A 60948-nucleotide genomic window follows, 5' to 3' on the forward strand; every position below is an offset into this window, starting at 1 on the left:
CCCCGGCGAAGACCGAACCCAGGCACTCTGCGTGCCGAACGTGTGTTCTACCACGGAGCCATGACACATGTTGAAACATATGTCATCTATTGGGAAGAGTCTGCTTAATGTATCATATATGTAGCGGAAACGTAATGCGCCAGGCGCTAAAAGTTGCGAATTCCCACCCATCACAAAGAGCTCAGACATATCTGATCAGCAGCAGGAGCACAAACAACAACAGCTGCGCAGGTTCGCGTGTATCTACATAGACGCGCAGTGGGCCTTAGCTTCGCAGATTTTCAAAGGAAATAATTATGGCGTGGTGGGCGCTTAACTGCGATTGCAACAAGCATTGGATCATACTTTGAAACGGCCAATGTAACACGCACGTTCATGTCCTTAAGACACAATGCTTGCACCATGCAGTTGATAGAGCAATGACAAGAGTGGCCATTAAAAGTGTACTTTATCCAAAGTGAACTCTGACATGACGAAAGTTTTGTTCCGCGGTTATTGCTACACTAGCGTTTGAGGCTATAGGCGGCCAGGGGACCTTCGCTCGAGTAGCATCTTTTGAGGTTCCCTGCAATCATAAACCTGACTTTATCCACTGCAAGGCGTGTACTTTGCTTGCTGCAGCAATTTTCTAATCTCCCCATCGAATGTTAGCCTTATCATGGTCTATCACTCGGAAAACGCCTTCCGAGATCTCCGGCTATCATCGTCATCATCATTGACCTGGCTACACCTGCTGTGCAGAAACCCCTCCCATGGTTCTCAAATCAATCCAGTCCTTCGCTTGCTACCTTCATATAAAATTTATTCTGTTGCTCTTATTGCCCAGCACTTTTCTTGCGGTCGTGCTACATGTCATGTCCATGCATATCGTTTTTTTTTACTTTATTTCTATAGCAATGTCCTTAACACCCATTTGTTCTCCGACTCACTTTCAATTGATTCTCTTCCGAGACTCTTTTGACTCAAATGGGAGCAACACGGCAGTTACCGAAACAATACAATTTTGTTATATTAGCGATAAACATCAAAGATAGCCTCCACAATCGGGTCAAATCAGTAAGGCGAAAAAACAAGCTATCATACGCATATACGACAATAGCGCTCATAACGCCTATAAAAACTTGGCGAGTGCAACCACACGCATCAAACGCACAGTTCAGCATAAAAGAGTCACAAAAAAAACCCATGGCGTCGCAGTCTACACATGCCGTAAAGATGCACAGAGGTCTTATTTCTACATTATATAACTTGACAAGATTACAACAACGCGCATAGTGTCACGTCTTCATTTTTGACGACGCCATTACCAAACTCAACAAACGAAAAAGCACACGTTAAACACGTGACTCAGTATTAAAGAAAAAACACACACCAAATATGACGTAGCGGTTCACACTTTCCGTCGAAGTCCCGTTTCAAATAATTAGCGAATATTATAATGGATCACCAAGCGCCATCGCCCTGCTTGATGATGTCACCATGGCGCTTGAAACTCGTGACGTCACCCGCTTGTTGACGTCACTATGGCGCTTGAAAGCAATGTCCGTGGAAGCTCGATGGAGTTGCTCGCGCAATTAACGGAGTACTCCACGTCGCCGTCATTTTGTTTTCCCCGTTCATGGAAAAGGTACTCCGTACCTCTTCACCATCACGTCGTACACGGCCTTGATCATGGCCATCTTGCCGAAGAACACGTGCTGGTTGGCGTAGTCGAAGCCCGCTTCCTCGTAGTCCTCGCCCATGTCTTCGAAGACGATGCACTTGTCGTCTCCGTAGGCGTCGAGCATCGCGTTCGCCTGAAATGTCCGTAGTACAAAAATGGCCGTGGCCAACGATATCAGATTGGAACAACAGGGGCATCAGCTAGTTACGTGTTCAGGCTACAAGACGGGGCCTGTAAACGCGGACACGATAGTCAAGACACCACAAACACAGCAAACATCTTTGCCTGGCTATTCTTTCCACATGAATCTGCATGGATTGCACGCGTTTTCAGCACGTGCGAACAATCTGAGTCCCCAATCAGCGATACGAACACCGAATGAAAGAAAATGTAAAGGACTCGTTTTTTTTCCTTCGTTAGGCACAATAATTGAGCCTAACAAAGGAAAACGAGCCCACGATTTTACGCTTTCCTGCATTTCAGAGCGAGGGCCTCGTTCTGGCAGACTTGATGTCTTGAGGACTAGGAGGAGGTGTGCGAAGGATTATTCGTCATCTGCCATCTCGTCATGTAATCGCGCACTAAGTGACGCCAAAAAAAAAGGCAAGAAGAGTGTTTCCCACTCGCCGCTATGGGAACAGGTGGCGCTGACTTACGATTTCATGTTTAAGACACATATATTCCCAATAAAACAGACGGGGGGACAGCCGCCGTGGTAGCTCAGTTGGTAGAGCATCGGATGCGTTATTCGAAGGTCGCTGCTGTGGTCCCTGCCCAAAGCAACTTATCTTTAGATCCGTTTTTCTTCAAATATACATTACAGTTACTTCTAGTACGCCCCGTATAATTTCTCTCGCATTATTGTCTTTTGTTCTCATGAACACCGAATAACACTTTTGTATCTGTTCGAAGCATATACGGTAATAGACCAGTTGCATAAATTCTCGCAACGCTGGAAAAAACTTCGAAGTATTCAAGCAACGATGGACTTAGCCACCATTTGGCATTAAAACAAATAAGAAAACAAGAAAAAAAACGTGACACTCGTGCTAATGTAGAGAAGTGCGAACGTTAGACAGACGTTTCCTTTCGACGGGAACATTTTGTGGAACATCCAGGCCATATGCATGCCGGCCAAAGGGGCGGAACTTGGCTCTTATCTGTACATACGTACAGATGGCGCTGCGACAAACTTTTTTTGCAATTCTTCAGTTATGTTGGGTGCGTATGATATTTGAGCATAACTTGATTTCAGATAACAGTGTCATTCAACTGCCAGAACGGAAAACCTAAATTAATTGACTGAGTCTGCTGGAAAGTTGTGAGCAGCTGGTGTTCTCGCGTCATCTGGTGGAGCAGATCTCAATCCTATATAGCGCTTCTTTCTACGTGGCCTCCGAGATCGTCTTCGATAGTGCGTGTGGCGAAACACGAAGGAAACCTACGGAATACAGAAGGATATCGAACATGGAGGTGCAAGTACTTCCACTAAACACTAAATTCACGAGCTAAGGTCACCTTCGTATTTCGTTTTACTTTTTTGAATGTTAGTCAGTGAAATTAAAACCATTATGAACCGGCAAGCGTTCGCATCCTCCATTTTGTCTTCTACTTCGCTCACTGAACACGTGCGCCGATTTATGTGGCCTGGGACTGGATGTCTCTGGCGGTTGCAAGAACGAGTGCGCAGATAGCGAGAAAATAAAAAGAAAGAAAATAGACGTAAATAACGGAGGAAGACAAAGAAAGACAGAGAGAAAGAAACAGACACGGGGGTAAAGCTGCAGAAACAGGCAGGAACGAGAGATGAAATGAAGATACAGCAAGATAGGAGGAGTGAGAAAGATATAATCAAGAAATAGATGAAAACAAGAAACGCAAAAAAAGAAAGATTATTTATAAAAACAACGAATAAGAGAAATAAGTAGAAGCAAGTTATAGATAGTAAGAAACAGCGACTAAAACATGAGTTGAAACAGGGCTGGAAAGAAACAAAGAATAAAGAGAAACAAGGCAGGCCACTCATCTCCGCACTTCCTAAAAGGGTGGCACCACCAATGCAAAGCTACTTTAGTGGTCTCATTTTTATTTCTTTTCCTGGCACTTCTCCGCGAACCAGATCACTCGTCTCAAAACTCTTATGTGGTTATAAAAGGGAAAAGAAGAGAAAAGTGAGCCCCGTAACTGTCTTCATCTGGTGGGACACCTCAACAGTGCGTACCTCACGAGGGATGGGGGTAAGGAGGAATTAAAAGGATAGCATTAAAGATATATATATAGAGAGAGGGAGAGATGCGCAAGGACAGCGAGTCACGACGGAAGTAAGGAGAAGATACTCGACGGCGTACCTTGTATGCCAGCGTAGTGTTCGTGTCGTAGGCGAACAACGTCAGCAGGTCGTTATTGCGAGTGAAGCGCCAGAAGTGCGAGTGCGTCGTGTTGTCGAAGTAATAGGTGGTCTGCTTGTCCTCGACGGGATACGTCGTGGTGCCGTTCAGCTTGGTCGTAAACTGCAGAGGTCACCAAGCGGAGTGACGCTAGAACGTATACCTCGTTGACAACTCGTTCACTAGTTAGGCAATGAATAAAGACGAACTTGTTCGTTATTTTGAACGCAACCATGCGTAAGAATTAACAGTCACTCGGCGAGTAGTAAACAATAAACAATGCTATAGGTCGGCGAAAATTGTGTAGCGCCCTCTAACTCACTCAAGTATGAACTATATTTTGCACTTGGGGCTCCCTCGGACTCAGACGGGCCAAAGTGTTCCTTACCCGGACTTACTCGGACTTGCGCTCACCATAATACTATCAACACAGGCACACCCAGACTCATACTCACGGCCCGATCTCAGTCTGAGCGAGTCGGAGTAAGTCAACTCATGAGTGAGTTCGCCAATCTATGGTCAATGGTAAGTCAGTATTAGCAATCGCGTAGTCAGCACGAGCGAACATTGATTGACCGGTGTTGAGCAGCGCGGCAGAGAGTAACAGTGCACCCCAGCCAACGTGAGTCCCATGACCCCACGCAACGGAAACGCCATGCATGATGTCGTACCACGGCCGTACAACTTGCAAAGTGACTAAGCCTTTGCCTCACGTCGCACGGGCATCGTTACATTGCCAGTGTAGCCAGGCACCATTTTTGCGCTCCAGTCACTCAAGGTCACTGCGACGCGATGAATACACTTGGGAATACACTTTCACCCTAAAACGAATTCATTGAAAGCGTCCCTGGTCGCACACCTCACCGCCCACTCTTTCTATCTCTGTGTTGCCCCAACTTGGTCATTTACAATAGTCGTTAGGAGAGGTTATTGAGGCTGACAAAATTGCACAGCAGGTCCGTTTGTATTGTGAAGAGGCTGGTAGGCACATGCCATACTACACAATCTAGAGTTGAACCACCTCACAGAATCGGCAGGAAGAACTTAATTTTAGAAGTATATGACGTCGTTTGTCGTTAAAGCCTTCTCCAAAAGCACGTTAGCAGATAGAGATAAGGGAAGGCTGTCTGCCAGAGCAATGTCCCTGCAGGACAAGTATCAAAACGACAAAAACTGCAGTGTACGCAGATGCAGCAAAGCAGAATGAAGAGCTTTACGTAGCGAGTTTATTAACCGAAGAGAGACGAATCTTAAGCAATGCCTATGTGGATGTCTCGTCCACTCTAGAGGTGGAAGAAACCGCCATAGCGCTGGCCACCACGAGCGCTTCTGCTCGTACGACTGTAGGCGATTCGAAACAAGCTATAACAAATGTTGAGAAGGAAGCCACTTATGCGGCAAGGACCCTTACAAGGGTGCGGGACGATGCAACCGTCGAGCTTGTGTGGGTCCCTTCGTACACCAGGAACCCATAGGAAATGAGACGCATCGTATGTCTCGAGGTTGACAAACCTAGAGGTGCGCCCCTCGGGGCGTATGTTTTCCCGCATGATCAGGGACTGATCTCTTATGAGGACGTCACAAATTAATACAAGAGTGAACGGGTGCTTTATCAGGTGAAGACTTAACGAGGGCGTAGGCCACCGCGCAACGCCACATGCGAACGCACGCTTTCACCAGCCCTCGTAGATTTGCAATTGTCGCTAACGTAAAATTGGAACAAAACTGTACAAACTGTTCTCTAAATGCACTAGCTACTGAAGATCACATCTTTTTTGAAAGTGGGGGGAGGGGGGGTCTCCCTCTAAGTTCGCTCCTAGTAGATCCCTCAAGTTCAGCATGGGATGAACTCGTCAGAACTTCAGATCGGGAGAAAGAGATGGCTATCCTTTCCCGGGTTGCAAGAGTCACTTCCCGCGTTGAGCCACCCCGAGGTGCCAGGCAGGTGACCTAGTCAAACGAAATTCGATACCACCACCGCCGCCCTAATACATTTGATGGAAATAAGAGACGCTGTACAGCTCACCCTAAGCCGGTGGTAACGCTGTACGTCGTCCACGCTGTGGATCTCCGAGACGAAGTCGATGGGATTGGCGCTGCTACGCATGTAGTTGATGGACGTTGTGAGCGAGAAGCACAGACTGGCGCGTTTCAGCACCGTCTTCCAGTGGGGGAATTCCGCGAGTATGTCCAGCTACGGAAGAGAGGAAAAGAAAAATACGCATAAACCTGACAGGGTCGTCGAAGTAAGCGCGAGTGCGCCACCATGCCTATTTGTGACGCAGTCAGGAACAAAAACACTCGTTATGGCTACCGCTGCGTCAGTAATATCTTTCTACAACTGGACGATTGTGGGTTACAAACCATGAAGTGGAGTGCCCCGGCACACTGAGTAAGTCGTCAGTTGAATTCGTTATCTACCATATGCCAGTACACGTTTCCCGTGTGTTTAGAAACGTAGCGAAAGTAACTTTCATGCTTACTAACACACGCATTGTGTACAAACGCTTCACAATACAACATGAAATATTGCCGTAACAATGTGTGATACAAGCGTACGTTGTCGTCGGGGGTCAGACCATGGGATTATCAAAATGACTTATAGTTTTAAAGCGAGTCGCCCACAACAGAAGGCACATACATATACGATGGCACATGGTGCATAGCGAGTTCGAAATAAGATTTCATGCACCAAGTGTTTAAAGTAAGCACTAGGACCATAATATCGCTATCGTGGGAACAGAATATTGCTTAAGGCGAAGCTCCCCCAATTCGTAGGAACCACACATCTCAACGTCTCTAGGTGTGAAACAATATTGGTTTCGCAGCAAGAGCGAATGAATGCGATCTCAAACAATTTCAATTTTATACGGAGTAAGAGGCCAGCAGCGAATTCTCGAGCATCCAACCTGCAGCGTATACATAGCGAAACAAAACACTGGCGTAAGGCGACGCACCTGCTCCATCTAGAGAAGCGCGACATTGGTGCTGTCTATCGCTTCGTCGCAAACAAAGTGGCGAGCACAGCACATGCAAAGGCACGAGCCATCTGCCGATCTCTGTCAGGTTAAAGCACGAGCGACCAGGCCAGGTCGAACAAAGAACGCAATTCGTGCAGGAACCGGGCAACCTTCTCTCCAGGCCTCTTCCGCTCGCGTTTCCTCGGCTCGCGTCGCGATCGTCGGCTGTCATCGAACGCTTTCAATCGTACGCAGATCATACGTCGCGCAAGGTGATGCTGTCCGTCAGGACTTTGTGCGGAGCCTCACGGCAACTCCGACGGCTAAAATACTGCGGGGCTGTTGATATAACGGCTGTAGCTTAGAAAGTTTTGAAGTAGCCCGGAGGACTCGCACCTCGACGTATTTATCGCTGACTTTACTCAATGGCAGAGGTTCCGTAAAACATGTGGATCTCACTCAAACTCACTCATGAAGTATATCTTGCGCTTAGGTCTCACTCGAACTTACATACTCACCAAAATTTTCCGTAGGCAGACTTGATCGGGCTCACATTCACACACAAAAAAAGAAACAAAATGCTCACCCAGACTCAAACTCAAGATTCGCGGCTTGATCTGAGTCTCGATGAGTCCAAGTGAGCGACACATGAGACCGTTATGGCCAATATAATTAGCTTTCTCGACCATGGTGTCAATGTTCTTTTAACACGAACATCTCACGTAATCGGTGCCCTTCTTGGCGCTTTTTGATACACATGTTCGAATAAGAGTTATAAGTGCTTGTAAACCAGTAAAGTCATTTTTCTTAAAATGAATGACAAGATAAGATTTATTCACAGGAAATTCACTGGAAAAGTTGTCTGTGGGGGAGGTGAAAGCACCCCCTGCGCCTCTGATCGATAATCATTGAAATGGTATATGAAAGAGTGCTTTAGAATACGCGCGAGTCGACGAGTACAAACGTGATTATAAGCAAGACCGATAGTAATTCTGAAGGTTAGTTGAAGTGTATACGTTTATTGTGCGAACGAGTGGTATATTCACCATTCCTCGGGTGCCCGGACCCACGGGTCTGATCGGGTTTGGCGGAGAAGCGGCCTTGTAGGGAGCAGTGTTCGGCCCAGCTCGTCCCAAGATGATGTTGGGCTCGTCGGTGGTGTTGCTCGTGCTTATGCCGACCACATCCGCATCTCTGCAGACGTAAATACGATGCTGCGCCCAGGTGCGAAAAGAGCCGTTCCGAAGGGGGTACACCTTTCGACTAAAACGGTGCTCGAAGCGTAGCACTAATCCTGTTCATCATCGGCTAATTATTCGCGAGGAAGTGTGTCGTGAATGTTTATTAATTTTACTGTTGCTCCTAAATGAATTATAGCAGAATGGCATGTGCAGTAGCTGACGGCAGAAACAAAACAGACCACAATACATCGGCGTCAACAAGTGATTACAAGGAAAGTGCAAAACAAGGACGACTCGAAGCATGTTGAATGTAATGATAAACAGGCTGGCATAGTGAAAGGAAACTGTAGTGAGAAGAAAAAAACAACAAAAAAATACTTGTGAGAGCGAGGCGTAAGCATATTACACAGTAGTGCTCCAATGCGAGGAGGTGAACGCATACGGAGGCACTTCAAGAGCGGGCAAATGAGGTGAGGATAACGAAAAAAATATTTAACAGGCGAACAAGTCCTTTACTTAGTCCTTTCATTAACATTTATTCAATACAATCAAAATAGCGAGAAAAATTCATTCTTGTATTTTGTGGCGAAACACAAGCGCTTCAGTGCTAGTGTGACGTCACGGTTCTCGTTGCATGATGCACTAGAGCAGGGGTCAGCCACCTGCAGCCCGCAGGACAGTTTTAAACAGCACGGCATGAGAACGCCGCCCATCTTCCTTTGCTTTCCCTTGTCACTTCCTGTGTGAAGGGTAACATGGCACTTTTGATGTCAAGTAGCGTTTTCGGCTCGTAACTTATGTTGGTAAACTGCAACGTCGTGGCATGCGTCAAAAATAATCGTTATTCTGATTTTCCACACTGTTGAAAATTCTCCGAATTTCGCTCCTTGCCTGCAAAGTCCCCCCCCCCCTTTTCCCTCCACCTTCTATTCGCTGTCCGGCCCCCACTGTGTCCGGCTCATCCTATTGGCCCTCGACCTCATAATATGGCCGACCACGGCGCTGGAATGAGAACACTGGAGGAGATGGAAAAAGCGTGCATAAACCAATGTAATCTTATTCCAGCGAACCACGTGTGGAGAAGGAACAACATGTCCGTGACGTAATCACTTGACATCGTCGCTTGGTCCAATGGACGTCGATCACGAGGTAGTGCAACGTGCACGTATGACAGGATTCAGAACTAGGCAAGCTGATATCGATTCACGGCGGGTATAAAAAGTCATCGCAAAAAAGAAAGCTATAGTTAGAAAGACATCTTGTTTCGAATAATTATTGTTTGGAAGTTGCGGTTAGAAAGGCATCTTGAATGGCTCAGACGGTTAGTTACGATTGGGAGGAGATTTCGTACGGCTCGTGGAGCCACTAATCGTGAATATTACTTTCTTGCTGTCGTCGCGTTCCACCATTCGTGTTCACAACGCTGACGGTCGTTCTTGCCATTGGAGAAGGCATATAAGGCTCTCAGTGTTTATTGTGTCAGCTGTGTATCTTCACAACCAACCTGAGCATGTCCGCCACCATCGACTCGGGCACGCGCCCGTTGCCGCCTGGCCAAATGGCGGCCGTGTGAATGTATACCCAGCTCGGATCCAGGATCGGATTGCTCGCTGCCCGGAAAGTCTGCAGGGTGAAAGGGATTGAGAGCTGTAGCCCAGGTGACACTTATGATGAAGCGAGGCTAAGCGAAGTAAATAAATAAGTAAATAAATAAATGTCCTACTGACATGCACACACGAAAGCGTCTGTTCATAGCTAAAGTGCACGACTTTAGAGAGACTAAAGAGAAACAATCAGAAGTTTCAGAATGATAAATTGCGCTCTGAAAACTCTAACGTCCATTCTGATTGTCATGAGTTCGTTATTAGCGGAGAAAATCAAGGTTGAAGTTGTATTTTTAAATTTCGCGCCGTAATCTTCGCCTGTGACGTAAAAGCCCCCCCACAACGTATTTTTTTGCATTTTTGCGACATTGGCTCGATGAAATTTTCTGAGACTTAGTATGCTAAAGCTACGACACTCGCAGATTACCGGGTAAACATTATCGATTAGACGGTACGTAGGACCCAGTAGACGCCTTCGAAAGTTGGATGACGTCACAGTGTTTGGTGTGGAAATCTTAAGGTGGCGTCTCTACCCGCACTTTTTTTTTCGCGCGTTTTTCTCCCTTACCAAGTGTCGTGTCGCGGTATGAGTGGCGTTTTCGGGATTGTGACTATAATAATGCGCGAAAAAGTGATTTGCTCCTTAGTGCCCCTGCAAGGCCAAACCCCATGTGCGCGAAAATGCACGCGACAACGACGAGCAATGTTATGAGCGACAAAACGTGGCGTTCGCGATATCGCGTTGTCGCTTGGTTTTTCAGATTTGTAATCCATTGCTCATCAACCCGGAAGCGCAGTGCTCAAGCATGTAAGAGCAAAACAAGGTAACAGGATGTACATCAGTTACATACTCAGCTCATCAGCGAATAGCGACAACGCGGTACTTTTTTTACAAGTAGCCAGCCTCATGCCAGCAACAGTGGATGTCACTCGCCGAAGTCGTCGCGTGAATGGGGTTTGCCCGCCCAAGTAACAGGTGTGAAGGCATCTGTTGTGGTGTGACGCATTTGTGGGGTGACGCATTTGCGGGGTGACGCATTTTTGGGGTGACGCATTTTTGGGTCAGTGAATTTTTGGGGCGTCACGCATACTTTTCACAGCCCAGAGAAGGCGAGGGAGGAACTCCGAGGGCCATCGTTCAATTTCGCCTTCGTCTATAAGAAGATGGCGAGACCATTTGACAAAACGTTGTCTGCAGTGACACCCCGGGTTCAAGACTTTTCTAGTATTCCCTCAAGAGGTATTTACCGTGCTTCACGATTGCTCGAAGCCGCTTGTAGACAAGAGATTTCTTGAGCAAAGTATACTCATAACAGTATAATAATATTTTTTTAGTGTTCATAGTTCCAAAACTACGATGATGATTGTAAGAGGCGCCTTAGTGAAGGGCTTCGGAATTTTCGACCTTCTGGGGCTCCTTAACGTGCACCTAAATGTATAAGCATGGCAGAGGAAACTCATCTTCGAAAATTCTTTCCCTCTGCTTCAGAACAGCAACAGCTTTCCGTGCGTCCTCGACCCTTTCTCTCTCTCTCTCATCACTCTACAAGGTGTTTGGTAAAATACATGTTCACGTACCTTGCCGAATGGCTCCGCGCGTCCCATTGTTCTGGTATCGATGATCATCGAGTTGATTATAGCGAACCCGTTGAAGAAGCTCATCGACAGCTTGTCGCTGAAGTTACTGCGCAGTGTGCCGTGAAGCGCAGTCTGGAAGGCGGCGGCGTCCCACAGGCTCGCTCTGCAATGTTCGTCAGTGCAGAAACGGGTGCCTTACTTAGGCTGTGGTGAACAGAAAAGAATGCGTTGCTGGGCTAGTTGTTTCATAGTCTTAAAACTTGGAAGGGCGAAAACGCCCGGTCCAGGGATATATAGCACCCTGCCCTATCTTTCTAAGTTTCTTCCTGTCCTCGTCGATTTTGCGCTTCCAAATATGAAGAGTGGCGAGCAACACATAGTGACGTAACGCAGGAGCTGATACAAGATATTTCCTCCTTATTGTGGGTGGAGGGGTGAGGTAGGGTATGCTTTAGCCTGTAAGAAGGGAGGCGAAGGTCAATCGTAATCGAAGACTTGGTATAGTAGTTCTGTCTGGAAGCGTACATCGAAAAATAGAAGGTCGAGACAGGACAATTGGAACACGCCAGTGTATAGACTATTTTATGAACAGGTGTCTGTACCGCCATGTTGGACTGCTAGACTGCGTATTGCATATGTTACAACTAAACAGACCGTGTTACCGTAGACGCACACGCATGAAAATGGTTGGGTTGGTGCATACGATGCTTCACGGCCTTGTTAATTCACGCAGCAACATGCAAACACAAGAAAACATCGGCTAAACACGTCGCCCCAAGAGATACTGTCGCATTATGTCTCAGAATGCGGTCTCTGCATTGCGTGAGAACATCCTTATTCATCCCCGTCTCGTAGGTGGTCTATAGGTCATATTTCTAATCTTGGTAGCGTCAGTACTCATCCACGTTCAGCACAGTGTCGCAGGTGGTCTATAAAATAAGGTGAACTCAACAATAATAAGGCATATAGGGGACATTTCTGGTCTTCGTGGCATCAGTACTCGCACACAATAAGTAGGTTTTTGCAGGAAGTCGATATGATGAGGTACAGTCTACAATATTGAAGTCTATAAGACATTTCAGGTCTCAGTGGCGTCAGTACTCGTACTCATAAAGTACAGTCTCGCAAATGGTCTATTCTTCTATAACATGAGATACGCTCAGCAATATGGTTTGTAGGACATTTCAGTTCCCCATGGCTGCAGTTTTCTCATGCATTAAGTACGTTCTTGAAGGTGTTTTATAGACTATAGAATGAGGCTCACCCAACAGAGGTTCCATAGGTATACCATAGAATAAGGTATTCCCAACAATAGCTCCGTAGGTGTATATAATAGAATGAGGTATACCCAACGATAGTTTCATAGGTACAACATAGAATCAAGTATACTCAACAATATTATCATAGGTATACCATAGAATGAGTTATACCCAAAAATAGTTCCATATGTATACCACAAAATGAGGTACACCTCACAGTATTTCCATATGCATATCATAGAATGTGGTATACGCAACAGTATTTCCATTGGTGTATACCATGAAAGAAGGCATAACCAACAATGCTTCCATAGGTATACCATAGAATGAGGTGTACCCAACAATAGTTCCAACAGCAGAAATATTGGACACATTCCATGGTCTCCCTGGCTGGCGTCCGTACTCACACGAGTCGGGTGAACGTGGTGCCCCACATGCCGACGAACCAGCGGGAGTAAGGGAAGTGTCTCTTGCTGTTCCTCACGTTGTTGTCCAGCGCCCTGTAAGAGCTGAACCTGCGCCACACCAGCGCCGTATCGTCGTAGTACAGCTTGGCGACGCCGTCTGCAACGAGTGAGGGGGGCTCTGCCTAAGTATATACTCTACAGAGTGAAACAACATATCTATTTAGATGTATAAATCTTACTCTGAAAACTCTACGGTATACCCATAACTGCAGCCACATAGTTCAAATGAATTTTGCGCCGTAATCTGCGCGCTTGGCCTCACGGATTCTGAAATACGCCTTCCATATTTTGGTGACAATGGTCGAACGAAATTTCCTGGGACATCGCATGTTATGTCTCTGGCTCCTTCGGAGGAGAATGTAGGGGGCTGGTCAAAAGTTCCCATGCCACTATCCCACGCATTCATATGGCAGCGTAGTCTGGGAATATTTCACCACCCCTGCACTTAATTTTTACATATACTGGGAAGGGCGTGGTTTCTACTACACGCCTTCAATATACGTGACATCCCGACGATTGTTGTAGAAGCTTCAAGGTTGCATCGCCGTTTGCATTTTTCTTGTTACGCATTTCATCACCTAACAAGCTTCTTCTCGCGGTATGTGTTATGAGTTTTGGTGTAGTGAAAAAGTAATTTAACAAGACAAGCAAAATCGGGCGTAGATTGGGGGGAGGGGGTTAAAAAGGCGCGAAGTTTGCCTCGTACGTTTATGCCGTTGTGACCATCCAGGTTTGCGGGGACAGAAGGTCCCGTGCATGGCCCTCCAAGGACTGTTAGTTAAGAGGAGGAGGGAGGTTGCAAATTCTGCCCATTACTTTATAAAAGCTTGTGTGGGGGCTACTTGAAACACACTGGTTAAAGTCAGCGCTGCAAAGTTAAGGACAAAAAGAACTGGTCTTGCTTTGTCTTGCTTTGTCTTGCTGGTCTTGCTTCGTCAAAGTGCTTTGTCTGTGTATAGTCCAGTCCTTAACTTCGCAGCGCTGACTTCACCCATACCATACTTTGATTTATTAGGGGGTGGCGCTGCAGCGAACCACGCCCCCTTCCCCGTGGAGAAAAACCCGGCGCTCGCCCAGGGACACTAGCGTGACGTTAGGCTACGGTGTCAATTCTTCCGACTGCACTCGCCAGTATGACTAGTTGTGATGACGTCCACTGCGAAAACGCACCAAATGGTGGCTTGTGCGTCGCCAACGAAACCATAAAAAATAGAGAGGCCGCGGAAACAGTGATTTCTGGCACCAACATGTGAGAAGGAGCTCATATACCATGTCGTGACATCAGGCTACGGTATGACACGGAAACTAGCTTTGAAGAACGTAATCGAAAGCACTTTTCATATCGCACTCACACTTGCCAGATCTCGAGGGCTTGACCCTCTATTTGACGCAAGAAAAAAAAAACTACAACTGAAATTTTCGTGTCAGCAATACTGAGAACTTCACGGGGTTCGTCAGGCACTCATTTGAGACGACTGCAAGAAAAAAAAGCCAATCTTCTTCTTTGCAATCAAAGTACTAATCCTGCCCCGCTACTTTCTGATAACGCTCTGCACCTAACGTGATTTTCCACGGCCTCAAAGATAGGAAGCATCTCTCCGGTAGTTGTGCACTGCCTTCGTGATCTGCCCTACTTTGACCAAGCTACGATGTAAAGTAATGACGTCATAATGTGACGTTACGTCGTGTGATGCCACTGTCACGTAACTATTACGTCATAAGGACGTCATCACGCTATGATGATTTTTTTTTTTTGCTAGCCCTCGTGTGTACGCTGCCGACGAGGCACGCCAGTTCATTTTCATGTTTGATTAGTCAACTTAGGCTTTCGCCTTATGTGCGTTACAGCTTTACCAACAAATCGACCGACTCACCCCTTTATGTTTTTTTTCTCTATTTCTCTTTCATAGCCTGTACCCAGTGCCTATAAGAAAGCATCAATAGACGCTCTGGGCCTCACCACGGTGTTCTAGTGGCTAAGGTACTCAGCTGCTGACCCGCAGGTCGCGGGATTGAATCCCAGCTGCGGCAGATGCAATTTTCGATGGAGGCGAAAATGATGTAGGCCCGTGTGCTCAGATATGGGTGCACGTTAAAGAAACCCCGTGGGTGGTCGAAATTTCCGGAGCCCTCCACTACGGCGTCTCTCACAATCATGTGGTGGTTTCGGGACGTTGAACTCCACATATCTAATAGACACCTTGGCTCACCGAATCGCTTCTTCTCTTCGAACACAATGGGTTCCATGTTCGTCTGGTAGGAGTACACGAAGAAGCGGATGTACACGAAGTCCGTGCACTGGGGCGTGTCCTTGTTGAGCGGGTGAGGCAGGTACTCGAACGCGCATATGAGCGTGAACGCGCCTGCGAGTCGAATGCCGAAGGTCGGTTAAACTGCTAAAAGCAAGTTATTTCGCTATATAGAATATTCGCTGTAACAGTAGAGATAAACGTCGTCTCTGTTAAAAAAGAGAGAGAAAAGAGAGAGAGAGAAAAAGAGAGAGAGAGAAAGAGAGAGAGAGAAAGAGAGAGAGAGAAAGAGAGAGAGAAAGTGAGAGAGAGAAAGTGAGAGAGAGAAAGTGAGAGAGAGAAAGTGAGAGAGAAAGAGATAGATTGATAGATAGATAGATAGATAGATAGATAGATAGATAGATAGATAGATAGATAGATAGATAGATAGATAGATAGATAGATAGATAGATAGATAGATAGATAGACAGACAGACAGACAGACAGACAGACAGACAGACAGACAGACAGACAGACAGACAGACAGACAGACAGACAGACAGACAGACAGACAGACAGATAGATAGATAGATAGATAGATAGATAGATAGATAGATAGATAGATAGATAGATAGATAGATAGATAGATAGATAGATAGATAGATAGATAGATAGATAGATAGATAGATAGATAGATAGATAGAGAGAGAGAGAGAGAGCCGCCACAACACACTGCAGTCTTCAAGAAGTCGACATGCGGCTCGCGCGAGATTCTTATATAACCAAACACCGTATACCGCCATAAACGAAGTTCTCCTTATCTGTCTCTCTGTGGCTTAGAAGTGGGGCAGCTTGGGCTAGTTGGTATGGCATGACGATAGTTATAGCGCGAGAACAAGAGGACGACACAGACACGTGTCATTCGTGTCCTTCTCGTCTCTGTGTCGTCGTTTTTGTTCTCGCGCTATAACCATCGTCTCTCTGTGGCATTTCAAACTTCTGGGAATATTGTCACGTTAAGGGGTCTTCACCTAACGATGTCACGCTTCACAATAGCTGGAACGCCCTGTATATATGTTTATTTTATTTCAATATACTGCAGACTTTTCGGTCCTAGCAGGAGTGGTAATACAGGAAATTATTACAATTTTGCCGAAAGTGACAATAAAGAAGACAGTGACAATAAAGAAGAGGAAATGGACATGGGCCGGGCATGTAGCACGTAGACAGGATAACCGCTGGTCATTAAGGGTCACCAACTGGATTCCCAGAGAAGGGAAGCGGGGTAGGGGGAGACAGAAGGTTAGGTGGGCAGATGAGATTAAGAAGTTTGCGGGTATAAATTGGCAACAGCAAGCACAGGACCGGGTTAACTGGCGGAACATGGGAGAGGCCTTTGTCCTGCAGTGGACGTAGACAGGCTGATGATGATGATGATGATGATGATGATGATGATGATGATGATGATGATGATGACAATCTCATTAAAAAACAAAGCAAAAAAATCAGCGCAATGCCAGATGGTTGTTAACAGTTTCAAAGATACATAGTTTATGTCACATGCGAGCATAATACAAAAATGCAATACACTAACCAGAACAAATAAAATTGCTGATTTCTTGAACAAAAGATTCTACCGTTTCCCAGTTCACCGCATGTGATGGTAGACTATTCCAGTATGATATAGATGATGAAAAAAATGGAGTTTTTGTCAACGTCAGCTGTCAAAATAAAATAATTGTGAAAATAATGTTTTATAACATCTCATTTTCGCCTTCGATGCACAGAAAAAGGGTTGTCCCTCCGCTCAAAGAAGTATGGTGCCGTTATTATTATTATTTTTTTTTTGAAAATGAAAATTTAGTTCTCGAAGAGATTCATATACTTACGGTTATCATAACTTGGCGGTGGTTTTGCTTTGCGGAGAGAAAATGAGGAGAACAAAACAACATGAACCTAAGGACAAATAACGCAAAAGTTTTAACAATAAAGACGAACGACGTGCGCAATTAGCGAAAAGCACGCACAATTAAGAAAAATATGCGCAGTTTCAACTTTCTTAACGTCGCAACTCCTGTAACGTGTCGGTAGCGCCCTTTGCAATGATGTGCAAATAGCGTATCTTGACTCAAATGTACACATTTAAAAAATATTAGAAAGTAATCTTATAGATTAGAAAAATATTAGAAACTAATCTTCCAGCAAACTGCGCCGCAGACGGCACACAAAGAAAGAACGAAAAGCACTATGAACCACTTTGCACCCTTAAAGGTGCAACTGATTTGCAGTGCGTGTGTTCAGCAGTACGCTGATAAACTTTGACTGTGAAACGCTGCTCTTTGCTGGACGCTATTCGGAGTCTATTACGCTTTCAATAAATCAGTTGTGGGTCTGTGCCCGTCTGTCTCGTTTCGTTCCTTCTTTGTGTCCCGTCTGCTGCGACGTTTTGCTATAAGATCAACTCTTAAGAACTCGCCCAGTTTTCGACACTCGTTAGAAACTAATTTCTGGCCCCGCCGTGGTAGTAGTTTAGTGGCTGACTCGCAGGTCGCGGAATCGAATCTCGGCTGCATGCTGCGGCTGTATTTCTGATGGAGGCGGAAATGTTGCAGGCCCGTGCACTCAGACTTGGGTGCAGGTTAAAGAACACCAGCAGTTGGTCGAAATTTCCGGAGCCCTCCACTACGGCGTCTCTCACCATCTTATCAGGTCTTGGGACATAAAACTCCACAGATCTGTCATCAATTATTAGAAAATAATTTCGAGCTCCAATGCAACCTGCGTGTATACATTTAAAACTAACCTTGCAAGCTTCATAGCCATTGCTTTTATAATCAACACTGCTGTACATCCAAACTTCAAAAACTCACTTTCTAAGTCTCACCTCGCCTCAAATCCCCAGGGAAGTGAGGCAACGTGGAAATGACAAGATCATCTCGACGAAAAGATCAGCCTCACATATCATAAACGTCAGATTGCCGACAAGCCCGCGATCGATGGATAATCGATTATCAGAAAAAAAAGTGCACACAAGCAAGCATTCACCCGCCACGGGAGTCCAGTGGATATACGGTGCTCGACTGGTGACCCGCAGGTCGCGGGATCGGATCCCAGCCGCGGCGGCAGCATTTTCGGTGGAAGCTAAAATGCTGGAGGCTTGTGTGCTTCGATGTGGGTACACGTTTTAAAGAAGGCCAGCTGGTCGAAAGCCCTTTAGGTTAGGTTAGGCTACAGTGGCGTAGCCAGGGGTTCGAACACGAGGCCTGTGTCCCCGCCTCTACAATTTCATTTTCGTCATGGCACAGAGTGAAAAATAGCCATTTCAAAGATGCGCACCCCCCTCCCCTCGAAAAAATGTCTGTCCACGCCCCTTACCCACTACGAATTCGAAGACGAGAAAGTAGGGAGTTTTAGTGCTGGGTACCCAAGCGGCTTGCGTTCGCAGGACGTTGGGGCGGCGGTATTGCGCATGCGCGAAACCCCAAACAGATGCGTCGCAAGATCGCTGGGGCGATGGGGCCATGCGTCCGCGCGGTCCACCTTCGCAAGAACTCTCGGTATCCGCACTGCGGATACTCTAGCCGTCGAGTTAAAATAAGCCAAAGTGCGAGCACTTATAGCGATTACATGGTTTCAGCCAGATTTCCAAAGATAGCATGGCCTGGAACATAGAAACTAAAAATATGCCAGCCCTGACCAGCTGAATAGGTGGCGCCATCTAGCGCGGCCATAGTGAAACAGACAACCACAACATTGTTATTGCAGAAACATTGTGCATTGTACATCTGGTGCAAAAACTTCGAAGCGACAATATTACAAATGAGTTACCTTTTTATTCATTTTCACATCAAAAACATTACGCGTAAGCTAACATGTTCATGACTGCGGTTGCACGAAGTGTCACAAGACGTCGACACTGTCGTTACAGTACGTTAACCTTGTATTTTTCACTTTTTGCGTATACCAGATTACTGTACACAATAAAAAAAAAGTGTACTGATCACTATGTCTGTTTAGTTTAACATTTTAAATCATAAAAAGACTTAAATAATACTTACGTGACAAGACGCGATGGCTCTGCGAGCGCGTGTGAACTTCGTGCGGCTTGCGTTTGCGTGCGTGCCACCGTGGCGCCCGTAACGACCCAAAAGAATGCGTACCCAGCACTAAAGCTCTCTAGTTTCTCGCGTTCACTACCCTTCCTACAGCCGCTATGCCCTCTTCGCCACTGATTTCTGCGTGAAAGACGCGTGTCATTTCCGTCAGCACTATAGGCGTTGAGCCCACCAGGGCTTCGGGCTTCTCGGCTGCACGAGTTTTCCACGACATCCCAAGTCGAAAACGCAGAAAATGAAACTGCGCCATCAGTTTACGGCGCATGTGCAGTCACGTGAGACGGGGAGAACGGGGGGGGGGGGGGGGGAGTGCGACCGCATTCCGAAGTGGCATGGTTATGACACAACTGACGTCCCTTGTAAATGAACCAATCGAGAGCTTGTTTACCCATGACGTCACATAAACAGGCTGCTGGCGGCATGCCGAAGGGCAGCCTTTAAAGGGGACCTGAAACACTTTTTCAAGTAACCATAAAATGAATTCACTGCAAGAGCGTATTGCTTCACGAATTCCACACCGCAAAAATTTTAAGAATCCATCCAGTGCGAGTGGAGTTACAAAGCTTTGTCGCTTGCTGCAACTGCATTATCTCTTCTCTCGTCCCGACAAAAGCGCTGGAAGCTAAGCAGGGAAGGATGGCAGGGCCACAGAACAACGTCACGCGCGCTTCGCGACCTTGCGCTTTTTTTTTTTTTTGCCTTCGAATGCGCGTTTTTTTTTTTTTTCAGTGTGATCGTGTGCGCGTGCGTGAACAGGTAGCGGCCTCCCGCGGCGATCTCTGTAATGAGCGAGCGCACCATGTTCAAATCAGCCTATGGCTGATAGATGGGTCGTTGACGTGTGATTTGTGGGCATATAACGTGATTTGTCGATAGAAGAGAAAGCAATTTTAAGCTGACTGATAATTTATTGTGAATTCTAGGCCGCGTGTGGTGCTATAATACTTGGCTCGCGCGTTGTCGGGAGCCGCTACTACTGATCGGCAGCGTTTTCTGACCATGCGCAAAAAGTGTTGCAGGGCCCCTTTAATAATACCCCCCCCCCCCCCCAAAAAAAAAAAAATAAAACTAGCTCATCATTTTCTCCCAGCGTTTCCCGGTTTCGGGGTGCGATTAGTGACGACAGCAGTTTGCTCGCGTGACGTCAGGATGAAGCTAAGCTCGCGATTGGTCAATGTACGAGAGATATGTGTTTCGAATTATTTCGTGCTGCATTTTACCATGCAGTCGCATACTTGTTCTGCCTTCTATGGCATAACTATTGTGCGCCATAAACTGATTTCGCTTCTTCTGCATTTGCGATTGTGCAAGACAAGATAGCGGCATGTAGGTGAAAAGCGCCAAGTGCTAACTGGCTCAACTTTTAATCAGCTTAGCGCTAACAGTCTACGCGCTTTATGAAAAATAAGTGGCGAGAAGGAGACAGCGGTTGTAGGAAGGGTAGTGAAGGCGAGTAAGAAAGCAGTCTGGCCTGCGAACTCGGGGTGGCTTGGGGCCCTTTAATCAAGAGCCCTTCGAAAAGGCTCCGTAGCTTACTCGTAGACGACGTAGTTGCCGACGCGCTCGATTCCGAGTGGGGAACGGTGGCAGACGTCGCAATAGAAGTGGAGGTGGGCGCTGACGTCGCCGGCGTCTCCGGTGTCCTCGGCGTCGAATGCGCGGTCGTATGATGGCTCGCTGGCGTCGCTTGACTGGTGCCGTTGCCGCCACTGCTATCGCTCGTCGTTTGGGGCGTCGCTTGAGGAGGACGGAAGGAGAGGATTACAAATTAAAGTCCAGAAACGAAGGAAGGGAAGAACTAAAACAAAGTAAGAAGATAATGAACTGAGCCATAGAAAGAAAGATGGAAAGGGTTCTTAAGGGCCCCTAAACCACCGAGAGGTCGAAATTTACTTGTATTGTACAGCTGTGCACGAGTCTCAAACAAGCATGCATCCGCGAGAAGGACATTTTGAAACGGTGCCGTAATAGTGGAGCTACACAAGTTCGACGGTCCAAAAGTGGTTCCCGCTCGCTTTCGCTCTTTCCTTCGCTAACTTCCGGCTCTTCTCTCCTCCTTGCCGAGTGAACGGCGAGCACGCGTACCTGCGAGTAGACAAACGTTTTTGTTTTTTCTAGATGCAAAGCAGCTTATGGTCGGGGCTTGTCCCTTGTCCGTCGTCGTAGCCGCCCTAGTACTCGGAGTACGCGCTAGATGGCTCTGTGGTAGAGCGCTCGCTCCGCTCTGGCGCTCGCTCCGCTCTGGCTCTGGCGCTCCGCTCTGGCTGCTCTGATATTAGTGTAAACTGCTAGCGGCACTGTGCTGCTCTGTATAGTAAAAACGCTTACTCATCTCTCTCTCTCCTACACAAAGCGTAGTATTTACGTATGAACGAAGACATGAGCACCAGGGCGCCGGAGGCGAAGGTTCGTAAAGCGGCTTTGTGCGCAACCACGAACGTTAACAGTGATTAATAAAAAGCACCTCTATGCAGAACTTGGCTCGTGGCTGCTTCGCATACGACTAACGGTTCCATTTACGGGGAGATGTGTGCGATTTTTGTGGATGACGCGACTAGACGCGAATGGTGACGTCACTATCAACGCTGGGCACTGTCGAAAGGCCTGGAGAGGAGAGGGGATCGTTCCTTCGAGTCTGCGCCGGTGCTCCCACCGCTCGTAATGCTTCCGCGTTTGACATTTTTCGTCGGGATGAATTTGGAACTCGATGCACTCGTTTACCTTAAATGTTTTAAATTTATCCGAGGTGATTTAGGGGCACTTTAAGAGAAAGAGACAATTTTATTCACAGCACAACCAAATCCTGTGGCACACCGTTCATGCCCTATACACCGTGCCATATAGGGCGCATCTCAGTCATTGCGTTGAGATTAAACGTCATTAAATCTGTCACATTTAGAACCCCTGGGCTCTATACGCTTTAGGGTATAACATACGGTGCATTATTAAACGACCCCTAGCTGTGGCATGGTATTGTACGTTCTTCTATAACCCACACATACCCTCTATTTTGATTGGATTGGAGTTTAATTGGAGTATGCGACAGTCAACAGCAGGGTTCTCAGACATGCGACCCGAAGACGTTTCGCTACGGCGACTCGTGGCTTCTTGGAGGATAAAATGTTTCGGACTTTGCTGAATGGTACTCACATTACTCACTAGCACCATGATATTAGTAACGCTTCGTTTCTTAGTGTAAGATACAGTTACAGCTAGGACCAGGCTGCAGCTTTTCTTTTTTGCGAAGTATCCCATGTGGTTACTATGTGTTTAAACATAACCACGAACCCCAGTCTTCGTATATATCATGCTGTAGATAACTATCGAAATGTTTCTCTGAAACTGGCGCCAAATTCCCCTCAGAAGTGATCCACCTATGAGATGTGGGCATTGCTTTCTTTCAAACGACTGCTTTCGGCGACAATAGTTCACCCCCCCCCCCCCTCCCGTCTTCAACTTTTTCACTGCTCCGGCATTTGCGGAACTACATTACATGGCTGCTGCCCGCTAGTTTATATAATTGAGAGCCTTGTCCTTCAAGGTATGTCGTACCCTGTAAGGCAGGAGCCGTGCCATGCCCTACAGGGTACATGCCCTATAGGGTATATGTCGTACCCTGTAGGGTGTGACACAGGGCAACTCATATCATTTGGTTGATATCAAGCGTAAGCAACACTAAGGCAACCTGTCAGCAAGCATAGATCATATGGTATGACAAACCTAATATGCAGGCTCTATACCGTGTCTCATAGACTACATTGTATGACACATTGTCCGTTGAAAGAAAGAAATGTAAACTTCAGAGCTCATTTTTTTTGTCATACATATCATGAGTGAGAAATAACATCCCTTACACTTTCCAAGGCATCATTGTCTGTTCTCATTAATACGTTGTCCGTTGGTTATACAACACATCCTTCATATGTTCATCCTTCGTGGCATCAAGAAAGGAGAACCAAGGAGCACCATGAAGTTTGTATCTCTATGAAGGGATCACTACATTTTTTTTCTCGTTTTTTTTTACGCGGAGTGGTTTACACGGCAGGATGGTTTTTGTGCAGACTTACTTGTAGGAGGTACTCCACCTCCGGGACCGGCTGGTCTATAAGTCGGGCTATCGGATTCTCTTTCTACAAGAAAGAAAAAAGACAAGAACTGGGTTGTGACGCTACCCGAAAATGACAGTTTCTAAAAAAAATGTATGTTTTTTTTTTTGCATCAAATGTAGTTAGCACAATGATCACAAATCCACTACGTGGGGTCGACTACCGACCCATTAATAGAGATGTGGAATTTCTATTAAAAAATGCACTATTGTGCAGATCTATCTCTATTTTTTCTTTGGGTGACCCCACTATATTGTGAAATCTGCATCCTTGGTTGCCATAGTAATGGGGTCATCATGCTTTTTTTTTCTTGCCTTGCGTTGTTTCCTGGACACTTTCAAATCCCATCATTTTATCAAATTTTATTTGGTGGCATATTCAAAGAACCAAAGATAGGTCGTAGCAGCTTCCTCGGCCAATCAGAGCGACAACATGGCGGAATTCGACGGTCTTCTCAAGGAGGATGACTGAGGGGAGTTACGTTTCATCACTTTCATTTGGCGCAAGAAAAACAATACGGACAATTCAGTCCGTCAAGGTTTGTTGATCACGTTGAGAAAACAGGCATCTGCTTACCCTCGTCTGATTCACTTGCTGTTTGTCAGGAAGAGACACAAGACAAAATTGTAGTTATGATCAGAAATGCGTATCCGTACTTATATGAAAAATTCGTCACTGTAAAAAGAGTATTTCAGTACAGAATCAGCCCTATATAAGCCGCTAGCTCTAAACCCTGCCCACCGCTGGGGACTGCCATTTATCGGCGAGGGAAGAGAGACGTGAGGCGGCGTCGAAGGCGGTCGACGGGACCTTGGCGTGTGTGGTGTCACGTGATGCATAGATTGGTGTCGTCATCGTCTAACCAAGTTCCAGTCACTGCAAGTCGTTCAGTTCCAAGGCCAAGCTGAAGAAAGCTGAAATAACTCGACTGCAAGCGCAGTAGACCATGCATGCTTGCGGCCCATGTGCTTATATTTAGGTGCACGTTAAAGAACCCCAGGTCGCCGAAATTTCCGGAACCCTCTTCTACGGCGTCTCTCATTATATGGTGTTTCTGTGACGTTAAACCCCAATAATTATTATTAAGCGCAGCAGACCAGCGAACGATATAGTTCACTGGAATACGGATTCTCGCACAACAAGCGGTTTGTTACGTCACGGCTGGTGAGAGCACCAATGTTTCCAGACTCCGGCCACTCGTGTCTTTATGTAAACATCGTATTGCAAATTAGCTGCTAAACCAAATGCGCTAAAATTACACCACCTTGTTTGCTGAATTATTGACACACTTAACGCAGATTGTCATTGAAAACTGCGTGTCACGATGTCTTATAGAGCCCCGTTGTACTTGATTTTGTCATCATATGCTTATTAGTGGAGCAATCAAGAGAAGAAGGCCAAAATAGTGCTCACATGAGTAATTCGTCAACACCAGTAGAAGCAGGATGATCATGATGATGAAGAGGATGCAGTTGCAGCAGATGACACACCTAACCCGGCTGTCATCGTCCTTTTCTCTGCGTCAGAAAATGCAGTAGATCGATTGACCTTGGCAGTTGTTTATTTTACAGACTATGGTCTTTCTTGGGATACTTAAACGCAGAAAGCTTAATCTTTCTGTCTATTTGTCTTAAGATTAAGCGACACTGTGAATGTTGAACCACTTTTTCAACGCCCAGCCATCTTGATCTGGTGGCTACGTTCATACTTGTGAACACTGTTGATCAAAAAGTAAATAACATGCATATCTGAGGCGCAACATCAGTACGTAAGTGTTAATAGATGTGTTCCTTTACCAGAAAATACGAAGACAAGTTGTTCCAAAGCCCCGAGTGTTTCTCACGCTGCGCTGAAAATGCGGCACTATGCACGAAAAAGCGGGTGCTTGTTACGCTTCGCTAAAAACGTGACTCTGCGTGATTAGGCACTCTATCGGAGATGTGGTGCTGCCACCTGCCAGTGGTCTTGGGTTCTACAGAAGTTCCTTTTTTCTGACATTACTGCCAGATGGCGTTCATATCTCACGCGACATAAAGTCCCTAGAAAGAATCAAATAGTAGCGCCATTCGTGTCGCTGCGCAGGCTCTTCCTCTCCTCCGTGCTCGGTAGACTTCGTAGTGCAAGCGCCATCTTGTCTGTCCTTGGTCGCGTCTTTTGTTTTGCTTCCATGGCAACACCGGTGAGGAGGAGGCGCTGTACTGGCTTACCATCCCCTGTGCGCCGGGAGAGAGTGTGCCTGTGTCCGTAGTTTCTTATTCAACGCTGTAGGGCCGTTGCTGCAGCTGCTGAGAGTGGAGGCAGAGCCTAAAGGCGCTATACTCTGTTTTTTTTTTTGGGGGGGGGGACATTAACGCAACGCCTCCATACAAAAGACTATCTTCTTTCCATGACTGAACATTGCCCTAAATTATTGTGCGTGCAGCTTTAACCTTGCTCGCGAAAGCTTTTTCTTGTCTTTGTGAATTGTAACGCCTTTTCCTCTGTAGATCTACATACATAATTAAAACTTGCATATGTAGAAAACCTATCATTTGATGACCAATCATTTGTGTAGCTTGTGCCTTTATAAGTGCGTCCTAAGTTGGATTACCTACTAGCCACGTGCGCTACTGATATGAGTACATTGTCCGCATTAATTTATCTGTAATTACGTCTGAATAAAACAAATTTTGATTTGATTTGGAAATCTTATATGAATTTTCTTATCATGCGGGTACAACTTTGCCGAAAATCCTCATCTGAGTCGGTTCTTTTCTGCGATGCTAATGTCCGTTATTATATTTTCGTCCATACTATAGATAGCTCTATTCACATATAATGCGAGTTTTGTTTTTTCCTCCTATGGGGCACTGTTCCTCAGGACCACGTCATAGTTTTGTTTTGGTAGCTCTCTGTATAGCAATTTGCGTAACTAAGGTTTCTTGATGTGGTAATATAGGAATCGTATAGTTATTCCACCTTCACGCGAATTTTTCTGCGTTTTTTTTTTTTGTAACCCACTTTCCCTCTGTGAAGCTACGTGCTACGACACATAACGGTGCTCATAACTAATTAATCAAATAAGAACCTTGTATGGTATATTTCCAGACGTATGGCCATCCCAAGTTTTTCGTCCCGAATAGGAGGACGAATACATTATTTCTTTAAAAAAAGAGGGACAAAATAGGGACAGATACTCACTCATTAGTATCTCTCGTGACGGTGCTTGTGCTCATGCTCATCTCTGTTGTGCAGGATGGACAAAAAATATGATATTATTATCATTACAACGAAATTTATTTTTGAGCACTACCATTTCAGTATGTAATCATAATCAGGTTACACTGGCCATTGAAAGCTGCTAGCTGCTAGCCACACAATCTATTACTCTATTAGCTGTTAAAGAGCCACTCACCAGACCCCATAATAAACTTTAGTCAGACAGTGGAAGTTGTGGGTCCGATGAGGAACATTACGCTAACTTGCTCAAGTTTCAATTTCCATGCAGCCGGCTTCTGAAATAGGTGTCAGTATTCCTTTTAAAGGGGCCCTGCAACACTTTTTGAGCATGATCAGAAAACGCTGCCGATCGGTGGTAGAGGCTTCAAAGAACACGCGAGCCAAATATAGAGCAGCACGTGGCCAGGAATTCATAATAAATTATCAAAGTCAGCTAAAATTGCTTTCTCTTCTCTCTAAAAATGACGGAAGACGCTCGAAAATCGTTTGTAGAAGGCCATTTATCAGCCATTGGTTTATTTAAACATTGCGCGCTCGTTAGTTATAGGGATCACCGTGGGAGGCAGCGACCCGTCTACGCATGCGCGCGCGATCACACTGAGAAAGCCGCGTATTCGAAGAAAAAAGGGGCTGGAGGTCCCGAGACGCGCGTGACGTATTTCTTTGCCCCTGCCATCCCTCCCTGCTTAGCTTCCAGCTCTTTCGTCGGGACGAGAGAAGAGAGAATGCGGTTGCAGCGTGCGACAAATCTTTGTAACTCCGCTCGCACTGGACGGATTCTTAAAATGTTTGCGGCGTTGGATTTGTACGGCAACCAGCTCTTTTAGTGAACCCATTCAATTGTTACTTGAAAAGGTGTTTCAGGGCCCCTTTATAGTTTATGTATAGTTATGGTATAGTTATGTATAGTTTATGTATAGTTTATGTAAAAGTCATAAATTCTTATCACTTCGTTGGAAAATCTTGGCAATGAGTTCATAGTTTCATGAATCGACACTAATGTTGCCGACGATCGAATGCAGAGGTGTAGCCAGAATCATTTTTTTTTTTTTGAGGGTCGGGGTGAGGGGGTCGATTAAGCTTTACGAATATTCGTGGGTAAATGAAGACCTTCTCAAAAAACGGGTCTTTGGGTGCCGCCATAGTTATTTCTGGGCTGTGCGAATTGGCATGACCCCACATAATTGCAGCGCCGAGGCTTTGACTTCAGCCTTTGTACTCCCCCGCACAGCCATTCATGGCGGTGTTTTTTTCCCTTCTGTGAAAATGAAGATGTATATACACATGCAAAAGTAAAATACATTTGAAAGAGCTTGAACCCCTACCCTCCATACATGTCTAGCTACGTCAGTGCTGCAAAGGTCAAAGTGACAACGCACATTAGAATCAAAAGGCACGGAAAAGCATATTAATGAATAAAAAACGCACCCGTCATGATTGAGGTGAAGTCAGCCCGATCTGGACTTCAGTCTTTCGCAGAAGTGTTGGTGGTTAGAGGCGGCACGTTAACCCTAAGGACGGGAACCACTGGCAAACACGACTTCACAGCTTCGTGTCTCTTCTTCTTCTGACACGAGCTGGGAAAGGTGACACCAATGATTATTATAATGATGACAGTTTCTTCTTACCGGTGGGACTCACTCATCCACGAAGAGAGATGGATTCAGAGCAGGATGGCATTATGTTTAAAGCTATAGTTTAGTAGAAAGGTTAAATTTATTCTGAACAAGCAAGCGGTCTGACTATCAAATGAAATTTATGACGGAGATCATAACCCATGTGGCCTTGTAGTCAGCACTTGGAACGTGCTGGCTTCGCTGCCATACTTTTGGGCGTCCTACTTGTGAAGGGCAAATGCAAACTTATTGAGTTAGCTACACATCAATGTGAAGTGGAGGCAAAGATTGTGCTCTTCTAGATTGTCACTCGTCTGCACTTTCTATTAAAGGGTGTTAACGGGGCAAAATTAGGAAGACGCACAGCTCGTGAAGGCGAATAAACACGTCGAGCGGCTATTGTATGCTCTGTTGCTACAAAGGGTTAAAAATGTAGAATATGGTCCAGTGCCATTTGCATGGTCAAGCGGGCCTGTGTATTCCGAATTTGGATTGACATTTGTTTTCTCCTGATTGATACAAATAGAGTGCAGTGTAAAATAGAGTGAACTTGCAGTCTTATCAATTGTTCCCTTTCTCTCTGCACTTCCCTGTTCAGTGGCCCGCGTCTTAGCTTTAATTGTAACAATCAATCTTCACAATTATTCAAAGCCTTGTTAAAAAATGCTAAATTGTTCATTCAAATGTAAGCACTGGTAATTTATATACATATAGCCTATTATTGGCACATCTGAGCAATCTTGCGTGTGGTAGCGGTGTGCTCAAAACGAAAATAAATAAATTGATTAAAGAGGATTAAAAAATACGACGCAGCGTTATCCTTGTTTTATTCGAGTGGCTTACGAGTGGATACAAGGAAACACGAGGGGGAAAAAAGACAGAGCACGCTTTCGTTGAAAAGCCTTATAAATCGTTTAAAATTTATTCGTTCCTGTTTTCTACGGTCATATGGGTTTATCAATCCTTTTATTAGAAAAATCTGGCAAAACGCAAGAAAGCGCTGCCGGTGCGCTCACTTAAAGCGCCCCCTGCAATCAGTGCATTTTCAGCCAACGCTAGCCGGTAAACAAGTCAATGGCATAGTGGCCGCCGGTTTCGTTTGCGCTGTGTTTGTGCAGTCGTGTAGTGCTGAGCTGTCACCAGCACTTACTGGTATGCGTCCCGTTCTGCTCTGAACGTTTCGTTGCAACGTTCCTCGACGACGTTTGCCTAGTCAATTGTATGTATTCTTCGTTCACCTTTTTAGCGCGGCGCTTATAGCCTAACATCTATGTGTGTGTCCGTGTTTTGTGACTCCGGGTGAAGAGGCGCCGGTAATGCAAACCGAAGCACGACCCGCCACCGAAGACAAGTACTTCGTGTGCAGCGTATGTGGCATGCGAGAGAAGTACCACGTCGAGTGCGACTCCATCAAGCGCTTCGGTCTGAGGTTCCTCGAAACGGTCTACTTCGTCAAAGACGGCTCCGGCGAGGACCTGGGAGGCTTCGCCGTCGGTTCCGACTGCTCCGTCTGTCGGCGCGCCGTGTGCCACGCCAGCGAGTGCAGCGTCTTCTACGCCAAACGCTTCTGCAAGGCCTGCTTCGTTCAGCACAGTCTGCAGTTCCCGCCGCAGATGCGACAGGCCTTCGGCAAATAGGTGGTTGCCGGCGAAGGAAACCTTGGGGGTGTCGTTCCGTTGTTTTCTACTAACGTGTGTGTGTGTGTATGTCTGTCGTTTGTGATTTCTTTCTTTGGGTATAGTTAATTGTGCCGTTCTAAAAGGCTGAGAATTCATTATGGGTACCGCCCACAAAACCGCCCCCCCGTCTGTGCTTCACCTCTGCAAGAGAACCACGTCAGCCGTAGTCGGCTCTGTAAATAGTAACGAAATTTCAGTATAACGGTTCCTTTCTTCAGGTTTTAATGCTATGCTCTGCTATGTTCTGACTTCAGCATCGCTCGTGAAGTTGACGACGTTCGGGTTACCTGCCTTAAACCGAACGAATGAAAGGAACTTCTAGAGCTCGTCTCTCTGTTCAACATGACCTTACTTAAAACTAACAGGTAATGCAACCAAGGACGTAACAGGGGACGTTAACATTGCCTTGTCTTTCCTGTATTGTAGTACAATTATGATATAAATGAAATCAGTAGATAAAACGACAGTTTGTCGTGTCTGCGACAAGTTGTCTTTGTCCACTTCAGTTTTTCTATGATACAGTTTAGTAGCTCAAATCGCATCCCCTATGCTTTCCTTGGCTTCCTTATCTACAGACTTTAAGTAAAGTTCTGCCTGGTACCAGCGACACTCAAATATCTGCGAGACGTCGCAAAAATGCGCGTGTGTAAAGGGGATTTACTGAAGCAGTTTTAAAAGTTCTCTTCAGAGGTGGAAGGTGGCGCTTGTATCACTGTTTTCAGGTTGTGCAGTGTCGTAGCACCGCTTTGTTGTCAAGTTTTGTGGTGAACGTTTACTGTCACAACTGCGGCATTTGTGATTTCCGTATATTTTCACAGCTTCTAGGCCACTAATGCACAGAGTGTGACTGCTGATTTGGCTAATTCAACAGCCCAGTGACAATTTCTAGCCTTCTTCTTATGCCTTTTCGGAGAGACAGAATGATTGAACACAGTCATTATAAAGTGAATACTGGCAGGAATAGATGTTTAGTCGTTATCAGCATGGCCACACCCCCTGTAGGGAAAAAGCCTCGCCCATGTTCCGTCAATCTAATGCTGTGCTTGCTATGACCACGCTATACCTTCAAACTTCTTAATCTCATTTGCCCAGCTAACGTTATGTCTATCATTCGTGCATTTGCCTTCTCTCAGAATCCAGACAGTTACCCTTAATGGCCACCAGTTATCTTTTCTATGCACTGCGTGCCCTGCCAGTGTCCATTTCTTCCTGATTTTGACTTTGATGTCCTTGACACCAGTTTTGTTTTTCTACACACTGTCCCTAACATCTCGCATGGTGTTTTGTAAACGCGCTAAAAAGGGTGACCTAAGCAAAGCCACATCTCATTTTAATGAAGCTGTGTATGATAGAGGGGACTGTACAATGATGTCGATTTGCCCCGATTGGCGTTCTAATTAGCTCAGAAGGCTCAGCAACTGTCTGTGACAGGGGTTTGAACCAAGCTTACTTTGCAACAAGGTTGTGAGGATTACCAGGCAAAAAAGCTGCATTGAGCAACTTGAGAGGAGCTTGGTTTAAATCCATGGCCATTCGTAAAATGGGAGGCTTTCCTTCCAAGATAATTCTACGGGGTTTTCCGGGTAGCTACACATGGGTGGTCTTCAACATATTATCTTTCACGAATCCTGGTTCACCTCACAAATTGGCAGAGAACTGATTTGATTTACTAATAGGGTGATGTTTATTGGTGAGGTAGTGCAAATCGCTCAGCTGTAGTTGCGTTTTGAAATCACGTTCATTGTAGGGTATACATATCGTAGATGCTACACATGCAGCACAGGTTAGTATGGGCAGTCCACTTGGGGAATTGGTGACGTGATTGTGCTAAAAAATGACAATCTAAATTGTGAGAAGATGCGATAAGTAGAAGTAGGATATTATCAAGTTTCATTTGTGTAGACTGTTTCTGTGATAGCTCAACATTTTCAGCCAGTTTCTCTCTACTGCAGGGCAAACTTCTCTCCCAGTGATATCAAATTTACCTTATCTTGTGTAAGCTGACTCCGTTTTATGCGAGCAAAGTTCTTAATTTTGTCTGACCTTGTAACACATTGTCATGTTCGGCTATGCATCCTACTTCTTGGCAACCATTGTATCGTTTTGACCGTCAATTATTTGTCTTTCGCATTACGCTACCAACCCAGGTTCACTTAATGCATGTTACTTTAGGGGCCAAGCTTGTCATTCATACATAAGTCTCGTTCTGTGAGGGCGCCCAAATTCAAATGTGCGATACAGATGTAAAACAAGGCTAGATATGCTCGAAACTGGTTTAAAATAAATAGGGGAAGTGTAAAATATGGAGAGAATTAACCATAAACCAATTACAATACTTAACTTAATATAGCTTAAAATTCTTCAGGAACATGAGACCGACTCCTGTGGTGAGCGAGAGCAAGCCCTACCACCTCAGAGACTGTGCAATTGCTCCTCTCACCAGCACTGCTGACACGCCTCCTTCACTACATCTGAAAGGGGGAAACGACCTGACGAAACTTGCTAACTTGCTGCACACGACACATATCTCAACTGCCGTCACGAGTAGGAGGTCGATAAAGTGCCGCAGAAAGTGGAGCGGATGTCCCTAACAAGATTCTACTCTTGCCAGGGAAACTGCACACTTACCTAAAACATTGATCTCATCGTCAGTTTGGTAGGGGGGCAGTGGGAACACTACGAGTGGGCAAGTGCCGGGTGTCTGTGCTACGTATTTACTTAGGTTTCACAGTGGTAAAGCTGCATTTCACGAAGTTTCCAGAACCACACCATTCGTCACACAAGAATGGCATATTTATTCTCAGTGTTCGCTACAATGTTTTCTATCCGTGTTTTCTTTTTAATCCACTCCCCTCTCTTCCAGCCTCGTGATGTGATGCCTGTTATTTTTGGTCACATTGTGCATGTAGTGACGAGCTCTTTTTAAAGGGACACTAAAAAGAACATTTTTAAAACTGGTAAAATTACTCATACCTCAATATAACTAACCTGGATACAACAAATGATCATTTACGACGAAGTAAATAAATAAGGTAGTGTCACACAGTGCTGCGAATATGTGTTTATAACCAATTTTCGGATATAAAGTATCTTCGTAGCCGGTAGGACTTGGTGATAAATGAGGTTTGAGTGTAGTGACATGATAGCAAAAAAACCATGCTTTCTGCAAGAAGACACCTCGTGAGTGATAAAATGCACGTAAAGAGTTTGGGTGGTGATACCACCTGCAATTTCCCGCTATAATCACCATGTCATCATAAATTTTGACAATGTATATGGCCTTTGCAGTTCCTAATTTGTAAAAATTTGTCAAAGGTATCAGAGACTTGCCATATCAAGTTTCAGGAAATATTGCCAAGCCAATGTGCTGAAAATACTTTCAAATCCGTGACATCACCATTGGTGATTGCACCGGGAAACTTGAAAGTGAAACTGGTGAGTGATTGAGTCACCTGTGAATGAGACAATCACTCAACAGGTGAGATTAGCAGCAATAGAGCTTTCAGGGCATATTTTGTGACTGTAAACTATTTTGTTTTGCTTTATTATAAGTTCTATGCTCCATTTCGTGTGTAAGGATGATCTTCTGTTTAATGCAGGTAAATCTGCAAGCAGTGTGTGATCAGCCATGACTGAAGACGCTCAGAGAAACCGTCGGGTCGCCGTGGTGGTCCTTGGTGACTTCGGACGCAGCCCGCGTATGAACTACCACGCTTTGTCTCTTGCGAAGGAGCGAATCGAGGTGGACGTGGTTGCCTACAGTGGTAAGTGTTGTCAACCTTGTGCCGCTGGCTGTGGCAAGGGACACCATTGACTAGGCAGTAGCATTGGCTAGTTGCTTGCCACAGCTGGTAATCACCTTTGCAGTGCAAATTATGAGCACATGCACACAAGAGACAGGTGCTACCTTGAAGAATAAGGAAAACACGGTGGGTCAGGGAAGAAATGGGTATTAAGGACGTCTTAGTCGAAATCGGCTAAAAGGCGGGGCATGCAGTACATGGGCTAGGTAATCGCTCGTCATTAAAAGTGACTGACTGGGTTCCAAGAGAAGGCCAATGTGTGACAAAGTTGGGTGGGCAGATAAAGTTAAGAAGTTTGAAGGTACAATGCGGCAGCAGAAAGTGCTAGACGGGGTTGATTGGTGGAACATAGAAGAGGCTTTTGTTCTGCAGAGGACATAGTCGGGCTGCTGGTGATCACAATTACAATAGAGAGGACGGCAAAACAGGACGACCAATGGACATCAGCTGATTTTGCTGCAAAGAAATGCACAAACATGGAGGACAACTGTGCAGGCACGAACATTACACTGCAACTAGCCAACTAGCCATACTTCACACACCAGTATAGCTAGTTCGGATGACGTCAGTGATCAAAACATACAAAATAGATGCTTACTCATCACCAACAGGGCCATGGAGTGATGCAGCTGTAAGGACATTAATATATCTTGCATGAACACTTGACAAGAGGCTCATGTCGTGTTGTGACGGTCGAGAGGGAATAGAAACTAGCTTTTAAAAACATCTTGTAATTTTTCAGGGTGTGCTGACACTTACCTATATATATTCTGGATCTTTCACAGCTTGGCCTTTAATTTGATGTGGCAAAACAACTGGATGGGCCTTTTCTGGGTGGGCAGTCTGCGTATCCAGGAGGCCGGCGCCATGGTTTTTGGTGGCCAAAACGTTACGACAGGTGCATACTAAGTGACATCTAGTGTCACAAACTTGTAAAAGCTTTCTGCAAAGAAAAGAGTGAATGCAGGTCTCTGAAATTGCCTACTGTCACATAGGGGACAAATGCTGAGGCCCAGGTCCACCGGTTTCCATCAAAACGATCTCCACTGTTGGGGCTGTTCGGACCTGACAAAAGCCATTTTTACATCAATACCCATTCAATGCCATACAAGTCTTTGAGAATGATTCTTTACCACTGTGAGACTTTCACTCGTTGGGGGGAAATGGCCAGATTTTTTTTTCAGCCTTAATATTGTTTCGCAACTTGGTAGCTATTCGACGATGCCTCCCATCTGCTTCTCACTGTAGGTTCTCAGCCCGGCCAGGAGGTCCTGTCTAACCCGCACATCCACCTTCACCTCATGAGAGAACCACCCTGTTTTCAGAAATGTGAGTTTAGTGTGTTTCGATTCAGTAGCTGAGCATTGGTTCGGAAATCAATGCTATTTGCTCGTGGGAAAACAGTTTAGGAGGGAAGCTGTTTTTTTGGGACCAAGAATTGTGAAAAAAAAAAAAGATTTTTCATTTGTGATTTTTTTCTGTTCCACCATTACCGGTGCAGCCCCGCCACGGTGGTCTAGTGGCTAAGGTACTCGGCTGCTGACCCGCAGGTCGCGGGATCAAATCCCAGCTGTGGCGGCTGCATTTCCGATGGAGGCGGAAATGTTGTAGGCCCGTGTACTCAGATTTGGGTGCACATAAAGAACCCCAGGCGGTCAAAATTTCCGGAGCCCTCCACTACGGCGTCTCTCATAATCAAATAGTGGTTTTGGGACGTTAAACCCCACAAATCAATCAATCAATCAAAACCATTACCGGGGCACAATTCACCAATTTTTATGCGTCCTAGATCATTGTTTTTAGGCGTAACAGCCTTTCATGTGGCATCAGTGATCAGTGGTTTTTCGTTGCTTGCTTTTTTCCAGCTTCTACGTTTTATTTTGTAAAAAAAATTTTCTCAGCCATGACACATAAGACTTTCATATCAAATATTTCTTTGGTGGAAAAGCAGACTGTTCAGTGAGCTCAATAAAAAGGTAACTATTACTTTGGCAAGTTTGAAATTTTAAGAAATCGTAGCAAAGGGCTTGTTATCAGTCACTGACATAACTTTGAAGCTTCACAACTTTTTTTTAAAATAACATAAAATTATTATTCTTGCACTCGCACTCATTCATATCTGTAGGATCCTACCTAATTTCAATAAACAATATCTAGGTTGCCAGTTCATTAAAGATATGATCAAGTGGAGTTTTTCGAATAATTAATTCAAAAATTAATCATAGGATTTACTTAAAAGCTGAGCTCGTATCTTAATATGAGCACATTAATATACACAACGAAAGTTCCACCATTATGGTTTAAATAATAAAGCCCCTGATGACTGAAACCCTCTTCAACTTTTAATGAAGCAGACTGGCCTGCTTTAATTGATTACAATGAGGCCAATGTGCGTTCTGTCTACGAGCGAAAATATGCAGGTATGAATATTTCAGTATTGCCACTGTCGCTGCAAGTGTGCTTCTCAATGGCTGACAATCCCTTGCATCGTTAAAATTTCTAATTCAAGCTGGCATAATGTGGCAGTCTTGTCAGGTGCCGGAAAAAGACGTCAACTCCTAACAGATTTTAAAGCAAGCCGCAAAAGAAAAATTATCAAAAGTACACATTTTGAAACATGGGTGGCTCTCTATGCGAGGATTCATTTACAGTTTGTAATGATAGGCTTGCTCTTGTCTTCACAATTTATTTTGGCGTAGTAAACTGTAGTTGAGAGAGCCAACCTTCGTGAACTTATGCAGTGCAACTCATTACCTGCGGCTGTTCTTTATCGAAAAAGGAACCACCGTGTTTCTTTGAGAATGCAAAAACGCTTCTTGTTCGAATCACGCATTCTACGAGGAGGCATGAATTAAAGATGCGCGGAAAAAAGAAATGTTTTTTTTTTCCTTTTTTAGTACCAGTACAGTACTATTTTCCAATACCCCGACGACCATGCCTGCGGTGAGAATACGCTTTTTAAGCGTAAAAACATGCAAACGCAAAATGTGGATGGCAATGCCACCTTAAATTTCCCACACCAATTGCCTTGACATAATTATGTTTTGATGGCACCTCCAAATTCACTAAGCCACTGTTTATGAAGGAAAATTTTATTTATAGTTTTGCGATGGTTAAATTAACATTAGACATTTTTAGTTGACGACCTAAACCGATTCGTTTTCACTTTACTGTAAATGAACTTTCTACACAGCATTGGAGCAAGGATTCCCCTCTTTGAACAATCTCAAAAGGCTGCCCAATGCATGCTTAGTTTTTGAACTTCAAATGGGCGTATTGTGCATTTTGTGTTAATGGTATGCTGAACTGTTCCTGAATCCCTTTTAGAGTTTGATATATCCTGGCACATTATGACAATAATCAGCTGTAGTGTTCTTCTGTTTTTTGCTGCAACTTGCAGATGTTCCAAGGCTACTGGCATATGCTCTCAAGGTGCTGTGGCAATCTCTAGCCTTGTTCTTCAGACTCATGTTCCTGTGCAAGCCTAGCCATGTTCTTGTTCAGGTGAGCCAGAGCAGTTTGCACAGTACGACTAAGCTGTAAACAACCGACACTACTACTAGTTCTATAATGAGTGTGGGCTCATTTTCAGCCAGTCATTGTCTTCACTGGGATCACAACCGAAGTGCAAAGTGTAGTGTATACGTCCTATATTATCAAGACAAAATTTGACTTCAGTACAACAAGAATGTTTTGTCAGTGTATGAGGAAACTGTCTTTTGCTTCTTAGATGTGTCAGAAGATCAGTTAGATGCTCAAAGAACTTTATGAAGTATTTTTATAAATACTGAATACTTTTTCTTATATTTGGAATAAATGTATCAAAGAAAAAGACAATAAAATTAAAATAGGCAGTTATACATTGAAGAAGAATGGCGATTTGGGCTAGTTGGTTTGAATTCATGATAATAAGAGTTGCAGCGCGAGCACGAATGTGCTAGAAGAAACAGACGAAAGTCGAGGTACGGAAGGCAAAGAGGACAACACGAGCGCTGACTACCAATTGAATTTTTTTATTATCCGCAGCACACATGATAATATATACAACAGGCAACCTTTGAACAGCACACGTGAGCAACGTGACATATTCTGGGGAATGTTCCGATAAAAACAAGGTACAAAAAATGGCTAACCCTTATCTAAAAGCGCAAACTCTTTGTCATGCAAGGCCACCGAAGGTTGGCTCACGCATCCGTCACCATTTTTTCTAATAAAATACGCTTCAGCTATTTCCCGAGTTAACTTGTCCATGTGGCGTGCCAGCACACTCACACCCGGAAATCGAGGCTGGCACCCGCAGCTTTTGCAGTGCAAAACAAGGTTTGAACTGATTCCTTTGCATATATCATTCATATGTTCTCCTAACCTTTTATTAATGCACCGCCCAGTTTGGCCTATATAACAACGACCGCATGTTAAAGGAATCATGTAAACAACACCAACTGCACAATCTACAAATTTATTTATGTGTTTTACGGCGCATGTCCAACTTTTTTTGGCGATTCCACTAAGTCGCTCATCCGTCATTCTGCAAATCTGGCTTACATTGCACGGAGCTGATAAACAGTTATACATTTCTTATAAGATGTAACAATGTGTGAAATAAAACTGTTGAGCTCATTTTCGCAAAGCAGCACTCAAACTACGTCATCCACTTTAGTCAGGAACTCCATAACCATTATGTCCGCCTGAAGCTAAGGGAACAACTCTTTTTGTAAGGGAACGGTAAGGGAACAACTTTTTTTTTGTGTCACCACCGCCATTATTTTTACAGCTGCTGCAAGCAGGGTTTAAACCCGTGACCTTGCGTGCATTCCTGTAGATTACAGGTAGTGTGGATATATGTAGGGCTAGCGACAGTGGAAGTGATGACTTTTTTTGTCTGACAGAATCCGCCCTCGATACCAACGCTACCGGTGTCATGGTTCTGCTGCCTCCTGCGAGGCTCGGTACTGGTGGTGGACTGGCACAACTACGGCTACTCCATCCTAGCTTTGGCACTTGGACCGGAACACCTTCTGGTCCGCTTGTGCCACTGGTGAGGTTGTGGAATCCACTTGCATGCCCCGCCGCGGTGGTCTAGTAGCTAAGGTGCTCGGCTGCTGACCCGCAGCTCACGGGATCGAATCCCGGCTGCGGCGGCTGCATTTCCGATGGAGGCGGAAATGTTGTAGGCCCGTGTGCTCAGATTTGGGTGCATGTTAAAGAACCCCAGGTGGTCGAAATTTCTGGAGCCCTCCACTACGGCGCCTCTCATAATCATATGGTGGTTTTGGGACGTTAAACACCACATATCAATCAGAATCCACGTTCATGCTGATGATTTTCAATCACCCAAAACTTTCAGACAATCCAAGCATCCATTGAGGATTTGACACATTGGAACTGCCAGGAAATGGGGAAACTGGCTCATTGGCACAGGCAGAAGTTCACTTTAACATAGACTAACCTCCCTGTCCTTCCTCATTTATTCCTCCTCCTCCTCCTCCTCCTCCTCCTCCTCACTTTAACATAAATATGTCTGGGGTTTAAAGAACACCAAATGGTCAAAATTTCTGTAGCCCTCCACTACAGTGTCTCATTATCATATATTGATTTTGGGACGTTCTCGGCTTGTACTGACATCTCCCTGTACATGGGCCTCGACCGTTTCCCCTCCGTAGAAATGCAATCGACACATCATCATCAGCCTGACTACGTCCACTGCAGGACAAAGGCCTCTCCCATGTTTTGCCAGTTAAACCGGTCCTTTGCTTGGTGCTGCCAATTTATATCAGCAGACCTCTTAATCTCATCTGCCCACCTAATCTTCTGTCTCCCCCTAACCCGCTTGCCTTCTCTGGGAATCCAGTTAGTTACCCTTAATGACCAGCGGTTATCCTGTCTGCACGCTACATGCCCGGCCCATGTCCATTTCCTCTTCTCGATTTCAACTATGATATCCTTAACTCCCGTTTGTTCCCCAATCCACTCTGCTCTCTTCTTGCCTCTTAATCGACACGGCCAGGATCAAATCCACTACGTTCGGGTCAGCAGCTGAGCACCGTAGCAGCTACATCACGGTGACGAAGTTCATTTCAGTAGGGGCACGTCATTGATCTGCAATGGGATCCTGGCAGGCATGTATGGTCGAGGGTCATTCTCTGATCTGTGTCCCTTGGCAGAAAATTTCGGGAGGAGTACATGCCAAGTGGCGGAGGAGTACATGCCATCTCTTGGCTACGCCACTGGTCCGGCTGTCTGCACAATTGCTGTTTGGGATTGGTACAACTTGCCTGCAACCTAGTTAGCCTGTATTTTGACCTTTGCAAAGCTGTATAGACTGTAGTTGAATCTGCATATATCAAAACGATATCCGTGTTCTTTTTGCTCCAAGTGTACAACTTACTTTAGGTGTGTTCGAACGAGTGCATGTGGCACCCTCTCATGGCGGCCACTGTGACTATGAAGCGAACGATGCTCAATCTAGCCAATGGCTCAAAACTAGGGTATACTATGTGCCATCATTTGTAGAAAGAGGGAATGTATTCTAGCAGACTTCGAGAATTAATTTTGAAGTCCAGGCCGTGGGCTGTAGTAAGTTTTGCGTGCATGTTCTTAGGAGCCTCGACTACAGATCGGCAGCGTTTTTTAACCATGCTGAAAGTTTCACAGGACCCCTTTAATAAGGTCATGAAACATCGACTGCACCAAAGCAACCATTTTCATGCGTATGTGTCCACTGTTAATATATTTGTTCATGCTAAAAGGCAAGGCTACGGCCTAATACGGCGGCATGAAAACCCGTTCGTAATACAGTTTACGCAGAGCATCCATTGATAAAATGGAATTTAAGTCTCCTGGCAGCATGCTTAAATTTGAGGCCTGTTCATTGATACTGATGCAGCACTTCAACCTCTCCATGATTTAACGAACCCCTGAACGGATTCTACTTGCAGGTGCGAGGAAACGTTTGGCAAGAAGGCAGGCAGTGCATTCTGTGTGTCTCAAGCAATGCAGGAGGACTTGAAATCCAACTGGGGAGTGCAGTGAGTCTGCACTCTTTGTTTGACATTTTGTTGGCAGACTTTAGAGCCCTTAGAGTTGACTCCTTCCAACTTCTCAGATGCTGCCAGATCAATAGCAACTTGTGCCGCAAGGTCTTTTCAGTTGGCTTTTTTTACACAAACAGAACTTCTGCCAATTCATTCATTCATTTATTTATTTTATTACCCCAGTGGTCCCAGTTGGGATATTACATTAGGGAGTGGGTGATAGAAAGGCTATTTATATAAGGGTGGTTATAATGGGATGTTTTCGATGAGTCGCTTGAATGCTCAGGTGTCGATAATAGTGGCGACTTCGGTGGGAAGGTTATCCTAGTCTCTGGCTGTGGGCAGGAAAAACGACTGGTGAAAGGTGACAGTCAATTATTGCCTCCGCAACTACCATGTTCACTTGTAAAGAAATAACACTGCTGACCTACCGTATTTACTCGATTCTACCGCGCCCTCAATTGTAACGCGCACCTGATTTCCGCGGCGAAAAAAAACAAACGTAAGACATCGATTGCAACGCGCATCCGTTTTTCTCGCTGGCCCGCACGATCACACCACTCGAAAAAATGACTCCTTTCGGGAGCATCTTCCATTTAAATATTGTCACGAACAAAACAAGACCTGCAGCCAGGAGTGCACTTGAACCAGAGCAACGAAGATGTTCTCTTCTTCTTCGTTCCCAAAAACGCGTATGAGCCACAGTGGCTCGTTCATCAATGGTGGCATTACCCCCTCTCCCAAGAAGCATCGTCTCGATGCTGTACATGAAGGCAAAAAAAAGAAAAGAAAATTAGATGAAAATTAGCATGCGAGCAAAATGAATGGCGTAAGGCGGATAACGTAGTTGGTTGTGGGGACAAAAGTTAAATGAGAAATAAGAAAAATAGGAAAAATGTAAGGAAAAGACGAAACAAAAAGAAAGACGCGAAGTTACCAATAAAGTCAGTCACTCACTGGCGATTCACAGCGCGAAAAGTATGGTTTGAGACGTGAAACGTGAATGACTTCAGTTTGCGGGGTAAAACGGGAATGTCTCGAATTGCCTTGTGGTAGAACCTCGTAAGTGACGTCGCTGAGACGTCGCACAACCTTGTAAGGGCCGAAGTAGCGGCGAAGAAGCTTTTCGGAACGTCCACGCTGTCGGATAGGGGTCCACACCCAGACTTCATCACCTGGCTTAAAAATAACTTCACGGTGGCGAAGATTGTAGCGGCGCGCGTCTGCGGTTTGGTGACGTTGAATACGGTGACGAGCAAGTTGACGGGCCTCTTCTGCGCACTGCGCGAATTTGGCGGCATCCGTGTGGTACATTCCTAAGTTGTCGGGCAGGAGCATGGCGTCGAGCATCGTCGTGACGTCGCGACCGTGGACTAAGCGAAAAGGTGTGAAACCGGTACTTTCTTGAACAGCAGTGTTATACGCAAAAGTTACGTAGGGAAGTATGGTGTCCCAGTTCTTGTGATCGATGTCCACATACATTGACAGCATGTCTGCAACTGTCTTATTGAGTCGTTCAGTCAGCCCATTTGTTTGCGGGTGGTAAGCCGTTGTTTTACGATGTTCCGTGCCACTTAATCGCAAGACTTCCTGCAGCATCTCAGCGGTGAAAGCTGTCCCACGATCAGTTATGACGACAGCTGGAGCACCGTGACGTAAGACGATGCTGTTAACAAAAAATTGGGCGACATCTGCTGCGGTGGCTTTTGGAAGTGCCTTGGTTTCACAGTAGCGTGTTAAGTAGTCTGTAGCGACGACAATCCACCGGTTTCCAGACGAAGACGTGGGGAATGACCCCAGCAAGTCCATGCCAATGTGATGAAAGGGCGCCTTTGGTGAGCCAATCGGGTGCAGTAGTCCCGCTGGTCGTAAAGGTGGAATCTTACGTCGCTGACAGTCGCGACATGTGCGAACGTAGTGCTTCACAGTCTTCACGAGACGTGGCCAGTAGCAGGAGCGTTGAATCCGTTGCAGCGTGCGCGTATAGCCGAGGTGTCCGGATGATGGCTCATCGTGACATGCACGTAAAATGTCACCACGAAGTGTAGTTGGCACAACAAGCAGATACATAGCTTGTGTAGAATGAAAGTTCTTTTTATAAAGCACTCTATCACGGAAACAAAAGGAAGGTAGTGAGCGCGCAAAGCTTCGAGGAAGGTGGGAATTGCGTCCTTCCAGGTAGTCAATGAGCGGGATGAGTTCCGAGTCGTGACGCTGTTGCTCAGCTAAGCTGGTCGCTGATACGGCAGAAAGAAAAGTGTCGTCGTCTTCAAGGTCAGTGTTGGCATTTTCGACCGGTGCACGTGAGAGACAGTCAGCGTCGGTGTGTTTCCGCCCAGATTTGTGGACGATGGTGACATCGAAATCTTGTAGCCGAAGGCTCCATCGTGCTAGACGACCTGAGGGATCTTTGAGATTCGCGAGCCAACAAAGGGAATGGTGGTCGCTAACTACCCTGAATGGGCGGCCATACAAGTATGGGCGGAACTTTGTTATGGCCCAGACAACAGCGAGGCATTCCTTTTCGGTTGCAGAGTAGTTTTTCTCCGCTGGGGATAACGTTCTGCTCGCATAAGCGATCACGCGCTCGACGCCATTTTGCCACTGAACTAATACCGCTCCTAGTCCAACGTTGCTGGCGTCAGTGTGTAATTCCGTGTCAGCGCTTTCGTCAAAATGACCTAGTACAGGCGGAGCCTGGAGGAGGTTTCGGAGGGTGTCGAACGCATGGCACTGATCGGGACCCCAAACAAACGAGACACCGTCTTTTGTAAGCTTGTTGAGGGGTTCAGCAATCTTCGAGAAGTTTTTGACAAAGCGCCTGTAATACGCACAGAGCCTCAGAAATCGGCGTAGGTCGCGCTTATTTGTGGGCACGAAAAAGGTGGCAACGGCGCGGGTTTTCTCGGGATCTGGGCGGATGCCAGCATGGCTCACAACGTGACCAAGGAACTTCAGTTCTTCATATCCAAAATGACATTTGTCGGGTTTGAGAGACAACCCCGCTGTTCGAATTGCCTGAAGAACTGCACGAAGGCGTTGGACGTGTTGTTCAAACGTGTCTGCAAAGACCACGACGTCATCAAGGTAAACAAGACATGATTGCCATTTGAGCCCCGTGAGAACCGTATCCATCATTCTTTGAAAAGTAGCTGGCGCTGAGCATAGACCGAAAGGCAACACTTTAAACTCGTACAGACCGTCGGGAGTAATAAACGTCGTCTTTTCGCGGTCGCGCTCGTCCACTGCGATTTGCCAGTAGCCGCTACGCAAATCCATGGAGGAAAAATATTTAGCGTTGCGTATACGGTCCAACGAGTCATCTATCCGGGGTAGAGGATAAACGTCCTTTTTGGTGACCTTGTTCAGTTTACGGTAATCAACGCAAAAACGCAACGTACCATCCTTCTTCTTTACTAGCACAACTGGCAAAGCCCAGGGACTGGTCGATGGCTGAATGACGTCGTCCTGAAGCATCTGCTGGACTTGGTCACGTATAGCATCTTGCTCTTTTTGCGACACCCTATAGGCATGTTGTCGGATGGGTCTCTCAGTAGGTTCCGTGATGATACGATGTTGAGCAAGTGGTGTCTGTTTAACCTTTGACGTAGTGGCAAAGCAGTCTTGAAATGAGCCGAGTATACGCAAAAGGCTTTCTCGTTGAGCCGAAGGTAGTCTCTCGTTTACGTCGAGAGTGCTCACGAAGGCCTCGTCAGGGTGGCCATTCGATGAAAATGAAGCTAACGTAGATGGACCATCGGCATCGGCAAGTTCTTCACAATATGCAATGGCAGTGTGTCTCGTTAGGTGGCGATATTCGTCGCTGAAGTTCGTGACCAGCAGGTGAGCATGCCTATTGCTAGGCTGAATGATTCCTCGGGCAACACAGATTTGTTGTGAAATAAGGAGAGACAAATTGGCCTCTGCAATTACCGCGTCAGACAGGTCCTGTCCCAATTCTACTTTGACAAAGAGGCTGCTTCGAGGTGGGAGAGTCAGAGAATCGTCGGTAACACGGAGCGCTCTTTTCCGGAATTGCGTACTGTCAGTTGGAGCGCAAAAAGGATCCTCGAACGAAACAAGTAATTCACGGAGGTCGATAACGGCGCCGTATTCACGAAGGAAGTCCATTCCTAGAATGACTGGCCGAGAGCACACGCGCAATACGAGGAAAGAGCCTGCAAATGTTGACGTACGTATTCGAATGCGTGCCGTGCACATACCAGTAGGCGTCACCAGATGGCCACCTGCCGTGCGCAACTGAGGTCCTTGCCAAGGCGTGGTAACCTTCCTCAGTTCAGATGCCAGTGTTGCGCTCATTACGGAATAGTCGGCACCGGTGTCGACGAGGGCGTTAACAGCATGATTGTCGACGAAGACGGCAATTTCGGCAGAAACAATCTTTTTGCTGTCGGAGAACACTGCAAAACCGGAATCGCCCTCGTCTGGTCGTTGCGTCGAAGGAGGGTCTTTTACAGTTCGCCGGGCCGCGACTTCACCCCCAGAAGTCGCCGTTCCTAGTTTCCCCTGCGGGGACTTGGTGACCGGCTCCTGAAAGGAGCGGAAGACGATGAGGGCAAACTGGGTGACGTAGACCGGCGAGGCGATGGTGATCTCAAATGGTGGTGCCGAATAGTCGAAGGAGTACGTTGGCCCGTGAGATAGGCTTCAATTTCGCGGGGGCGCTCACCGTAGCGCGGGCATCGAGCATCAGGGTGGAAGCCGCGGAGACCTAGTTGCCGGTATTGACAGTTCCGGTATACGTGACCCGCTTCGCCACAGTGATAGCAGAGCGGACGGTTATCCGAGGTGCGCCACGTGCTTGCCTTGCTACCACTTCGTCTTGCGATAGACAGCGAATAGGTGGGTGGGCTCGAAAACCTTGAGCCGAGAGGTGGGCTTGAAGCAGTGTCGTGAAATGGCTGCATAGCCTGGTACCTTGGCCGCATAGCAGTATCTGTAGCCGGTGGCGCAGGGGATCGCAATGCCGCTGCGTATGTCAGGACTGGGGCCTCGGGAATCGGCGGTGCGATTGGGGCTAGGGGTGTGACGGCCTGCCGGACTTCTTGTCCGATTACATCCGCGAGGGCTGACACAGGTGGATGGGATCCCACTGCCTGCAGCTGTCGCAATTCGTCCCGGACGATACTTCGAATGAAGTCTGCGAGGGTCTGTCTCTCGCTGTCAGAGCCGATAGCGCGTGTGGTGGCCGGGATCTGGCGTTCGTATTGAGACGACCGCTGCTGCAGCGTACGTTCCATCGTAGCTGCCTCACTGATGAACTGGGCGACTGTCGTCGGTGGATTTCGCACGAGCCCAGCGAAAAGCTGTTCTTTTACTCCGCGCATCAAATGGCGCACCTTCTTTTCCTCAGGCATGGCAGGGTCCGCACGCTTGAAGAGTCGAAGCATGTCCTCGACAAACATGGATACACGTTCGTTAGGCCGTTGGTTTCTGCTGGATATGGCTTGTTCGGCCCTCTCCTTCCTTTCGGTGTTGCGATAGGCGTCACGGAGCTGTCGGCTAAACTCTTGCCATGTTGCAAAGGAGCCCTCGTGGTTCTCCTACCACGTCTTCGCAGAATCCTCCAAGTAGAAATAAACTCGGCGCAGCTTGCGAACATCGTCCCATTCGTTGATACTGGCAACCCGATCAAAGTGGTCTAGCCAGTCATCAACATCCTCGAAGATGTCTCCATGGAACGGCTTTGGTGTCTGTGGCACGTGAAAAACATGGGCGAGAAGAAAATCATGGCCATCGCTGGTTTGGACCGCCTGGCTTGTCATCGCAGTTGCCATCTTTCTGGGTGTCGATGCCAAGGGACCAAATTCAGGGGGTAACCCACGCAGGCGGCGGCTGATTCTTGCTCTGGGAGATTTAGCTGTCTCCACGATGGCCGACACAGCCGAAGTACACGTACCCAGCACCTCCACCAGTAATGTCACGAACAAAACAAGACCTGCAGCCAGGAGTGCACTTGAACCAGAGCAACGAAGATGTTCTCTTCTTCTTCGTTCCCAAAAACGCGTATGAGCCACAGTGGCTCGTTCATCAATGGTGGCAATATGAGGTACGGGCGAAGCTTGTGCCCATCTGACGTGTAACGGAGCATTGCCGTCACTGTAGTTTTACCGTGGACCGATGTCAGCACGCGAACTTGCTTCACCCCCTTCTCGACGATTGTGGTGCAAGGCATGTCGAAGTAAAGAGGCGTCTGATCGGCATTCCTGATTCGCCAAAGCAGGTAGCCGTTGTTCTGCCGCAAGTTTAGGACGAACCTCTGAAAACTGTGAAGCTTTTCATCGTACTCCTCCGCAAAACTTTTCGCATATGCCCGTTCCCTTTCGGAGGGAAAAGCCTTTCCTCTTCATAAAGTTAGTTTGCCAGCACCTGCTCGCTTTAAACTGGCTCCGCATTAGACCTTTTTCTAAGGCTAATTGCGTAGCCCGCACTTGGAGTAGTTCTGTCGTCACGGGCCGCTGTGCCGCTCGCTGCTCAAGCACATACTCGCCGAGCAGCTCTTTAATTTGCAGAAACCGACCCTGCTGTGGTCCACTGAAGCCTTTGCGCGAAGCTTTGCTGTCGACAATCTTCTGCTTTTGTTTCTGCCAGTCCCGCACGCACGTTTCGGGAACTCCGAACGGCCGCGATGCGGCCCGATTTCCGTCCGTTTCTGCACACGCGATGACTTTTCTTTTAAAAGCAGCATCGTGGTGCACTCGAGTTTTTGTAGTCGGCCCTTCCACGCCGTCGATGCTAATGCACTACTAGATGACGAACTTCTCAGCACACGTACGAAGTGCCGCACATGGGAAACACACAGGCAGAAATGGCCGACGCGCCATGCCGACGCACGTAGGGGGCGGCCATTTTGGAATTGCCGATGGCAATAGATTGACCGTATTAATTTTTTTTTTGTACTCGATACTAACGCGCATGCGATTTATGAACTCGCTTAACCAGAAAAACGGTGCGCGTTAGATTCGAGTAATTACGGTATGTGCCTTCAGGTGAACTGCATGAAAATTTTATTTTTCTGTCTATTTGTCTGTTTTGATGCAAGGGTGTTCGTTCAGGTTATAAGGGATGTTCTGATTGCAGTCTTACTTGTTCAGCTCTTTAACATTAGGCTGTTGATTGTTTAGAAAAACAAGAAAACTCATAATCCATGGTAATTCTAACTGAATGTGAGCTGCCACAGATCTCACTAAAGCAAGTAGACTTAATTCACCAGCTGTCATTCTACTAAAACAGCCTCATCTGTGTGGTAGTCTGTGGTGGAAGGTCTAAGGGGAGGTTCATCCCCACCCTCCTTGAAAGTTTTACATTTCCTAATGCCTACACACACGCACGCACACGCACACACACGCACACGCACACACACACCATGCATAAAGGGTTGTTGCCCTGAACTTCCCCCTCCCTCTTCACAAATAAACTTATGGCTGTGCCCTCTTTCAGGGCTGGAATGTAGGTTTCAACAAAGTGAGCCTTGTTATTGACTCGTTATTGGCTTTTGAGGTTTAACGTAACCCTAAGAACAGTCGCACACCATGGACAGTCTTTCGGTCTCATAACAATAGTTGCCATCTCTTGCGTGCTTTTGTTTGCTGCAAAGCTAAGCGTCCTGTACTTTCAGATCTTGAACGGCATGCGCATTATCAGTGTGACAGTGTTATTGATGTAAAAGTGGGAAGTGCCTAATTTCCACAGAAGCAATTGTAAACAAGCCAGGTGTTTTATTCATATAGACAGAAAGACTCAAAGGGTGAAACCATGCCAAGAGTTAATGGGTTGCGTCTCGTGTAAGCAACTGTCAAATAAATGCAACAGAATTGTAAGGTGGGTTAGTTGGTAATTCATAATTGTTCAGCGAGCTGTGAGTGTTGGAGGGACACAGATACGAAGCAACACGTGTCTGTGTTGTGAGGCACACAGACACGTGCCGTGGGCCTCCTCTTTGCTTCGTGTCTGTGTTCCTCCCGCGCTCCCAGTTCGCTGAACAATTATAAGTGCAACAGGGGCACAGTAGACCATGCTCATAAGGGCCATGGGACTTGCGAAAGTTCCTCTTGGGCTCTGAACGATCTTGCAACGCTCTCTGTTGCACAACACAGGGTGCGCTGCAAGTGCCACCCAAAACCCGGCCCAAACACAGCTTCTTGAAAATGGTATTGGGTTCAGCAGTACCATGAAGTGCTGCCGTCATCGAGGCATGAGCCGTCAAATAATCAAGTCAATCAACATTTCTCTTAGAATGGAAGAGTGTTGGACTGAAGGCTCGAGCAGCTTGCATAGATCCCTATTCTGTTACAAGTTGGCAAAACAGCAAGGTGACGGTCAGTCATACACGACGAATACATATAAATCGAAGTATCCCGTAGCATCAAGTAGCTCGGAAATGGTCACAAAGCGCTAAACACAGTCGTGAAGTGTCACATGTACAAGAAAATCACTGGCCAACGAAGACCGAAATTTGGAGGCACGTTCAGTTCTTGAAAATGATTGAGCTGGGTGAAGGATTTAACTGATTGTCACTACACGAACGATGAAAATTTTTTATCGAACATGCAATCAAAATGTTTTATTGAAGCAAGTTGACTGCCTACATTTAGTGCCATTGATATGCTCATTTGGATGCGCTCGTTTATTGCTCTCTGCATTTTCTTCCTTCGTAGAGCCGACGTCCTCTACGACAAGCCCTCGTCGGCATTCCAGTCAACCGTAGTGGACGAGCGGCACACCCTCTTTGAGCGTCTAGCCTTGGAGTATCCAGAGTTGGCCCGCACAGTCAATGCACCTGACGAAGCTGGTGGAGGAAACATATTCACCGAAGCTGCACCAGACTTCGGTGCTGCGACTCTGAGGGCCGATCGACCGGCTCTCATCGTCAGTAGCACCAGTTGGACAGGTAGCCAGCTTTTCTCATGACTCGTTTACAGAGGCACGTTTGTTTGCCGTTGAATTGAGTGACCGTTAACGCTGAACATGCAGATGAACTGAAGGGCAGTCTGTGTAAGATTGCACAGTGCTTTCTTAGTTCACTTAAGCCACATCATCACATGATAGTGACCTGGAAGCATCTGTTATTGACTGGCCCTTTTTGACAAGTCACACTCGTTTGTAGACATGATTTATCTTTGCCATTTCCATGCACTGTTGGCAAGGAAGAGACTGATAATGCTGAGGTAATGGAAAATAAGTGTCAGTTCTGGTCGCAATATCTTGCTACACAGAATCACTTTGGGGAAAACAGGCCCGTGTTTACTGAGACGTGGGACATCGTGGATTTCGGCAGGCATATGAAAATATTTGTTTCATTTTTTGTATATGGTCACTGCCAGCGGACGACTGTCGCATGTAATATGAGTGCGCGGTTGAGCTATGTTGATGAAGAAATATTGCATGACTGACTGTACAATATTTAGCTAGTTACTTGTGTTATAGTTAAAGTTCATTGCTGTAAATTACACTATCATCTATATTACTTGCACGAGCTGAAGTTGGAACTCGGGAATCACGGCACGAAATATTAAATTTAATGTATTTTCAGGCAGCCATATATAATGTATGTTAAAAAAGGCTGGAAAATCTTGAGTATTTTTCAGACTGCATTTTATGGCACTAGTTGTTCTTACTGATGCTTACTTCAACATGGCTTTTTTTTTTTGTCAGTCGCTTTGTTCTAATGCCTAGGAAACCCAAAGCCTATTCATTGCTTCTCCTGTCTACATGCTACTTTTGAAGAGTCCATGCTCGTTTTTTTTCCCAGCGCTCGTCCACAAAAAAGGTCTTTCTAGATCTTTCTGTGCCTTTGCTGAGAGCGTTGCCCGTGCAAACCACCGGCTGTCTCCAAACCGCCCATTAGTTGTGGCGAAGACACGCTGCATCCTTGCAACTCATTCAGACTTTGCCAACCTGTCACTTGCCTCGTGTCAGCCAGCTTTCCCTGTTCACAAATGAAGTAAAGCACTCTTTTTATGTTGGTGGTATTTGCAACTTCCATGTAAAACCGATCGCAGAGAGAGTTTCATTTGATGACAGCTGTATGTGTTCGAGCAGCATGGTCAATATAGCAGTACAAACTCCTCGATTTCGACTCTCTTATTTCTCGCATTGCTTCAAGAGAAACTGAAGAACTTATCAGGTTTTTGTTCAAGGCTGGAAATATGTAAAAAAAATGCAGCAGCAGCAGCAGCAGCAGCAGCAGCACAGTTTCATTTTTCTCTTCAAATAAAATTTGTGACAAGAATTATAATCTCTGAATTTTGTATGTTGTGCGACTCTGCAATCGTTCCCTTTTTCTTTTTAGAGGATGAAGATTTCTCGGTGCTTCTGGATGCCTTGATGAGTGAGTCTCATTTGACTTCTGTTCTCCTTGTAAGCGTTTATTTCCTGTTTGGACCGCAGATATCTGTTTGTACAGATGCAGTGTGTCTCTGAGTGTTTAATGTATAACCCTGTTCTGACTTCGAACTTTCGTCGTGCCGTCTGGCACATTCAGCTTTCTCAGATTTTTCTGTTGCCATTAGCATCCTTACCTCCAGGAATGTGCAGACAATGGCAGAATGTACAGTAGACACTCCATAAATGTAACCTGAAGGGACCTAGAAAATGTCCTGTTCAACTGCGGTTCTTTTTAACTGAGAAATCAATAGTGTTGCTAACTTTTAGTATGAAATATGAAACCAATCATATTAGAACCACTTCATTTAAAGTTCTGTGTAAAAAGCTTGTTTACTGAGAGGTTACTGTATTTGCATACAGAAATTGCCAGTCTTCACACATAATTCAGAGTACATTCTGTAATCCCAACTGATCTCCAGAAAGGAAAATTGGCTTTCTAGATTGTAGTGCCATAGCTCATAAAATGCTCAAGGTTAAAGGCGTGCTGTTAGATAAAAAGCTTTTTAGAGCGGTCCTACTGTGACCAGTGGCCGACTAGATGAGAAATAAGTGCCTCTTTGGAGAATACATTGAGAGAGAAAAAAAAGCTGTTGTTAAAACATACGAATCTGAGAGGTCTACTCTGAAAAATAGTTGAGGTTGTTTAACTGCACTGCTTCTGCATTTTCTTGCAGAGTATGACGTTCGCAAAGGGGCCGGTGACAGTGGCCTCCCAAACTTGTTCTGCGCCATTACTGGTGAGAGACGACGACTTCCACAACCTGTTTTTTCAGGGCTTTCATCGTAGTGATATAAGTGTGTCATATTGTTAGCATATCTGGTATTACGAGTGTTCCTTTTATCGATTTGGTGTATCACATACGGCTGTTTCACTTCTGGCTGTATTAGTTCTCATGCTTACTTCATCAGTGCTTTCGTGCTTCAATATTGTCGCAGGGTCCTGAGATTTTTAATAAGGCAGAATTCTGTGTTTTCAAGACTGAACTGCTTATTTGGGCGAACCTGCACGCTGAAAGCGGAATGGCACTCTACAAGCAATACACGCTGCAGATTAATAGTGGGCAACAGAGCGCTGGGCCGTTGATAATCTGTGAAGTGGCGAAGCACGTCTGCTTTTATACACGTGCAAACGCACATTCCAGTGTTATTGCTAGCGGCCGTGTCAGTTCCAGAACCAGCTCTAAGGTTCAAATTGTGTACGTCATCTTACCGGAAGGCTCTAAGATTATCCACATAATGCCCAATTATTGCGGTGCAATTTGCACATGACACATCTAATAATCAGTAACATAAAATTAGAAGCAAGTGCATGTGGCGATATACTCTCCTCAAGCTAGTTCGTTCACACTGGTACATAGAAGAGTAGATTGTCTGTTCAGGGCTGAATAAAAAAAATAAGGCCCTGAATTGCATGGTGTTGCATGTATAGTAACAATTGTTCATTTCGTACATAGGAAATAATGCTTTGGTAACCTGACACACTTGTTCATGACCAAAAAAACTGTGTCAAATACTGAAAATGTAGAAAAGCATTGTGCGAGATTGTAACATGAGGTCTTATGCACTTTTATGTTGTGAATTGGGACATCTTTGCTATATATAGATTGTACAGCACGTGTGCATCAACTTGCTGCCAAGCTGATGAGGTAACACATTTCTGCTGCCAGCCACAGCACACCGCTTGCACTTGTAACCAACATATACAGTAGGAACCATCTAATATGTGTTATAGACCAAACCATACTTATGACACCGGCGAATGCACGAATGGGATTCCTAAGTAAGGTTCTGCACGCCTCATAATGTGATGAATCATGCTTGCAATGAGTCACATCAATCTTGACATGGCCTAACATGTTACGTACATATCGACTGTAGTGACAGTAGTCCTAATTACGAAGAACTATAAAAACTTTACCACAAATTTTGTAGCTGCCCAGCGTGTGCACGTGAGCATGATGCTTGCTTCTCTAACTGAACGATTACATGATGCGTCATTATCTGGTGACATTGTGTTCGGCCGTTGGCCTGACACCAACAATGGGACTGGTCGTAAGAGCGGTCATAGCCTTCCCACAAGCTACTGTACTAGATGTATGGCTACAGCATTTCACCAACTTAACAACCTACTTGCTCACCTCCCCACCTTAACATCGTCATTCTGTGTCTTTCATAGTCATATCTTGGTTTAGGGACGTAAATTTTCAGGTACTATTATCACCATCATCACTCGTAATTCTTTTTGATCCCCTTTTCCCTCCCCTGTTATAGAGTAGCAGACAAGGGCATATGATCTCTCAAGCTCGGACCTCCTTGCCTTTTTGTAATTTAACCTCTTTCTATGGAACCAAGAAAGAAAAATGCAGACACCAGGAAATTTTTCCTATACTTTATTCTACCTAAGAAAATATGGCAGATCTGTCCATAACACCACAGTGCACCTGCCCTTCACTGGCGGGAGACAGTTGTGCTAGCTGGTTCCCACTGATACTACGAGTTCTTTTTCTCTGCTGATGTAAGTGCCACGCATATTAGCAGATCAAGATTTATTGTTACTTTTAAAAACATTGCCTTTCACTGAGCAGCAGTGTCAGAATAAGTGTCTTGAAAAGCAGCGTTTTGAGCACTAGCCATTCAAAGTTAAGGCTTTAAAGAAGTGCTGCGTAAAATTCTGACACTACTATTCCTCTGGCAGAACTAGACTGTTGTCAAGCACTCGGGTGGCCTTGCGACAGCCATATCGCGAAATTCATTGGCATACCTCTTCAGCATATTCAGCACAGCAAAACCTCATGATGCGTCTTTCATAATTTTATGGTGGTTTTGGGACGTTGAACACCACATATCAATCCATCTTAGCCACTAGACCCCGCCGCGGTGGTCTAGTGGCTAAGGTATTCGGCTGCTGACCCGCAAGTCGCGGGTTCGAATCCCGGCTGCGGTGGCTGCATTTCCGATGGAGGCGGAAATGTTGTAGGCCCGTGTGCTCAGATTTGGGTGCACGTTAAAGAACCCCAGGTGGTCGAAATTTCTGGAGCCCTCCACTACGGCGTCTCTCATAATCATATGGTGGTTTTGGGACGTTAAACTCCACAAATCAATCAATCAATCAATCAAAACCTCATGATGTATTAGGCAGTAATGTTATGGGATTGTTGTATGAAAGACAAAAGTTCTATGCATAAAATGTCTGTGAAGTCTTCGCTGGTACTGGACATCAGAAATGTTACACGAGAAAACACCTAACAGAGGTTGTGCTGTAGAATATTATGTAATAGAAAGCTGGTGCACAAGTAAGACGTACTTTAAAACGCTACGTTTGTGTCCACAAGTTGTGCATGTAATCTGAAGTAGAGTTGCTTTGTGAAAAGGGTAGCGTTTTGAAATGGCAGAACCGTTTTTAAATGGCAGAACCGTTTTTAAATGGCAGAACCATGTAACATCTGGAGACTGCAGTGCTCATAACCACTTGCCCGGGGTGGCTGGCCATGTGTGAAACCAAGACGGTATATCGACATGCAAGATTGTGTGACTGTCATGTAAGATTACTACGCTCAGGAGTTGCAAAACGAATTGAATTTCTGCAGAGCCGGGCCATGTAGCCTTGATCTCGGGGATTTCCCGTAATGTTTGTTTTCGACTGAGATCGCGATTCTATAAATCTGAAATTCCATGGCTCCACGCAGTATGTAAATTTGCATTTTTCGCAGTTTGTACATTGTGCATATTCAGTATAGTACGTGTACGTTAAATATGCCCTGTATAATCTTCCCATTGACAGTACAAGGGTGAGGTAACTTACCTCTGCTGGTTTTCTTGATAAGCAAGATAATATATTAATTCAGGTTTTTTTGTCCGAGAAGCACAAAACTACTACAAAAAACACCGCGGTGGAGGACTCTGAGTATGTTTACCACCTGGTGCTCTTCAGTGTGCAATGGAGTCTAAGCACATGGGCCTCTAGTGGATAAAAAATGGGAGCCACCAAGCAATTTCAGTGCCGTCTCTCACCATCTTTCAGAGGTGTTTGCCAATGGCGACGCATGCTTGCATGCAGGCAAGGGACTGCTAAAGGAGTACTACCGGGCACTGATTCACAATCACCCGCTGATTCATGTCAAGTTTCTCATGCCCTGGCTGTCAGCGCAGGACTACGCCAAGATGCTAGGTGAGTGGCATTCTCTGCAAGGTCTGTAAGACATGACCATCGCGATATTCTTGGAAATAGCAAGAAACATTTGTAACGTGCATGCACTTGAACCACGATATTCTGAGGTTCAAGGGCAAGTTACCAATTACAACAAAGTAAATTAACACTGGCCTTCTAATAAATAAGTCTACAAATACTATGTTTATAACAAATTTTTGTATATAACCTTGTTGTCACAAGAAGGCAATATATGCTGAGTTGTTTGTAATTAAAAGCCCTACATCTAAAATGTGAGCATGAACCCATGGCTGGTGATGACATTACGAATATGATGGTTCTGAAAAGCGAGAGAGTTCCTATTCATTTCTGCTAGGTCCCAAGCCATGATAGGATGCCTGGCAACAAAAAAGCCGATAAATATGCTTCCTTAGCATCTCACGAAGCAGTTACAAAACGAAAATTCCTCTTAAGGACGGCCAGCGAATCATTCGTACAACATTGTTACATAAATGGCAACAACGGCACGACTCTTGCACAAATAAGCTTAATTGGCACTTGCAACATGCCCTTTTAACGCGAAGACTCGTGAAAAAACATACTAGTAAATACTCACATTTCTCACTTGTGTTCTGTACCATGTTCTTTCTTTTGTGTGCAAGTCTTTCTTTATGTCCATACAGTGTGTTGCAAGTGTCAACTATGCACAGCCAATGAGCCCGCATTCTGTCTCTTCTAATAAGCTTCACCTCGTAAAGCTCGTACTCCGAGAATCAAAGACCTGTAGGTGCAAAGAGTGGTTTGTCGAAGTTATATTATGCCAACTCCAAATTTAGCACACACGCCTGACAGGCTACTTTTTACTCACAGACGAAAAACCAACCAGTGAGAAATGTCAATCGTTAACAGTTACACTCATCCTAACCACATGTCCCCATACTGCCAAAACTCTGTTGCCGCAGGCTCCGCCGACCTTGGCGTGTGTCTTCACACCTCGTCGAGCAAGCTGGACCTGCCGATGAAGGTTGTCGACATGTTCGGTTGCGGCCTGCCTGTCTGCGCCGTCGACTACCCGTGGTGAGCCAGTGCTTACTGAAACCTCGATATAACGAACCAGGATGTAATAAAATGTCTGTTATAACGAAGTAAATGAATAATAGTCTAGCAATAGTCTTGGGAATATACCTTTATAACGAATTTTCGGATATAACAAACTTATTGTCGTGCAAAATGAAACTTTGTGATAATGAGGTTTGAGTATATTAAATGCTGTTCAATTAATCATTAGAAATATAGGCTGAACATTGGTGATTTGAAGTCGTCATACCTTGGTTCTCAGTGGTCAGCGGAGGTGTTAAATACAGCAGCGTTGGCACTCAATTATCTCAGGCCTTCAAATGCTAACCGGAACAATTTCAACTGTGAGAAAGTGGAGTTTCAAAGAGTGTAGATGTAGAGGAGCCCTCCTGCAAAGTTTAACGTTTGAAATCGGAGAGAGACTGTTGGCTGAAGGGGAAAAATTTTGTATAAATCAGAAAGTGAAAGAATCATCAGAAGATTACGATATTAATGGCAGACGTCATGTTAAATTTTCAAAGTGGGCATAGCCATGACAATGGATTATGCTTCCCCCCCCTTTTTTTTAGCGGAGGAGGGTGGATGTTAGGTTGAGTGAGAAACGAAAACCAGATATAGCGGTCACGAAAAAATTTTGCAGTTTTTTTTTATTATAAATTCATGTCTGGAATCTTCACTGGCCCTTTAATGGGGTGCTGACACCAATTTTCAAAGGCGAATCTTCTCTGCCATACGAATCTCTCGAATACAGAGACAGCTCTGTGAAAATGTGAAGTGCAATGAATGCTGGTACACTGAAAGCTCGATATAACGAAGCTGGATGTAACGAAATATTTGTCACAACATAAATTGTGAAAGGTATATTCACTGTCTATTGCAATAAACAGCGAATACTATACCTTAAACGAATTTTTAGACATGAAAAACTTATTTTCGTGTCAGCTAAAACTTTGTTTAATCAGGTTTGAAAGTATATGATGATGCCTAGTGACATAGGTGCTGTCGTTACTTCAGGGTGCAGTAACAAATCCGGTGACTTCATGCGCTAGTATGGCGAGTTGAGATGACGTGGTGTGCCAAAACATTCAAAATGCCTACTTGTGTGTCGCCAACGGAGCCGTGATATCTCGCAGGGCATGTGACGAAACAGTGTCGTGATACCAAGGTGTAGTAGGCAGGAAAACTACCTTTTCAAAGAAAAAATGTAGTTCTTCAGGGTGCAGTCAGGATTGTCAATTTATTTTCTAGGCTCTTGAGGGTGTGGTTTCTCATTTGATATCAAATATAAACTGAAAATCTTCGTGTCGCTACCCCTTTAAAGGTTTCTGATAGCTCTATCAAATGTGTGTATCCCGAGCAGCAACAAAAGACTTATTGCCGCGTATGTGATTTGTTTTTTTGTTTTCACAGCTTGAGGGAGCTAGTCAAGCCAGGAGAAACCGGCCTTGTGTTTGAAACCAGCGACCAGTTGTGTCAGCACATATGTGTGAGTACTACTAGTCTATTTGTGCGTAATCTCTCAACTCGGATAACATTCCGGTCACACTTTAGCACATCTCAAAGCTTTTTGTAGGCTATCTTGAGTTTCATGATTGCCACTTAACCAAGAAATGCATTCTTTTTTTTTTTTTGTTAAAACAGCATGACATTACTGGCACATAAAATGTACTTGGTCCTTCTGCTAACTGGTATATGACAGTGAGATCACATTTTCTTAGTCGTGAACTTTGCCTCGTGTTTATTTGTTCATTTTTCTTTATTTAGAATGTACTGTGGTCGCTGAAGGCTGGTAGGGACTGGAATAATGAACAATTATCCACCCATAAAAGAAAGGAATAATCGAACTATAAAGAATATACAATAGATGATCAGATACAAAAGTAAAAAAAAAATATATGAGAATAAGAACAGTCAGGCCAATGAAGCAATGACTTAAAGCACAGAGAAAGCAATTAGACACTTACACAATATATATATATATATCTGCATACACAGACGCTTCAAGTGAAGCAGTAATATTGAATGACAATCCAAACAAGCGAGGCTACAGAAACGCAGAGTTTGAAGTGGAAGTTCTATCATGGTTTGGATGGTCTGAGCAAAGCTGCCGTGTCATCTGAAGAAACATTAGGTTTCAGATTATACCACTGAATTGTTCAAAAAAGAAATTAATGCTTAAGAATGTTGCATATGGAAGCAGGCTATGCATGTGACGATGCCTGGATGCGAAAGAAAACTGCTGTAATGTACAGTGTTCACGTATTGAAACGGGACAATTTATGGCCAAGTCACGCACATACTTTCGTTTTCACCGTGTTCGGTTCGGAGTCATATCGGCGCAGTTTTGACAGGGACTTGTAGATAAGAGGGAGCGTTATCTTTAGAGGCCAGCTTCATCGCAACATGAAGCCGTTGTATCAAGCAAGTGTGTGTATATTAGTCGTTATTCTACAAAATCTGATGTCGTGCTTAAATCCGTGAGTGCAGCATTTATGTAGAAGAATATCCAACTTCCCATTATAGATTGAATGCGAAAATTCCTGCAGGACTTGCTTCAAGGATTTCCAGAGCCTACAAAACTTCTGGACTCCCTCAGGGCTAATGTCCACAAGTGGCAAGCTGTTCGTTGGGATGACAACTGGAGGACAGTCGCACTACCGAAGTTTCGTGGGGATCCATAGTTTGTGCTGGCAGATCTGCACGATTTGCGTATGAAGAGAGGTCTTAAGACAGATTTACACCAATCGGCACTGCTTCCTTAAAGCAGTATTGCACTACGTGTGCTTTAATTTGTTCATTTCGCTTGTTGCGGCTGCTCATCATTTATGTTAGTGTTCGAGAAGTAGCGGGCCTGCATTGAGCGCATTGGATCTTTCCGGACTCCTACATCTTGGAACATGGGCATTTAAGTTATGGTATTTGAACACAATTCTTTGTCATGTTATATTTAACCTTTTTTTAAACATATTTTTGGAACAACATATTAGGACCAACTGTGCCTTTCACTGTTTTCCACAAATAATTGTGATTAAAATGACGAAAACTTCTTCACCGTTACGTGCTTTCACTTTTTATTCTATGTTAAATGCCATATGTGCACTTCTTTTTCCACAAGTATTTGTTAAGGTCCACAAAGCTTCTTTAAACATTTTGCTGCAATTTCTTTTCCAATAAATGTTTAACAATGGCATCACAGTGCCACTAGGGTGACATGGTATTTGCAACTGTGTGGCACCCATGAATTGAAACAAGACATCTTTTTTTTTTTAGTACAATTGCTATGCACGAGTGCTCGTGGTAACTGTAGTATGTAACCGTACTATGATCGAAGGGATCAAGCCAGAACTACAATGATAAGGTATGAAGTCTAGATGCTGGTGGTAAATGTGCATTGCTTAGCATTACATTTTCATGTTTCAATCTACAAGTGCTGTATAAAAGTACATGACAACGGTACACAAAAATGTTGCATACACTGCTATATAAATCAATAGTAAGTTAGTTACATGCATTGAAACGTTCACACATATGCACACTACAATGAAAGTATAAACGCAGCAGTGTGATGGGCTGTTGACGATGCACATGAAGCTATCTGTATAACATTAGCGATTGCACGTGATTGTTTACTTACGAAACATTCACTGGCGTACTAACGACGGCTGCTGTCACAATTGAGACTGGCTTAAGAAAGCTGTACCTTTAAACCAGTGCATATGTTGATGTACGTTCGAGCACGTTCGTAATTGCACGTGTATATAGACACACATGCAAAATGGAGAAATTTGGGGAGGGAGTGGGTGTAAAAGGCTCTCTCCAGGCTATGCTACTGGAGTTACACTGGCATTTGCAAACGAAGGGAGTCAACATGTAACGCATGTGATCATAACCGTGTTATCATTGATCATTATACATGCGTGCGTTAGCGCACACTATTGGCAAACACGTGCATGGGGCTTTAAAGCAAGGCCTGTATAGGCCCTCTTGGTAAACAGCGGTGTCATCGTTTGAACTTTTCTGCCTTCGCAGCGGCTTTCCGCCTTCATCTCTACGCGGCACCCCGATTTGTGCGCTTCTGCCTCCCTATTGGGTCACCGCCGTCACGTGGGTTAGCGCGCACTGCTCGGCGCGCGTGTTTTAAATTGATTTACCGCCGCCATTCTCGCGCCGTGTGCCGTGCTTCGATAGCGAACGCGTCTCGTGAAACGGCTGTCCGTTAGAAGCAGCAGTGAACAAAACTGTCCCGGAATCATCGTGGAGGGCGTCGTATTTCACGTGCCCCACGGCATGGGAGTTGTATGTGGGGGAGGGGTGGAGTCCCGACCCCTTTTCCCCAAATATTTCACTTTTGCTTACCTATGTACACACCCACACATATAAACGCACGTACCAACATAAAGTATGGTTGCCCCCCCCCC

The 60948-nt window shown here is 45.4% G+C and overlaps 4 protein-coding genes across 7 annotated transcripts; 2 read left to right on the forward strand and 2 right to left on the reverse strand.

Moving 5' to 3' along the window:
* Positions 1–1616: 1616 nt before the first annotated feature.
* On the reverse strand, positions 1617–12866 carry LOC142767179 (uncharacterized). The gene is made up of 7 exons (XM_075868398.1): positions 12850–12866; positions 11374–11536; positions 9696–9814; positions 8057–8204; positions 6077–6244; positions 4012–4173; positions 1617–1796 (listed from the first exon to the last, which is right to left on the reverse strand). Exons 1-7 carry the CDS (start codon positions 12864–12866, stop codon positions 1617–1619), a joined length of 957 nt encoding a protein of 318 aa, XP_075724513.1.
* Positions 12867–13005: 139 nt separating this feature from the next.
* LOC142767180 (uncharacterized) lies at positions 13006–26769 on the reverse strand. The gene is made up of 4 exons (XM_075868400.1): positions 26729–26769; positions 24962–25065; positions 15310–15462; positions 13006–13196 (listed from the first exon to the last, which is right to left on the reverse strand). The coding sequence occupies exons 1-4, from the start codon at positions 26767–26769 to the stop codon at positions 13036–13038; spliced, it is 459 nt and encodes a 152-aa protein (XP_075724515.1). The 3' UTR covers positions 13006–13035.
* Positions 26770–29446: 2677 nt separating this feature from the next.
* On the forward strand, positions 29447–59587 carry Alg1 (ALG1, chitobiosyldiphosphodolichol beta-mannosyltransferase). 4 transcript variants are annotated; one of them, XM_037430742.2, is made up of 13 exons: positions 29447–29602; positions 33662–33826; positions 35114–35194; positions 37266–37369; positions 38755–38903; positions 40804–40893; positions 49578–49810; positions 51212–51250; positions 51981–52043; positions 55328–55474; positions 56416–56530; positions 57941–58016; positions 59077–59587. In XM_037430742.2, exons 2-13 carry the CDS (start codon positions 33691–33693, stop codon positions 59209–59211), a joined length of 1368 nt encoding a protein of 455 aa, XP_037286639.2. In that variant the 5' UTR covers positions 29447–29602; positions 33662–33690; the 3' UTR covers positions 59212–59587. The 4 variants fall into 4 exon arrangements, with proteins under 4 accessions (XP_037286639.2, XP_037286642.2, XP_037286641.2 ...); XM_037430745.2 differs by having other exon boundaries at positions 55364–55474; XM_037430744.2 differs by lacking the exon at positions 29447–29602 and adding an exon at positions 29884–30020.
* On the forward strand, positions 29700–30020 carry LOC119179382 (cysteine-rich DPF motif domain-containing protein 1). The gene has a single exon (XM_037430449.2). It carries the CDS (start codon positions 29700–29702, stop codon positions 30018–30020), a length of 321 nt encoding a protein of 106 aa, XP_037286346.2.
* Positions 59588–60948: the final 1361 nt, after the last annotated feature.

This window comes from Rhipicephalus microplus, chromosome 7 (assembly GCF_043290135.1).
Source record: "Rhipicephalus microplus isolate Deutch F79 chromosome 7, USDA_Rmic, whole genome shotgun sequence".
Classification (NCBI taxonomy): domain Eukaryota; kingdom Metazoa; phylum Arthropoda; class Arachnida; order Ixodida; family Ixodidae; genus Rhipicephalus; species Rhipicephalus microplus.

Bases quoted from the DNA above. Each gene is read 5' to 3' on its own strand.
- LOC142767179 (XM_075868398.1), bottom strand. The intron at 8,205-9,695 runs GTTGGTTGTGAA...TTACGTCTGCAG, and splicing joins ATGGTGGCGGACATGCTCAG to AGATGCGGATGTGGTCGGCA. The intron at 1,797-4,011 runs GTACGCCGTCGA...CGGACATTTCAG, and splicing joins ACACTACGCTGGCATACAAG to GCGAACGCGATGCTCGACGC.
- LOC142767180 (XM_075868400.1), bottom strand. From the start codon at position 26,769: ATGAGCATGAGCACAAGCACCGTCACGAGAGATACTAATGA. The intron at 25,066-26,728 runs GTGAGTATCTGT...TTTCTGACGCAG, and splicing joins GTCACGAGAGATACTAATGA to AGAAAAGGACGATGACAGCC. The intron at 13,197-15,309 runs GTGAGCCAAGGT...CACTCGTTGCAG, and splicing joins CGAAGAGAAGAAGCGATTCG to ACGGCGTCGCCAAGCTGTAC.
- Alg1 (XM_037430742.2), top strand. From the start codon at position 33,691: ATGACTGAAGACGCTCAGAGAAACCGTCGGGTCGCCGTGGTGGTCCTT. The intron at 38,904-40,803 runs GTGAGGTTGTGG...TTCTACTTGCAG, and splicing joins CTGGTCCGCTTGTGCCACTG to GTGCGAGGAAACGTTTGGCA. The intron at 51,251-51,980 runs GTGAGTCTCATT...ATTTTCTTGCAG, and splicing joins GCTTCTGGATGCCTTGATGA to AGTATGACGTTCGCAAAGGG.
- LOC119179382 (XM_037430449.2), top strand. From the start codon at position 29,700: ATGCAAACCGAAGCACGACCCGCCACCGAAGACAAGTACTTCGTGTGC.